Genomic DNA, 72,089 nt, shown 5'->3' with positions numbered 1-72,089 from the left:
GTGAGTGATCAGAGATTGTATAGTGTCCATAAATTGTCTGCACAGGGGCACTTCTGTTTTATTATCATCTGGTGTAAGAACTGAGCTGAGGTCTCCTCTTAGGCTTGTTGGGTTGAATCATTAATTGTTGAAGCAATGAGAGTTGATCTGAGCCAATTGCATCACATCGGAAGGGGGTCTTCACTTGACATAACCCAAGGGTGTTGTCACGGAGTCGGCTTCCCACAGCCCAGATTCTCAGGTTGTTTTTGCTCTGCGCTTGGAAATGCCTGGGGAGGTGTGTCAGGCTACCAGAGATGTCCATTTCAAAAGAATTTGATAATGAGGTGGGGGGAGAAAATCTAAATTTTTTGACAACGAATAAATGCAAGCTGGGTCCTTTGTGTTATATGCCTGTTAAAGCTGGGGGGGCATATATCTACACAAACAAAGTCTTCTTCAAAAATACCAATTTATGCTACTCCCAGCTTCCAGCAGAATAATTTCATGATGTCATCTCCCCATTATTTGAAACTGATATTTAAAACGCCACAGTCATTGTTCTTGATCTGGGCTTTTTCCTTGTCTCTCGCCTTCATCCAACTGGTAACTGGTTAACTGACACAGGAATATTAAAGATAAAATCTTTGTGTCGTTCTAAATCATGTTTTCTACAGACTCTACTTGCATTATAGAAATAGTAGTTAAGAAACATTCCTCCATGCTGACAGTTCAACCCATGTTTTTTTTTTAAATAATACCCAGGCACATCAACATATGTGACAGTTACATGCATGTAACCCAAACAGAGTAAGAGGGAGCAGGGGGTGTAGGGGTAGGGAGAGGAGTGGTTGGTTCTCATGAGCTTTGACCTGAGCTGTCAGTTGACAAGCTGTGGTTTATATACTGTGTTATATATACAGTACGTAAGTCTATGGTGATATGATATGTGTAAATATATTTCTTTTATTGGTGTGTATGAAGGATAAAGTGCATGGTGAATGATGCACTTTTGTTCTATATGGTGTCAGATTATAAGGAATACAGCAAAGATCTATAGGAATTACCATGCTTCTGCTGGACACAAACAACATGTTGACATTTCTAAAGAACTAATTTTCTAAGTAATTTCATCATTATTACTTAAATGACTCATAAAGGGTGATATTCTTAATGTGTTAACATGATAGTATTGTCACGAATTTTTGTATTTATATGTATCATGTACTGTATTTGTTTTCATGTAATTCATTATATGCTTCACATAAATTCATATTTAGTTATTAAAGTGTTGAAGATCATCATTTTATCCTAAATTGATGTTAAAGAATATCAAATGTTGGTGGACAGTTATGAGCATTTTGGAAAATTATTTTGAAAAGATATCAATAATGACTTCAGACAATACAAGGTGTATTAGCTGAACTTGGATATTTGGCTCATTACAAAGGGGTTCAACATTGGTGCTAGGCAGGCTGTTGTATTAATATCTATTTAATGTCAAAATGCTTTCTGGTATTAGTTCATAATATTGGTGGGGTCAGTCTCCTCAATGAAAATGAAGAGGCTTCAATGGTTTATCCATCACAGATATTTATAGAGATGACAAAAACCTGTCAGTCAAGCTTTGTGTCCTTCAACATGAACCTGTACTTGATCTGAGCAAAGTGTTGTGTGTATCTGTGAACATCGGTTTTAGCCTCATAACTTATATTAGGATTAAAATATGTTCTGAACTCTTGGCAGAGTTTCCTAATTGCACAAGAGTGAGATAATTTTTGGTCCATTAACTTACCATGAAATCAAATGACCTTAAATTGTTTCTGCAGCTTCAAAGACATAGGGATATAAAAATGAGTTATACACCAATATATCATCAGTAAAACTCTCAGTGAAATTGATCTGCTGTTTAAGTGCACATACAGTGGAGCTGAGCAGATAATCTTTTAAAGCTTAATAAAGGACATCATCTAGATGCAACATTACACATTTTATCATATTATACATACATATATATATATATATATATATATATATATATATATATATATATATATATATATATATAAATTAGACAGTACAAATAAAATCAATACATACATTTGTTAAGACATTATGAATGTTTGTTGGACAAAAAGTAAAACAATGTCAACAATAATACCTCTGGGATTCTAAATACACTTTTCAGAGCTTTAAATGGACAACTCTTCGCCTACAACTGGGCTCAATCACAATGGTAATCCAACCTGTTCCAGAGCAGATTAACCTCAGAGGATCAGACCAGTCAAATGATGGACATGACAAACTTAACCAAAAGGTTAATAAATGGAACCTTGGCTGGAATCATAACAGTAATCCCAATACATAAAGTTCATGATGGGGCCCAGTTCCCATGATGGGGCCCAGTTCCCAGATGGGGCAGAACTGTCACCATCAGCCACTGGTACCCAGCATTATTGTTTTGGCTCTAAACCTAGATCTAGCTCCTAGAATGGCAGCTGTCAAAAAGGCCCTTCAGTGCCATTAAAAACTCATACTTAATTTTATATGTATTTTAGCAAATCCATCTTTAAATACACTAGTACTTTTCTTACTATAACCTAAAAATGCTGTATGACAGGCAACAAGGAATTCTTATAAAATAAATCATATGCTGTGTTTGAAACATTTTATGCTCACAAAGAACTCACAAGGGATGGCCTGGTGTTGCAGGGATTAGATCCGTTAACTCACAGCTAGTCATGGGTTTAAACCTACTGGCTAGTAGGTGTGGCTGTGGCTTTTCTGTGCGGAGTTTATATGTTTTCTTTTTGTCTCTGGGTGGTTTATGCCAATGGTTTATCTCTATGACCCTGTTGAAACTTAGAAATCAGTTTACAAGCAGATAGTGTTAGTGTATGCTTAGACTTGTATTTAGCCCTGAGTGAGTTGATCACTCTCTACTTGTTGTTGTCTGGGATGCATTTGACCATGTATGTTTTGCAGTTTAGACATTAATTTGTCCTGATGTGTCTATGACTAGGACGTTAAAGGAAAATGTCATTGTTTATTTTTGATAGGAGAAACTGTCTGTACTTTCTTTACTGTGAAATCTGTAAAGATTTTACCTGTCATCCATGAGATGAGGTTACCTGTAAATTAAGTCAATTGTACTACCTTAAATGTTTCACTACTCATCCATGTAGCGTCTTAGTACAGTGGGAAAATAATTGAGTTAGAGAAGTTATAAGGGTGTTAATTTTTATGTTGTTGTGTGGGGAAGATGTGCCTGTATTCACATGACTGCAATCTCTCTAAAGCTTAACCAGAGTTGTTGGGTTTTGTTGTATGGGAAAGGAAGAATAGGGGGGGTTTTAGGGCCTGACAAAGGGTTACGAGTGCCATCTGTAAACACAAGTTTTCTGGGTTAATGGTCTTGTGAGGGTGGGACCTCTTTTGGAAAACACGAGCAGTCCCTTGGAAAACCGGGTCAGAGAACACTGGCATAGTCCCCATGTATTAAGAAGGATTGGCGAAGATTATCAGTCATCCAGGTGAAGTTATCTAGAAGTTGAGTCATGGCAACTGGACTTCCTTCTTGTTAGGGTGAAACATTTCACTACTCATCCAAGTATCTTCTGGTTGTCTGTTCTCTGTTGGGCAAAGGGCCTTCATCTGCCAAGGAGACCTCATCTACAGCTAGATTAAATCTCCCCAGAGCTGACTAGAAAACACAGAGTCAAATGAACTGAAGAGATGGAGAAACAGCTGACAACTATCCAAAAGACTGAGGGTGGAGTCCAGAACTGTGGAAGATTACACCAGAGGTGAAGGAAGATCAGATTCATGTGAACAACAGTGCAGTATGACTGAGATTCTAGAATGGCTATAGCAATTGACCCATTCACTCCCCTCCAAAGTACTGGAAAAAGTAAGGCCTAATTCTTTATTTTTGCTGCAGACTGAAAATGTTTGGATTTGACATGAAAAAAATTAATATGAGACAAAAGACCAGCATTTCAGCTTTAGTTACAGGTGTTTTGGAAAATTTGTAGTTTGCGGAGTTTGGATGTGGAAAAACCGCAAAATAAAAAACAAGCGATAACCTATTTAGGGTTTAGTTGGATATTGGTGTCCATGAATTTGTAATTCTACGGAGCTCTCCCATTGCATACAACAACATAAATGGGAAATGTTTTGGCCATACTGTAAATTACTTTTTGGGCTATCAGGACCCATCTCTTCTTGGTGGGTAATGAGTTTAGGTCAAGTCAAGAAGAGGCTTTATTGTCATTCCAACCACATATAGCTGAAGCAGTACATAGTGAAATGAGACAATGTTTCTCAAGAACCATGGTGCTACATAAGACATTAACAAGACAGAACATGGGGCTGAGGACTGCTAAGTTGTCCTAGCCACATAAAGTGCATCCTGTGCAACCTAGTGCAAACAGTGCAATAACACAAAGAGAAAGTGCAGACAGACATCTGAAGACAAAAAACAGAACACAAAACACAAAAAAGCAGCGACCAGTAGCTGAAATGTACAATTTACATCTGAGGTACTATAAAAACGATGGTGGAAATTATGTGCAAGAACAGCGAGTTGAACATGTCAAATCCAGTGTGTGTGTGTGTGTGTGTATGTGTGTGCTCAGTTCAGTTTTTTGTGTGTGTGTTGAGGAGCCTGATGGCTTGAGGGAAGAAGCTGTTCAACAGTCCGGTTGTGAGTGTCAGCGGCGAGTGAAACCACCCGCCGCGAGGGATGTTGAACCCAATTAAAATGCCAGTACCAGAATTCGTGGTTGAACAAGCTCTTTATTATAGATTATGAATGTATGGGTAGAAGTCTGATTGCAGGAACCAGGTAACCAGAGTGCGTGGATCTATGGATAAAGAGAGGAGAGCTGATGATGAGGCAGGGGTAGGGAGCAATGGTGAGTAGCCTGTAGAGGCCCAGGGTCAGTGAAGAGGTTAGCCAGGCACAGTGTGGTGTAGCTGGTTGGATTAGGTCCTCCTCTTCGTGTGCACACAACATAGACAATCCAAGAGAATGCCAGAGAGAGATCCCACAGATATACAAGGTACACGTCCAGTATTCACGACAGTCATCCACAATCCATATACAAAAGCGGAAGATCCGGTACTCACAACAGGCGTCCTCAGACAGTACTTTAGACAGGGGCTAGAGCTGGAGAGCAGGTCCAAACGAGAGCAGGGGTCCAAAACCAGAAAAGGCAAAGAGAATCAATTCACGGTCTTTCAAAGGAGCAGGCAAAACTCAGGGTCGAAAATACGGTCCGGTCTGTAACACATATGCAAACAAGATCACTAGAAACGCTGGAAAGTCAAACACAGGGTCAGGACAATCTGGCAGCTCTCTCAGGGGAAGAGTCAGAATATAAAGGGAGCTGGCACCAGGTGAAAACAAGGAACACAGCTGAAAGTGATTGGATAATGAGAATCAAGCTGCCAGCAACAGGAAAGAAAAACAGGAAGTCAGCCACAAAACTAAAAGCAGGACAGGAAGCCCAGTAGGATCATGACAGTGAGGGCCCAAATGCTCCGGAACCTCTAACCCTGATGGCAGAAGTGTGAAGATTGGGTGTGAGGGGTGGGTGGGGTCATCCACAATGCATGTAGCTTTGCGGATGCAGCGTGTTGTGTAAATGTCCGTGATGGAGGGGAGAGAGACTCCAATGATCTTCTCAGCTGTCCTCACTATCCGCTGTAGGGCCTTGCGATCCGAAACGGTGCAGTTCCCGAACCAGGCAGTGATGCAGCCGCTCAGGATGCTCTCAATGGTCCCCCTGTAAAATGTAGTTAGGATGGGGGGGCGGCAGATGGGCTTTCCTCAGCTTCCTCAGGAAGTAGAGACGCTCCTGATGAACACCAAGAAATTTGGTGCTTTTTGACGATCTCCACTGACCCTCCATCGAGGATCAGTGGAGATTGGCCACCAGGTGGTGGTGGGTAAGCACTATAAAATGCTCCAGAGACTTTAAGTAAAAGATTTGTGTGGTACTTTTGTGGTAATCTTCTTCCTCACTACCTTGTTTGAGTTTAGTGTGGGTTTATAATAACTTTTAAATTTTATAATCTGTGAGGGAGAACAATAAACTGCCAGTAAGTGCATAAATTTATTTGGGAATTCCCTGTCAAAATGATTGCCTTCAAATGTACCACAAAAATATATTTTCCTGTTTCCCTTAAAAGTGCATTTATCTTTAATTTCCTTTCCCTTCTCAACAGTTACTGTATGTTCAGTATCTTGTCAGCCTTCAGTCTTGGATTTTATTTATTTTTATTATTTTTTTTGCCTTCACTCTAACAAAACTGGAAGAACAAAAGATAAAGTGCACTGTAGGAGTTCTTTATTGATAAGGCAAGGAGAGGGCAGAACAACCAGATAGGATCAGGCAGGAGGTATCTGACAATTGACGAGAAGGATCGACAAAAACAGAGTCCAGTGGGCAAACAAGTATGCAAAAAGTTAAACAGGAAGGGCGAAGACTCATGTCAAAGGGCTTCCTATGACAACCAGGTCAAGATTAAGTGTTGGCTACTGGCCTAAAGGCATACTGGTGAGTGCCCTGTTTAGACACAGGTGAGTATGGGAGGAGGTGTGGTGGTGAAATTAGAACAAAGAACATGCTGAAGACTCAACAGTGTCAATATCCTTCGATAGATGCAGCTCTTGTGTCTTAGATGATCACACCTTACTTGAGTCCAAAGTTGTATAAGCTCTGAGGACCAAAGAGTGATGTTTGGGAAGTAATAACCAAGCATAAACAGGAACACCAGACATTTTTTACTAGACAGACACACCTCTTATTGTAAAATAAGATCATATAAATAAAACTACAATTTTAAACTGCATACTGTACGAATAGCTTTATCTGCTTTGTTATAGCACAATTAGTTTCCCACTTTTCCTACTTTTTAAGATAAGCTCAATTGTACTGCAGGCAAATTAATATGAAGATAGCTTCAGGATGTGGTTAATATTTACAACTGATACAGGAGGTATTACACGATAGAAGCTAACAATCTATCTATTAAAGTAAGATATCGACTTTGATCCTTGCTACAGAACAAGAGCTGCTAATGCAGACACAAGCATTAACCTAAAACAAACTGTGGATAATGGCCAAAACAAAACTTCATGTGTGCAGGGAGTTGTGAGACATTATTGGAGGGGAAGATCTGCTGTACAATTGGGACTACAACAGGACATTTCACAACAGTATAATATCCAAGTTTCATAACAGACATTTATTTAAAATGCAGCTGAATGTAGCTAGATTAGTGTTATCACAGATGTATTACTTTAGCTGAGGGGCAGAAAGAAATGTTTTGCAACCTGATCAAAAGTATAGTTGGTGTTTAAAGTACACTCCCTCCTTTGTCCTATATATTCTTTATTACATTTACATATACAGGTACATTGAGTCATTTGGCAGACACTTTTTTCCAACGCAACTTACAAGTGAGGTACAAGGCAAGCAAAATATCTAAGCCAAGGAGAAACTTAAAAGTAAAGTGCTTTAGGGATATCTGTTTCCACTTCATGAGGTGTTAGTGTCATTTATTTAAATAAATATTTATGTGCAGAGAAAGAAGAGTGGAAGTGTTCTATTTTCAGCAATTTCTTGAAATTTGGAAGTAAGGCTGCTGAGCGTGCAGAGGTGGGTAGGTCTTTCCAACATCATGGAACCCCTGAGCTGAAAAGTTTAGCCTGGGATCTTTTGAGGTGAGGAGAGGGCACCACAACACGTCGTTTGCTGGAGAATACAGCAGACAGGAAGGATTGTATAGCTGGATGAGGGAGTTCAGGTAGGCAGGTGCTCTTGAGTTTACCACTTTGCAGGCAAGGTTTGTGGTTTGAACATAATGCAGGCAGCTACAGGAAGCCAGTGCAGAAATCTGAAAAGTGGTGTAACGATTATTATCATTGAGCATTTTTATTTAAAATGTGTGCTGCTGGATTTTGGATCATCTGGAGGGGTTTCATAGTGCGTGCTGGTAACCCCCTCAGCGAGACACTGCAATAGTTAAGACGAGGACCAAAGCCTGCACAATGAGTTGAGTTGCATATTCAAAAAGGTAGCGTGTGATCTTTTTTATGTTGAAAAGCACAAATATGCATGCCCTTAAGACAGAAGATGTAAATGGTCTGAAACGAACAACTGCACTTCAAAGGACACCTCTGTCAAGCTCCTAAAGTTTGCAGATGACACCACACTCATCAGATTCATTCAGGATGGTGATGAGTCTGCTTACAGACAGGAGGCTAAAGAGCTGACTGTCTGGTGCAGTCTTAACAACCTGGAGCTTAACACCCTCAAAACAATGGAGATGATTGTGGACTTCATCTCACTCACACTGACTCCATTATTAAAAAGGCCCAGCAGAGGTTGTACTTTGCCAACTGCAAAAGTTCAACCTGCCACATGAGCTGCTAAAACAGTTATGCCATAATTTAATCCATCTTCTGCACTTCTATAACTGTCTGGTTCAGCTCAGTTACCAAGTCTGACCTCAGAAGACTACATCAGATAGTCCTGACTGCTGAGTGTATCATTGGTACAACCCTCCCTAATCTCCAAAAACTTACAGAGTGAACAAAAGAGCTAAGAAAATCATTCTAGATTCTATTCTTTAAACTGTTGCTGTTTGGTCAACACTACACTGCACAACAGCTTCTTTCCACAGGTAATCCATCTTATTCAATTCAATTCAGTTTTATTTGTATAGCACCAGTTCACAATAGAAGTTATCTCAAGGCACTTTACAGTGTAAGGTTTAAGACCTTACAGAAAATATGTATACAAAAAAATGATACAGAAAACCCAACAATCACATTTGAGCAAGCTTTAGGCAACAGTGGAGAGGAAAAACTCCTTTTAGATGTACAGCTCCAGGCCGAGGATACCTGCAGAAAATTACAGAGAGCGAGGGAGACAGAAAGGAGGAAACACAAATACAGGAGAGAGAAGACACAAAGTATGGACACTTCTTTGCCATAACACTTAAAATTGAGCTCTGGTCTTGTTTCCATTGATTATTCTTAAGATGTTTCTACAACTTGATTGTTCAGTTATAGTTTGTCTCCTCTTTAGCAGATAAAATTTCTGCTCCATAGAGTTTGAATCTGGAGATAAATGTGGCCAGTCTAAAACCTTCCACTTCTTGCTCCTGATGAATTTGCGTCAGTATCTTGCTGCATGATGAAGGAACTCCCAATCAGTTTGGTTGCATCTTTCATTTGGCAGATAGAATGTTTCTTTAGACTTCTGAGTTCATTTTGCTGCTGTCATCATATGTTACATCATCAATGAAAATTATTGAGCCTTTCCCAGAAGAAGCTATGTTGATCAAATGATGACATTGCCTCCACTGTTTTTCACAGATGAGCTTGTATGTTTGGGGTATTGAGCAGATCCTGTCTTCTCCAAATTTTAGCTATTCCATCACTTTGGTGAAGGTTTATGTTTATCTTATTCAATTCAATTCAATTCAATTTTATTTGTATAGCGCCAATTTACAACAGAAGTTATCTCAGGGCACTTTACAGTGTAAGGTTTAAGACCTTACAGAAAATATTTATACAAAAAATTATAGAGAAAACCCAACAATCCCATTTGAGCAAGCTTTAGGCAACAGTGGAGAGGAAAAACTCCCTTTAGAGGAAGAAACCTCCAGCAGAACCAGGCTCATAGTGGGCGGCCATCTGCCTCGACCGGTTGGGGTGAGTGGAAAGAGAAGAGAGAAAAGAACAGCAGGCAATAAAGACAACAACAAGCATCAAGAACATTGGGCAGATGAACTGGATTCTGGAGATGTACAGCTCCAGGCCGAGGATACCTGCAGAAAAGTACAGAGAGAGGGAGACAGAGAGGAGGAAACACAACTAAAAGAGAGAGAAGACACAAAGTTAATGACATGCAATGGTGGCATTTGCATTGATATAGGAGAAAGGAGAGAGGAGAGGAGCTCAGTTTATCAGTAGAGGTCCCCCAGCAGATTAAGCTATATCAGCATAACTAAGAGAAGGCTCTGCCTCCCATTCTACATTTGGAAATTCTAGGAACCACAAGTAAACCTGCAGTCTGAGAACGGAGAGTTCTGCTTGGAAGATAAGGAACTATGAGGTCTTTAAGATAAGATGGAGCCTGATTATTAAGGGATTTATAAGTTAGGAGAAGAATTTTAAATTCAATTCTGGATTTAACAGGGAGCCAATGGAGAGAAGCTAACGTTGGAGAAATATGATCTCTCTTGCTAATTCCAGTCAGAACTCTGGCTGCACCATTTTGGATTAACTGGAGGCTCTTTAATGAGTTATTGGGACATCCCATTAATAAGGAATTACAATAGTCCAGTCTGGAAGTAACAAATGCATGGACTAGTTTTTCAGCATCACTTTGGGACAGGATGCTCCTAATTTTAGCAATGTTTCTTAGGTGAAAAAAGGCAGTTCTAGAGATTTCTTTGATGTATGAAGTGAAGGAGATATCCTGGTCAAAGATAACTCCGAGGTTTCTTACAGTATTACTTGAGGCCAGAACTAAGTCATCAATGGTGAGAATGTGTTTAGACATAGTGTCTCTGAGATTTTTAGGCCCAAACAGTAAAACCTCTGTCTTGTCTGGATTTAGGAGAAGGAAATTGGAGGACATCCAGGTCTTTATGTCTTTTAAGCATTCCTGAAGTTTGACTAATTGATTAGTTTCTCCTGGTTTCATAGATAAATATAGCTGGGTATCATCTGCATAACAATGGAAATTTATAGAGTGTTTCCTAATAATATTGCCTAAAGGGGACATATATAAAGTGAAAGGAATCGGTCCAAGCAAAGATCCCTGTGGAACTCCATAGCTGACTTTGCTGTGCATGGAAAACTCATCATTAACGTGTACAAACTGAAATCTATCTGATAGATACGATTTAAACCACTCTAGTGCTGTTCCTTTGATTCCAATGACATGTTCCAGTCTGTGTAAGAAAATGTTGTGATCTATAGTGTCGAATGCAGCACTAAGATCTAACATGACAAGTATAGAGAGTAGTCCATTGTCTGATGCCAGTAGAAGATCATTAGTAACCTTTACCAGTGCTGTTTCTGTACTATGATGTACTCTAAATCCTGACTGGAAATCTTCATACAAGTTATTTCTACGCAGGTGGTCGTACAATTGCTTAGAAACTATCTTTTCAAGGATTTTAGAGATAAAGGGCAGATTGGATATTGGTCTATAATTCGCTAAGACCCCTGAGTCCAGAGTAGGCTTTTTGAGTAGTGGCTTGACTACATCAATGGTGTAGTCAAGCCACTACTATAAAAGATGTTTTGCATCCATCCAGAGGGCTGTATGCCAGTTCTGACTGGCTGAAAAAGCAGGCTTATAAACCCTGTGAAGTCACCAAGTCATTAGCACTTGATGGCTACTTGATGGTTACCTTATTGTTATGTATTTAACCTGAATGGTCTGTTGTGGAGTCTTGCAGATGTTTTGGACTGACTCCTCCTAATCCACCATGTGACCTACAGTATAAAACCCTGAGAAGTCCCTCCCATGCTCTCATTCTGCTCAGCAGCCAGCCACAGCAGCTATGGTACCACTCACCTTGTTTTGTTTGTTCTTTTGTTACTCTACATGCAAGACATTTAATTGTGTTAGCTAAGCTAATTTTGATTTATCTATGTTGCCTCCCATGAGCCGGGATCGTAATACTGATGATTTCTCATAGTAATAATTGATCTCAATCAACCTAATCTTGTAATTTTTTTTTACTTCCAGTTGTATCTTTACCTGAGTATTGAGTTTATCTACTCTTGCTCCTCTAGACAAACATGGTGGATATGTGGATACTGAACTAATTAGCAATAGCGGTTTCCTTATAGCCCTGTTCTCTCTTCCAAATGGGAAATATTACCAAACTACACTGTGAACCCTGTATCTGATATTTTAAAACTGCTTCGTACAAAACACCAACATCCCACTGTTCACCTACATGTTTACTGTAATAACCTGAGCCCGATTCCTCCAATGCTTTGTTGGCAGAGAACAATTTTTCGTTTTGTGGGTGGTGAAGATGCAGCCAAGCAAGATCATCCCTTACCTGCTACACAAGCTTCAAAGCTACAAGTTCCTCACTTGTAAGTCGCTTTGGATAAAAGTGTCTGCTAAATGACTAAATGTAAATGTAAATGCAAACACTTGACTTCTCTGAGGTCACTGCCTTTTGTTAGGTGTTTTTCTGGGTGAAATGTTTGAAGAGCTGATTATACTTGATGACATGTCTAAAAAGTTTGGTTTTGACACTGCTGTTATTTTTTTGTCACCCATGGTCTGTTAAACTGTATACTTTGGTAAAATTGAAAATTTTTTGTGCTCTAAAATATATATTTTTTTTTTTCATTGATGTTGAGTGGGAGCATGATGAATATCTCTTATTACAAGCGGAATAACATTACTGCCACCTTCAATTGGGCATATCTGGTAAAAGGGAGGCTGTAGTGGATCAGGGACCATTATGCAGTCAATACACTAATGTGATTCAATTATTCATCAAAGGTGTTGTGGATCTGAAGAAGGCAGGAAAAGCTGTTGGATCAATGAATGCAAGGTCAGCAAGTAAGGTGTGACGGGGATATATTTCCTTTCACACTACACACAGAGTGCTGATTTATCTTGAGAGGTATGTGTGTGAACATAAAAGGCAATGTCAACATCAAAAAAGGAGTGAACAAAAATTGTATCTCCTTTTGTTACACTTTGTACTGAAAAACTAATATTGAAAGTCTATTGTTGCATTGGAAGAGAATGGCAAAGTATGATCAGGGTCTGTTATAGCTTATTGTACATCTCCATGCCAGTGGCAACCAGATGTATTTTGTTTTAGTTTTGTCCATCCATTGGTACTATCCTTGGTATAAACGTAATGCTATTACACTGCGCCCTTGCTAAACTCTCTGTGCTAAACTAGGCTAACCACTTTGTGTCTCTAGGTCTGGAGCTAATGCACAAACGCAAGGTTTGTTCGATTCTGCTTTTTCTCAGTGCATAACAGCACATTCTGAGCAGAATTAAAAAATTACTTTTGCATGCACAGAAATTATATTTAAAATAGAGACTTTAAGATCATGCAAATAATTCTTTGAATTGACTTTTCTTTTGAACAAAAAAATATTCTCACTTAATGTACCTGCATGTTTGCTATTAGTCATACATTTCCATTAATAGCCTCTGTACTTTGCTCGCTCACAAATTCATGGTCTTTGTCCTGGCGCAGAATGTGTTTGAGTGAATAAGTGTAGTTTACAAGAAGTATCCTTTTTAGGTTACATCAATAAATCTTTGTCTTGTAAGGCTTTTAAGACATAAGATATAAACTTGTTATCTAGATATCTACTACAGAAAACATCTATTCTATTGATTTAACTGATTTTCATTGATGTACTCTGTTTTTGATGAAAATTTCCAGAAGTGTTGCAAAAGTTGCACTTGTAATTTCATACTGGACACAAAATGCCATGGACAGCAAGTACGTCTGTTATATATTATATAAGGCCCCACTTGTCCTGCTGCATGAATCATCACAATTCACATGCCTTTGTTCACCAAGTCATATTCCTCTCTTGCTCTCTTAGTACACATCAGCTCTGATAATCAATTCAATTCAGTTTTATTTGTATAGCGCCAATTCACAACAGAAGTCAAGGCACTTTACGATAAGACCTTACAGAAAATATTTATACAAAAAAAATTTATAGAGAAAACCCAACAATCCCATTTGAGCAAGCTTTAGGCAACAGTGGAGAGGAAAAACTCCCTTTAGAGGAAGAAACCTCCAGCAGAACCAGGCTCATAGTGGGTGGCCATCTGCCTCGACCGGTTGGGGTGAGTAGAAAGAGAAGAGAGAAAAGAACAGCAGGCAATAAAGACAACATCAAGCAGCAAGAACATTGGGCAGATCAACTGGATTCTGGAGATGTACAGCTCCAGGCCGAGGACACCTGCAGAAAAGTACAGAGAGAGGGAGACAGAGAGGAGGAAACACAACTACAGGAGAGAGAAGACACAAAGTTAATGACCTGCAATGGTGGTATTTGCATTGATATAGGAGAAAGGAGAGAGGAGAAGAGCTCAGTCAGTAGAGTTCCCCCAGCAGACTAACTTATATCAGCATAACTAAGAGATGGTTCAGAGTCACCTGATCCATCTCTAACTATAAGCTTTATGAAAAAAGAAAGTCTAGTCTTAAATGTGGAGAGGGTGTCTGCCTCCCGAACCTGACCACCATCAAACTGGGAATTGAAGTATATGTGAGTGGCGATGTTAGTTATCAGTTGGTTAATGTTTATGTATGTGAGAGAATAGAGTAAATTGCATTGCATTGTAAATTGCAGAGTAAATTTTATTCACAGAATAATAAATAAAAAAGTTGGGTTCTCTTTTGGGAAACAGCATATATTCCTTATGGAAAACCCTGGACAAAGAACACTGGCATGGATGCTGCATGGTTTAAACCAGAGACTAACCATTAGACAGATGTTTTTAAATTTCTTCAATGGTTTTGAGAACTAGTAACTCTCAAATAAAATCAAAAGAATTTCCACAACAATATGGTGACAAGACTGGAATGGCCATTCTGCTGATCGAAGGTTAAACTACCACTAGGGGTCTCACAGGAGACTAAGGGAAAGTTGAGTTCCAACAAAGGGAGAGCTGGATCCTGCCTAATGTCAGGTATGGGTGATTGGCTGAGTGAGCTTTATAAGTGAGTACAGTGTTGTGAATAATCTTTTAGAGTAAACCCTGGGTATATGTGTGCATGCAAGCCGACTGTGGTTGGGTTGATCATGATCATGGTTTTGAGACCATCAAGTCTGTAATTCCATGTGTAGTAGCAGATGCTAGTAAAGGAAAAGAAATCTTAAAAAAAACAAAATCAATCTGAAACAACAAGAATATTAGATTACCTAGGGTAAGCCATAAGAAAAAAAAACATTGAAGGTAACAGGTTTTAGTTTGTATTTAATATTGTATTTAATTAAATTTTGTTCTTAATTTGAAAGAGAATAATTTACTACAATATAGGTTGAAAAACAAAATAATTGTTAGGATATGTCCCACTTGAATAAAATTGGCATTATGTCTGAAAAGATAAAATATTATTACATGTACAGTATAGCCAATTATGCATACAATAGGGTACATTGCTCAGAACAAATATCTCGTACAAACTACCTGATAAGCCAAGTGAAAGGTTAAGCATCTGTCCCAGTGAGTCTAGGAAACATAAATGACAAAGCAGGGTAAAGGAAACATTAATGACAAAACATGGTAATTTCTTCATATTACAAATGGTAAGCTTAGGTTAGAATGTTCCACTTGGCACTAGGGCACTCAATAAAGTACACTATTGTACTTTATTGAGCACTTTATTGTTTGGATAGCTGCAGTAGATAATCATGCTACTGTGGGATTTCAGTGTTCAAAGACACCTCAAAGTGTAGCCAGGAGGAACCAGGACACAAGTCTTTCTCCATTAAGGACACCTCCTCTACAGACAACTGATATCACCTTGAGCTAACTTATAGGAGGGGGAGGAAGACATTTTCCTCTCTCTAACTTCTGTACAGGACAACACAGACAGAGAAAAGACTCAGACTAACTGTTCTTTGAAGAATATCTTTTCCTCGAACACATGGTTTATTGACTACTGGCTCCAGAAGCAACAAAAGAAAGGAAATGCTGATGAGAGTGAGGTTACCAACCACAACAACTTAACACTCAAGCACAGGCCAACTGGGCCTAATAGGTGCTGGTCTGCAAACCTGGAACAGCTGTTGACTCTCCAAAGGAGTGAGGGTGACACCCAGAACTGTGAAAGATTACACAACAGGGCGGAAGGAATATCAGATCCATGCAGTCGGTGTTAAAGAGAACACTGCAGTGTGACTTTTTACATTTTACAATGGACATGGCTATTGCATACCTCATGACTATTCTAACCATTATAAAGGACAGGTTCCAATTTGATCATGAGGAGAGAGGAGCTCAGTGTATCAGGGGAGATCCCCCAGCAGTCTACGTCTATAGCAGCATTACTAAGAGATGTTCAGAGTCACCTGAGACAGCTCTAACTATAGCATTTTTAATAAGGAAAGAGAGATAGATAGACAGATAGATGGATAGATGATGATTGTTTCCTGTGCCATTGCTAATACACACCACAACTTCAGTCATTGGAGAACTGCAGATGACTGTGTTGTACTGAAAGTAAGAGGTGTACAGGGTCAATAGGAAGGGTGAGAGGACAGTCCCCTGTGGTCCTCCTGTGCTGCTGATCACCCGCTCAGATTTGCATCCTCACATCCATACAAACTGTGATCCACTTGTCAGGTAGTGAGTAAACTAGGAGGTTGTGGTGTCTACCTACATCTTTCTGAGCTTCTCTCTCAACAGGACAGGCTGGAGAAGTGGTGCTGTCTGCTTTGTCCACGTAAGAAAGTTCACTGGAACAGTTATGTGGCATCAGCTACTCCAACCTAGGGGCGAAAGGTGAACTGTGGTTTGTCTGAAGATGTTTTCATCCGAGGCCTCAGATGTGTCAGTACCAGTCTCTCAAAAACTTTCATGACATGTGAGGTGAAGCTGATTGGTCTGTAATTGTTTAGAGCAGCTGGAGATGAACATTTTAGCAGTGGTATTTGATACAATGTTTTCCAAAGCCTCGGCACACACTCCCGTCTCACGTTGTGTTTGAAGAGGTTCTGTAGGATCCCACAGCGCTCATGAGCACAGGCCTTCAGGACTCTGGAGCTGACTCCATATTGCCTTATTCTGGTTTAACCTCTCTAGCTGTCTTTTCACTTAGCTGCTGGAAACAGACAGGTGGGTGGGGGGAGTGGAAATAATGGAGAAAGTGGAGGAGGGTAAAGGTGGATACAATTTTCCCACAATGATGAGTTTTGGTGGCAGTTTCTTATATTCATTACTGGAGGGTGTGTGTGTGAGGAGGTGGCAGAGGAGACGCAAAGGTATTCCGTCTGAAAAAAAGTCTGAAAGCACTTCACTGTCCTTGGAATAATAGAATCCAAAGACCACTTCCTAACTATTCTTGTGTCATGTCTGCTGCTGAATAATGGGGGTGTAGACTGAGTTGGGAAGCACCAGGTTGCTGGAGTTGTAGAAAGCAGAAAAGAAAACAAAATACTAACCAGAGCTACTGCAAAAGGCTTCCACCTCAGGTGGCACCAACTTGCAATTCTAGTCTTAAAAGTAGAGATGGTGTCTGCCTTCCGAAACTGAACTAGGAGCACATTTTAAAAGAGAGAAGCTTAATAACTAAAGGTTCTGCCTCCCAGTTTAATATTTGGAAACACAAGTAGGCCTGTTAATAGTGTGGCCTGTAGTGTTCTGCTGTGATAATATGGTACTGTGGTCTTTAAGATATGGAGCTTGATTTATTAAGTACTTTATATGTGAGGAGAATACTTTTAAATTGTGTTCTAGGTTTTACAAGAGGCCAATAGAGAGAAGCAAATGTAGAATAAATATGTCTTGCTGATTCCAGTCAGAAATCAGGCTGCAGCCTTTTGGATTAACTGGAAGATTTTTTAGGGGTTACTGGGACATCCCAATAATATAGTCCAGAGAGTATAGTAGAGATTTCTTTTATGTATAATGTAAAGACAATATCCTGGTCAAAGACAACTCTGTGATCCTCCCAGTATTACTAAGGAAGCAATATAATTGGATGAGAGATTATTCTAGTGGTTATTCTATTTAGGCCTAAAAACCTCAGTCATGTCTGAATTGAGTAGAAAAGTAGGACATCCATGTCTTTATTTCTTTTAATCAAGCCTGAATTATATAGTTACTTTGTTGTCATAGCTGTATATAGCTAAGTGTCATCTGCATAGCAATGGAAATGCGTATGTATTGCATATGCATATGCTATTGTGTGCAAAGAAGACTCATCATTAACCTTAACAAATAGCAATGCATTTAAGAGATAAGGTTTAAACCAGCTTAGTTCATTTAATCCCAATGACATGTTCCAGTCTGTGTAGTAAAATGTTGTTATCTATAGTATATATAATGCAGCACTAAGATCTAACAATTCAAGTATAGAGAGAAGCCTACTGTCTGACAATAAGAGAAAAATATTATTGACTGCTTTTTAGAGTACATCATAGTACAAAAACAGCCCTGGTAGTAGTTGGAAAGCATCTCTTCGAAGATTTTCAGGATTTAAAGGATTTTAGAGATAAAGATTGTCATGGCAAAAATGCAAGTCATGAAGGCAAAGGCAGCTTACAAATTGTGTAGATTGCAAAATTTAATCAGTACAAGGGAAAAACACAGCAAAGCAGATACACTTATGGGTTGGTCAATCCCATTGACAAAGTCTTGAGACAGTGAATTGGTCTTTTAACTATTCAACTCAGCAGCTGAGTTCACACAACAGAACATAGGACAGAGTGATATGCAAATCAACCATAAAGAACATGCATACAGTGCCTATAAACAATATTCACCCCCTTCGATGTTTTATCCTTTCATTGACATTATAAATCAATTATTGTCCTCATCACCTGTCCTCTGTTAGGTGCCAGATTATTGTAAAGAGTCCTTCATGTGATTGTTTGTATGTTGATTCCTGCACATGTATTGTTAGTACGTTGTTTCCTACACATGGATTGCTGCATATAGTCTGTCGCACATGGTTAGTCTGTACGCTCATTGTCGCACTTAATTTGTTTGTATGTTTATTGTTTGCACATGGTTTGTTGTACATCGACTGTTCCACAGTTCCATCACTTTGTTACACCCTGGACGTTGACCTTAGGTTTTTTTTTGGACTTTGTTTTTCCTGCTTGTGAGTTTGCTTGCCTTTTGCGGCGATTTTCGTTGTGACTTTGTCAGATCACCATACTCACCTTGCCTCATCTCCTCCCATCTAGACTGTTTCATCCAATTCATCGATTGACTTTTGTTCTGCCACTGTAAATAAAAGATTAACTACTCAGTTCTGTCCTGTCATATCTCTGGCCATGGAGTCCATCCGGCAGCTCATGTCAAATATAGTGATGATAAAATGTTCAGTGCAAAACAGTACAGTTTAAAATGTAATATTAAGCGTTGTTTTTGTTTGTTCTGTCATGACTTTTTGCACAGGATGCTGACAGTGAATTGGAATTAATATTCTAGAAATGTAATGGTGGATCCAGTTACTGTACATACTGGAATGAGGTGATGAAAATAAGCATTTCACCACCCCTGTTTGCAGATTTTACCAGATTAACCTAACTAAGAAGAGGGCCCAGGTGCAGAGATACGAGCACAGAGTACGATCTCCCACAAAGATTTATGAACAGTTTTAATGTAACAAAAAACAGAACAGAGGTAATGCAATGCAACGAACAGGGCAAAAAACGAAATCCTCAAAAGGAAGGGAAAACTAAGGGCACTCTGCAAAAGGCGGGCAAACTAATGACCATCTGATCTAGCCAAACAAACAAAAGCAAACAAAGTGGAATGCCTGAACTGACTAAGAAAACAAACTCACAGCTGAACGCTGGAACTAACAATAAGGAAACTAACTAGACTACAAAGAAACAAACAAGCTAACCACACTGAGAAGACTTATAAACCGTGAAGAAGCAAGCTAGAGGTTGGGAAAAGGGTGAGTAGCAGGAACAAACAATGCAGATAGGTGACACACTAGCAAATGACTAATAAACAGACACTAACTTAAATACAAACACAGTATTGACAAACACAAAACACCTACAATTACTCAAACCAGCTGAGACATGCTCCTGGAAGTGAGAGAAAAAACAAAAAATGGTAAACAAAAGCACAAAGGCTTCCGGGGACACTGCCTCAGCTGGTCAGAGGAGGGAACTGTAACAGAGCCCTATAAACAGGACCAACAAAATGAGGGGAAAGCTTCCTATTTTCCACCTTAAGTGGCAAGTCCTTGGCAGAGATCCACACCTCATCTCCCACCTTGGAAGCAGGGCCAGGTCTCCTCCGCTTGTTCGACTGCCAAGGTGTTCTGTCCTGCCCCCATAGGAGGTGTCGGCAAACTCGATCCCAGGTGGAATGGCAGCACCAGATGAGGGCCCCAACAGATGACACAGGCAGACAGTTCTCGCAAGAGAGGGGGCTGGCAGCCGTATGCTGCTTCGAATGGCAAACAGCCCAAGGCGAAGGAAGGAAGGGAGTTGTGGGCGTACTCAATCCAGGGGAGCTGCCGTCACCAGGTGGAGGAGTTGGAAGAAGCCATACAACGTAGCAGCGTTTCCACCTCCTGGTTCACCTTCTTTGTCTGCCCGTTTGTCTGAGGACAAGCTTACAGAGGCATTGAGTGCCTGACAGAACTTTGCCCATGCCGCTGCCATGAACTGCAGGCCCCAGTCAGTGCTATGCAGCCTGAAAACATGGTCCACCAAAAGCATGGCAGTCTCTTTTGCAGACGGCAGTTTGGGCAAAGGAACGATGTGGACCAGTTTAGAAAACCAGTCAACTACAGTCATAATAAGTCCATCCATTGAAAGGCGACAAACCAGTTACAAAGTCCAGAGAGATGTGCGACCAGAGTCGTGATTGGACTGGAAGAGGTCTCAACAAACCTGCAGGTGCTTGGTGGGTGGTCTTGTTGCAGGCACAGATGCGACAGGCAGTCACGTAAAGCTAGATGTCCTCGTTAAGCAGAGCCAACAGAATCTTTGGGTGATTACAGCCTCTGTGCGAAAAGCACCCAGATGTCATGCCCCCACCAAAGCACCTGCAGACGAAGAGAAGATGGGACAAACAAACAACGCACGGGGCAACCATGGGGAACAGGGGTGACATTCATTACCCTCTCTTCAAGGTCCCATTGAAGGGGCAGACGATTGACCGGGTTGATTATGTGGCGGTTAATGACTTCCTCACCAGTGTCCGAGTTCCCCTCTTCAAATTGGCGGGACAAAGCATCCAGTTTGCCATTTTGGGAGCCAGGCCTAAAAGAGTGGAGAAAGTTAAAATGGACAAAAAACAACGCCCACCGAGACTGGCAAGCGTTGAGTCTCTTGGCGGTCTTGATGTATTCCAAGTTTTGATGGTCTGTCCAAACTAGAAAGAGCAGCTTCTTCCAACCCGTGTCTCCCTCCTCCAAGGCCAGTTTAACCACAAGCAACTCACGGTTGCCGACATCATAATTCCTTCGGACAAGCGGCGGGAGAAGAAGGCGCACAGGTGCATCTCATTGTCGATGGCAGCCCACTGTAAAAGGGCCGCCCCAACCCCAGTACTGGAGGCATCTACTTCCACCATGAACTGTCTCTTGGGGTCAGGGAGGTTGAGGTTGGATGCTGAAGTAAACAAAGCCTTTAAACAAACGAAGCCATCCTCAGCTGCCAGGGACCAAACAAAAGCCAACTTGGAAGGAGTGAGCGCACAGAGAGCGGCAGCAACCTTGCTGTAGCCCCAGATGAAGTAGTGGTAGAAGTTGGCGAACCCAAGAAACCGCTGGAGCTGTTTGCGGTCTTTAGGGGTAGGCCAATCCCGGACTGCAGAAATCTCGGTGGGGTCCATAGACAGCTTCCTGGGTTCCAGGAATGTGGTCCTCTTCACCTGGAACTTGCTATTCACTGCTTTCACGAAAAGGTGGTTCTCCAAAAGATGCAATAGAACTGCATGGACGTGCTGGACATGCTGATCGAGTCTGTTGGAGTAAATTAGGAAGGTAGACGAAAACAAAGTGATTGCTAATTGTTAGAGTAAAAATGATTTACTCAATGATTTATAATTTTCTTATTACAATGTTACTTCACTCATAAGGATAATTTCTTGTTTTTTACTTATTGTCATTATGAAGGATACATGTGTGTGTGATGTTTAATCCTGTAAGCAACAATAGCATGTTGTACTGTGCTGAAGCCGAACTTTGCACACAGACAGGAAACAGGAAAGGTCAGGAAAGGTCAGCGGCCTTGAAGTTGAAGAGTTCTTCTTGCTATACGCTTATAAGCAGTGTTTTATCCTTGTATGGAGTTGTTTTTCTTACAAGTGTGTTATCTTTCTATGGGGTTCTTTTTCTTGTAATATGATCACCATTTAACCATACCATACACCCACATCTGTAACTTCAGGGTGTGTCTCATCTTTAAAAAAAAGCTTGTACAAAGGGGAGACGGACGGAGTCGGAGGTAGAAATTCCTGGGTGAAGCTTTTATGATGCTAAGATCTCAGGCCGGCTCCCCTTGCAAGTAAAAAGGCCAAAGAGTGTCCTTGTTGTGCTTTATTGTCTTCGTCTCTCAGCGTATGAAAAGTGTTGTGGTTATTTTAAACCCGACATAAACGTCCCAGAGGGCCTGGAGGGAGTTCCGGATCTAGTCATCCATTACTTGCCTCCCCAGATTAAAGAGGGAGAATATCCTACCCCTAGGGGGGGTTGTACCAGGGAGTAAGTCTATGGCACAGTCATAAGGGCGGTGCGGAGGCAGAGAAGTCACACGGCTCTTGCTGAATACCTCTTGTCGTGATAGATGGGAGGTACTCCGGACAGGTTGAAAGGCGTGGGAGGAGGTGCAGATCTGGCGGAGGAAGGAGGATTAGCTGAGCGTTAACAATTAGCCAAACAAAAAGAGCTGCAGCCTCTTACTTAAAGACTCACCCTTAACTATGCTGAGGAATAATGAGTTCTGATGTTTTGATGTTGTTATGTCATATCACTTTGTTATCAAATTTAAAGTTTCATTAACTTCAAATTCGAGTAATAGTGCAACTGTCTTTACCTACCAACAAAGTGGCCCAGACACCTCATCTCTCCCACTGAGCAATTGCCAACAGTTCTGTCCCAGATGACTTCTGTATAGACTTTGTTGAAAATCACACCAGTGACTTAAATACAGTTTTATCTTATCTCCTAGATACAGTGGCTCATCTTACTACCAAAAACAGAAGGTCAAAGCGGTCTACACCTTGGTTTACTTCAGAAACTCATGCTTTTAAACAGACCTGTAGGAGATTGGAATGTAAGTGGCTAACTGAAGTCTGAATTTCTTCACCTTCAGTGGCATAAATCTGTACCGAAGCACAGGTGCAATCTGTCTACTGCAAAAAGATCCTATTATTCTAATTTAATTATTAAAAACATAATTCAAAATTTATTTTTGACACAATTGCCAAAATTCACTCAAAAGAAACCTGCACTTACTCCTCTGGGATTGATGGAAGTCTTGACCAATTTAAGAAGACGTAGCAGCAAGACAACAGCATGTATCGCTTTGATTTAAATTTGTGCCAAAAGTTTAGACTTCACCTTTTATGCATTTTAAAAATGGTGTTTGACAAACAAAAAAGAAGTTGTAAAAGCTTCTGGAACAACTGAGAAGTATGTGGAGAGTAATGGTGCTTTCACACCTACAGGCTTTGGTTCGCCCCTCCTCGAACTGCCACCTTACTGTGGTGGAGGGGTTTGCGTGTCCGAATGACCCTAGGAGCTATGTTGCCGGGGGCTCAAGGACTGTTACGTCGCCCGGATCGGCGTCACCGGGGCCCAACCCTGGAGCCAGGCCCGGGGATTGGGGCACGTAGGCGAGTGCTTGGTGGCCGGGATCTTTCTCACGGGACCCGGCCGGGCTCAGCCCGAAGGAGTGTGGCCCACCACCCACAGGAAGGAGCATAGGGGGCCGGTGCAGTGTGGATTGGGTGGCAGCCGTGGGGAGGTGCCTCGACGACCCAATCCCTGGACACGGAACCTGGCGATTGGGACATGGAATGTCACCTCACTGGGTGGAAAGGAGCCTGAACTTGTGTTGGAGGTGGAGCCGTACCGGCTAGAGATAGTCGGGCTCACTTCCACACACAGTCTGGGCTCTGGAACACAACTCCTTGAGAGAGGTTGGACTCTCTTCTACTCTGGAGTTGCCCATGGTGAGAGGCGGCGGGCAGGTGTGGGCTTGCTTATAGCCCCCCAGCTCAGCTGCCATGTGTTGGAGTTTTCCCCGGTGGACGAGAGAGTTGTTTCCCTGTGCCTTCGGGTAGGGGATAGGTCCCTCACCGTTGTTTGTGCCTATGGGCCAAATAGCAGTGCAGAGTACCCAGCTTTCATAGGGTCTCTGGAAGGGGTACTGGAAGGTGCTCCGACTGGGGACTCTGTCGTCCTACTGGGGGATTTCAACGCCCACGTGGGCAATGACAGTGATACCTGGAGGGGCGTGATTGGGAGGAACGGCCTCCCTGATCTGAACCCGAGGGGTTGTTTTTTTATTGGACTTCTGTGCTAGTCACAGTTTGTCCATAACGAACACCATGTTCAAGCATAAGGGTGTCCATCAGTGCACGTGGCACCAGGACACCCTAGGTCGGAGGTCTATGATCGACTTTGTGGTTGTGTCATCTGACCTCCGACCATATGTCTTGGACACTCAGGTGAAGAGAGGGGCTGAGCTGTCAACTGATCACCACCTGGTAGTGAGTTGGATCCGATGGCGGAGGAGGGAGCTGGATAGACCTGGCAGACCCAAACGTATTGTGAGGGTCTGTTGGGAACGTCTGGTGGAACCCTCTGTCAGAGAGGTCTTCAACTCCCACCTCCGGGAGAGCTATAATCAGGTCCCGAGGGAGCCTGGAAACATTGAGTCCGAGTGGACCATGTTTTCCACCTCCATTGTCAATGCGGCTGTTCGGAGCTGTGGCCGTAGGGTCTCTGGTGCCCGTCGTGGCGGCAATCCCCGAACCCGGTGGTGGACACCGGAAGTAAGGGAAGCCGTCAAGCTGAACAAGGAGTCTTACCAGGCCTGGTTGGCCTGTGGGACTCCTGATGCAGCTGATGGGTATCGGCAGGCCAAATGTGCCGCAGCCCGCGCGGTCGCAGAGGCAAAAACTCGGACCTGGGAAAAGTTCGGCAAGGACATGGAGGAGGACTATCGGTCTGCCTCAAGGAAATTCTGGCAAACCGTCCGGCGCCTCAGAAGGGGAAAGCAGTTTCCTGCCAACACTGTTTACAGTGGAGGTGGGGAGTTGCTGACTTCGACTGGGGACGTTGTAGGACGGTGGAAGGAATACTTTGAGGATCTCCTCAACCCCGTCGACACGCCTTCTGTTGAGGAAGCAGAGGCTGGGGACTCAGAGGTTGATTCGTCCATTTCCCTGGTCGAAGTCACAGAGGTAGTCAGTAAGCTCCTCGGTGGCAAGGCACCAGGGGTGGATGAAATTCGCCCTGAGTACCTTAAGTCTCTGGATGTTGTAGGGCTGTCTTGGTTGACACGCCTTTGCAGCATCGCGTGGAGATCAGGGACAGTACCTCTGGACTGGCAGACCGGGGTGGTGGTTCCTCTTTTTAAAAAGGGGCACCGGAGGGTGTGTTCCAACTATAGGGGGATCACACTCCTCAGCCTCCCTGGGAAAGTCTATTCCAGAGTGCTGGAGAGGAGAGTTAGGCCGCTAGTCGAACCTCGGATCCAGGAGGAACAATGCGGTTTTCGTCCTGGCCGTGGAACACTGGACCAGCTCCACACTCTTGCTAGGGTGCTCAAGGGTTCATGGGAGTTCGCCCATCCAGTCTACATGTGTTTTGTGGATTTGGAGAAGGCGTTTGACCGTGTCCCTCGTGGCATCCTGTGGGGGGTACTTCGGGAATACGGGATTCGGGACCCTTTGTTAAGGGCCATTCGGTCCTTGTATGACCGGAGTAGGAGCTTGGTTCGCATTGCCGGTAGTAAGTCAGACTTGTTCCCTGTGCATGTTGGACTCCGACAGGGCTGCCCTTTGTCACCGATCCTGTTCATTACTTTTATGGACAGGATTTCTAGGCGCAGCCAGGGGTCGGAGGGAATCCGGTTTGGGAATCACAGGATTTAATCTCTGCTTTTTGCAGATGATGTTGTCCTGTTGGCCTCATCAGACCGGGACCTCCAGCAGGCACTGGGGCGGTTTGCAGCCAAGTGTGAAGGGGCTGGGATGAGAATCAGCACCTCCAAGTCCGAGGCCATGGTTCTCAACCGGAAAAAGGTGGCTTGCACCCTCCAGGTTGGGGGGGAGATCCTCCCTCAAGTGGAGGAGTTTAAGTATCTTGGGGTCTTGTTCACGAGTGAGGGTAAAAGGGAGCGTGAGATTGACAGACGGATTGGTGCATCGGCAGCAGTAATGCGGTCGGTGTACCGGTCCGTCGTGGTGAAAAAGGAGCTGAGCCGAAAGGCAAAGCTCTCCATTTACCGGTCAGTCTACGTTCCTACCCTCACCTATGGTCATGAGCTTTGGGTCATGACCGAAAGGACAAGGTCGCGGATACAAGCGGCCGAAATGAGTTTCCTCCGTAGAGTGGCTGGGCGCACCCTTAGAGATAGGGTGAGGAGCTCAGTCACCCGGGAGGAGCTCGGAGTAGAGCCGCTGCTCCTCTGCATCGAGAGGGGCCAGTTGAGGTGGCTTGGGCATCTGTTTCGGATGCCCCCGGGACGCCTCGTAGGGGAGGTTTTCCGGTCCTGTCCCACCGGGAGGAGGCCCCGGGGAAAACCCAGGACACGTTGGAGGGACTATGTCTCTCGGCTGGCCTGGGAACGCCTCGTGTCTAGGGAGAGGGAAGTCTGGGCATCTCTGCTTAAGCTGCTCCCCCCACGACCCGGTCCCGGATAAGCGGATGAGAATGGATGGATGGAGGCTTTGGTTCGATTAAATCGAACTCAAATTCGTTTTCCCTCTTGGTGCAGTTCGCTTTGTCTGGTGTAAACATGGTAATTGCACTCGAGTGCGCACCAAAACAACCGCACCAAGACCCCCAAAATGAGGCGGTCTCATGTATAACTGTATACAGAATTTTATAGAAAACAGCGGAGAGGAAAAACTTACTTTAGAGGAAGAAACCTTCAGCAGAACCAGGCCTAGGGTGGGCGGCCATCTCCCACAACTGGGTTGGAAAGAAGAAAGAGAGAAAAGAACAGCAGGAAACACTGCGGTTCAGTGTCTAGCATGTAGATGATGAAAAGATAAAACATTTACAATATGCCATCTCTTATGTTGGTTTCTCAGCCTTGATTCTCAGCCATCAAGGTGAGGTTATCTGGAAGCGTTATGGCAACTGAACTTCTTGTTGGGGGAATCTTCTTTAGTCTCACTAAGCTAATTAGGTCTAAACACAAAAAACAACTGATGCTCAGAATACAAGTCTGTCAAGTAGATGTTGATTTCATTGAAAATGTTAAAGATTTGATCTGCTTGTGATGCTGTATAAAGTCAGCTAAAAGTCTATATTAGCATGTATCCTCTGATGACCATGAATTGATGTACAACACTTCAAATACATCCAGAAGCTGATGGGATATTTCAGTTTGGATCAAAGTGCTGAACTGACTGACACACTGATGTGCACTGTAGCCATTTCAAATCTTGGTGAAGTTAAAAGGAGATTGATTACATGTTTCCTGTCTATAGCCACCTCCCATTGCTGTTTGATTTTAAGCTAACATGGATTCAACATCATAAATGCTGCCTCATACTAGCTGCAATGGCATGCCAACACAGCCAAATGAAGTACAACTGGTATTGATCTTTGACCATTTTCCCTTGTCTGGTTTATTTGCCAGTCTAGCATTCACCTGTCACTTCACATCCTGTCATTTTCTGTTATAACAGCACCTTGCCCTCATTGTGTTCCAACTAGTTTCCATCACCTGATCCCCACACACATCAATAGACTTGCTAATTATTCCCATTCTGCTATGTATGCCTGCCCATTTCAACCTCCTCTTTGTCATTACAATACTCATATCTCCAGAGGGTGAAGTCTGAAGTTTTACTGCTATGTCAATTTTGATTACTTCAGTATTTCCCTTTTTTCCCTTCACATGGAAACATTCACAGCACATATCACATTAAAAATGATTATCTGGCTTCATGTTAGGAAAACTGCTAAGAAACAGTTAATTGTAATAAGTATGTTGCAATTAACACAAAAGACTATATACATTATGCCATTATTATGCAAAACATGCATACAGACAAATTAGTAAAAAGTTGTCTAGATCATGCAAAACATTGGCAACAGGACTAGCTTGAGGTAATACTTGATCTACACAGTTTAACTACCGCCAGCAAGTGACCTCAACTACACTGTATACATGTGAATGAAACCCTGTATGGCTCCCGGGGGCTCACGTTTGAAAAGTAGAAAAAACCTGGTGTGTGAAATTAGGAAGAAGTGAGTTTACCAGATCTCAAGAGGTGTTCTTAATTATCTGCTGACTGATTGAAAGACAACCCACCATTGAGAAATGGAAGGGGATGCTGGAATAAAAAGCATCCTTCAAAGCAAGGTTTATCCTGGCTTAGAAGTCTGAGACCAGGAAGCTGTGCCGGAGGCCAGCCCTCACATGGAAAATGTTCAGCAGGGATGAGACAGAGAAGGATTAACTCTAGGTCTAATAATGGAATGTCCTAAATTATGTCCTAATCAACCATAAAATAACTAGCATGTCCATGGTTGTAAATGCTTGTAACTGACTGGTTTTGACACAAAAAACTAAAGTGATTGCATTGCAGTTGTATGTCTCCACCAACCAGTGAAGTTGTAGTTTGCATGCATAAGTTTATGTATAAGCAGTGGACATTTGTGCCAGATGTACTGAAATTACCTCTGGGGCTTGAAGTGAAAACATTAAAATTAAAAGGAATCCAGGACGCAATTTTACAACATAAAATAAGACTTAATGCAGATGACATAATATTACACAAACATTACACATAACCCTATAGCTTACTAAAGAAAACATTCAACATTAATAATTTATTTTCCACAATTTCAAACTATATAAATTAAAACAATATTAGCCATACTCCCACTCTCTAAGGATGCCTGGGATTCTGCAGCACAGGAATCTCCCCTTAGATTTTGTATTGGCAACATTAAATATTTACGCATTAATATTTCCCCCAAGCTGTCATTTCAATTTTGATAGGAAAAGTCTTTAAAAAAAAACTCTCAATACCACCAATTAGATTCATTAAGGCAGAGGTTTATCCTCCCTTGCGCAAAGTAGCATGCATGCCTCAGCACAGAAGCTGACAGAGGCATATTCAAAGCATCTAAGATATACTGCTCCTGTTTTATGATGGGAGGGAGATGTTATTTTCTGTTTGTAAGTGATGAAGTAACAACTGGCCGAGGTGAATTTCGTTCCCTAAGATAAGAATTCAGAAGCACTATTACACAAAGACAAAGGCATGCTCACAAGAGTCACTTTAAGTTATGCAGTCTCATGAGAAGCAGAAATGTAAAAGGTTAACTCTCTGTAATATTTGTCACAAAATTGTCACAAAACAAATTTCAACAACACCCTTCTTAAAAAAAGATAATCTCATATGCTGGACAAACCTTTCACTTTCATTTCATACAATTTTTTTCATCTCACTTTTACTGGAAAAACAAAAAACCTAGAATTTCCCTTTTAACACTTCAAAAGTGTTAAAAAAAAATCAACAATCCAGCCTTGAAGCACACAATTTTTAATTCAGTTCAATTCAATTTATTTGTATAGCGCTTTTTACAATTGACATTGTCCCAAAGCAGCTTTACACAAGCAAAGAAACTATAGAAGTTTACATGGACAATAAATGTGTATGAATCATAATAATCAGATTGTCCCTGATGAGCAAGCCAATGGCGACGGTGGCAAGGAAAAACTCCCTGAGAAGGCAACAGGAAGAAACCTTGAGAGGAACCAGACTCAAAAGGGAACCATCCTCATATGGGTGATTACATGCTATGTGTAAGCCAGCAGGCAGTCCAGTATAATAGTTAATGTCTTTAAGTTAATGTGGAGTCCAGTTAGTTATTAGAGGCTCTGGTAGACTTGTAGGAAATTCCAGTGCTGGACTATCGAGTTGAAACCTCACAGAACCAGCTGCCAACGTCCGTCGAGGCCAGGACCATCTCCATGGTAGCGTGGAACCAACCCCAGTCCCCACATGCATCCAATAGGGACCATACGGGGGATTCAAGTGACGAGATCCTGGGGCACCAGGACGACTCAGACAGGTCCAGAGGGTGGAACGACGTGTAGCTCAACAGAGAGACAGGAAGAGCGAATGAAAGAGAGGGAGAGAGAAACACAGAGAGGAGGGGAGGGGAGAGCAGAAGAGGAGAGACAACAGTTAGGTGTGATCACAGTCAGATAACGTAGGAGGTGAATGTATATTTAGTGTAGAACACTATTTCCTAGCAACACAACAATACAATATAATGCTTACAGTGGTTAGTCAAAATTTTCCATCCACTTTATACTTTTAAATACAATAGAAAATACAGTAATATACATTTGAAAAGTAAATCTCATAAACTATAATAAAAATCCTAACTAATTTATCAAAATCATAAAAGTGTATGATCCTTTTTTTCCAATAATGGACAATAAAACAATAAAAAGGAAATCAATAAAAGAAAATCAATGATAACAAATATCATGTGTACTTCATTTTTAGTGTAATATGCTGCATTTTTATTAGCATATTACACTCCATTAGGGTTTCATAATACACATCATCAAGTATTTACTTAAGTATTAGGAGGCTTGGCACTGGTACATAGGTTGAGGTGGTATCTATCCAGTTTTGCATCTGTTTCCGGAGACATAGAATACAGCCATGCGGAAAGATTAGACTGCTCCATCTCCCAAACAATATCTCAAACAAAGAGGTGAAAGTATTATCTACCACTGAATTTTAAGCTTGTTCTTCAGACAGTGGGTCTTCTAAGGCTTGAGTAATGCTGCCGCCCGGGGCTGTTTTGTTTGGTTAGGGTTAGGGTTATGCATTTTATTATCACTGCCCTTTTTGGGCCCTATCATCTCCCGCTTCCGTCCTATCGCCTGTCATAAAAAGTTGTTTTTCATTATTATTAATCTGTTTTCTTGTCATATTTTCATGCCAGAATATAATTGTAACAATCCATGAAGTCACGACTATGGGTAATGTTAACCTTAGGCCTCACCAAGATGGTCTCTTAAATGGGAGCCAATGTCTGCTTTCCATGTTGGTAAAGTACCCTGAGATGTGTCTGAGTCCCTTAAATCCCAGAAGTATTGTTGGTTTCTTCACTGGTTAGAGACGAGTGCCCCCTATTGGAATGCACTCCCCTCTGTAGTTAGACTGTTGCTGTAGTTGCTGATGACACTGTGGTAGTGGGACTGATCTCCCACAACAACGAGGCAGCCTATAGGAGGGAGGTCTCCCACCTGGAAGACTAGAGCCGGGAACCTCCTGCTGAACATCAGCAAAAAAAAAAAAAGGAACTGATTGTGGACTTGAGCAGGAAACAGCAGAGGGCCTTCCACCCACTTCTCATAAATGGCTCTGAAGTGGAGAGAGTAGACTCTTTCAAATACCTGGGAATGTCTATTTTGTCATGGACACATCACATAAACATCATGGTGAAAAAGGCCAGACAGCTTTTGTACCTCTTCAGAAGACTAAGAGACTTCAAGCTTCCCCTCACAGTACACAAAAACTTTTACACTTGCACCATCGAGAGCATCTTGAGTGTAGAGGTGGGAAAAACGAGTCTTTGAACTGACTCAGATCCGTGAGTCTCGAACTGTAAAGTGAACGAATCATTTCGTGAAAAAATGAACGAGAGACCGATCCGCGAACGAGTGAACTGCTGCTGCAGCCTGAGCTGTGAACGATGAACGAGAATGAGTGTACTGAGCTGTGAACGAGAACGAAGAACGGTGAACGATGAACGAGAGCGAGTGTACTGCTGCCGCAGCCTTTCCTGTGACGGCGGGTAAAGGACGAGTGAAAGATAAACTTATTTGGATACTGAGTTAGACTTTTAAAGCAACAAGTAACAAGTTCCCGAAAATATTTACATGGTGCATTTACTGTGTTATTTATTCCATGAATAAATAATATATATCGGGCGTCAGGTGACAAATAAATGACCGTCAGATATCAGACATCATTAATTTCCTTGTTTCTCAGTCCACAGCTCTGTAGCTGAGCTACAGCTGTCATGTGACAAATGAACAAAAGAACGAATCCGTAATGATCCGTATGAATGACTTGTGAACGTACTGTAGTGCTCGCTGACACAGAGCCTGAGTGGCCTGGCTGTCACGTGACAAAAGAACGAGGACCTGAGTACAGACACACAGTTGAGTGAGTCGTGAACGAGTCATTTCTGTTTCCTGTCCTGCTGACTGAGCTTATGCAGCTGCTGCCATGTGGCAGGAGAAGGTACAGCAATGAACTGGAAATGAACGAATCACTCACTGAGAGAACTAATCACTCCCAAGTCATAGAAAAGATTTATTCATATTGAACGAATCGTTCAAGACCGAAACAACGCTACTTGAGTGGAAGTTTAACGACTTGGATGGGAAATTGTCCTCAACATGGTCTGTTCAGCTGAACGGACCATCAGGACCACCCTCCCTAACCTGCAGGACATCTATATTAAACACTGCAGGTCGAAGCTAAGAAGATTCTTAATCAACCCACACACCCTGGTCACTCTCTTTTCTCGCTTCTCCCATCAGGGCAGCGTTACCGCTGCCTGAGGTCCAGGACTGTGAGGATGAAAAATAGTTTCTTTCCCCAAGCTATCCGCCTGCTCAACTCAGATCCATAAAACAAATAATCTGGTTCAATCAAAACACTGTATATTCTGTAATATCTAAATTGCTGGTATGTTGCGGTGTGTCTGTGTGTACATAGGTAAATGATTGTGCATGTGTATATACAAGGTTATGTATATGTGTAAATACATCAATATATGTATATGTACAAATGGACATATATGGACATATGGCACCTATGCAAATGCATAGATGCCGGTGGTTATCCGAGGATATATAGTTATACGTTTATATATTTATGATCGTATACGTGTATGTATAGGAATACACATAGAGTACTTGCAGATGATAACATGGGTAGGCACAGGTTTGCACATTTATTCTATATATTTTTATCTGTGACTTCTGATTTCTGTTCTTGATTTCTACTTGTTCTGTCTCACTATGTAAAAGGAAGCAGGTACATCAACACATTTCATTGTACAATGTACTATGTACATTTGTGCATATGACAAATAAACTTATCAAAAACAGTTGTAATAAGATGGAATCACTGCCTGTAAATAAAACAAAATAGACACATATTTTATTTTCATTTATTCATTCATACATAAAGAGGCAAGGCAGCATGTTATTTGAAAAACGGAGCCAAACTGGAAACGGAAATTACACTATTGTATGGGTTTTCAGCACCACTGCTGTTGTTGTTACAAATGTATTTTCCTCTTTTTATTTCCTTTTTCATTTCTAATCATGTGACTTGAGCTACTAATGCTGTGTGAACACAACAAAATTGTTTTTAGCTGTGTACTTTTTGATTCACATTGTGCCTTCTGCACGCTCTACACAGCAAACACACTGCACCCTGAAATCAGACTATTTTCCCTCTTTTACTTACATAGATTTTTTTTTAAATATATTTCTGTTATATTTCAGTTAAAGACCTCAATACTTTTATATTCACTCTAGCTTAAACAAATAATCTGAACAATTTTCCTCTGGTATTAAAAGTTTTTGAATCTTAATACAAAAAAGAAAAAAGGAGAAACAGGCATGCTGTCTGTGGTTTACAGTGTGTTGATCAGAGCGTTAGTGTAATATGTTAAAGTCATTGAATGAAATTTTTTCAGTGTAAAATACCAGTAGTCAGTAGACCAGTAGACATCACTTTTATGACCAGCTTTCATAGTAATATATTTAATGTCTACATGGATGTTCCGAAAATTATGCTCAAACTATTAGACATACACACACCGATTATATGGGGTTGGTGAAGACTTAAAAGCTGCACCCATTCTGCCAGTGATGCCTAATTATATTAATGATGCTGATATTGCTTCTTAAAATGAGTTTAATCAAAAAAAGTGATTGAATTTCAAGTAAGTAATTAAAGCAAGTAATTTGAGGAAGTAATTGAACCTTACAGGGGGGCAATTATTTGTGGGGCGCAAAAACAAATTGATGCGTGAGGAAAGCAAGATTCATTATCACACTGAACCGTCTGCTTCACATCCATGCCACAACAGCAGCTTTACTGAAGAGAATGTACTAAAACATGGCTTATGTAGTTGAGCTATACACACTTATTGTTCATAATTCACCTTCATATTTTCAGGGGACATGTAAATAGCTCCAGTGTGAACAGGCATGATAATAATTGATCAGTAGACTGTTTAATACTTAACTCCCTACAGTTGCGTTGTTTTAGTGCTGATGTGATGTTAATTGAGACAATTCAGCTTGATAAAAGGGAATTATGTTTTGTGGTTGCACTGCAGGATGATTAGTGTTGAAATGTAGGGAATATGTCTCTAAAGTATGTGAAGATTTAACGATGTCCATGGCCAACAGGATGGCCATTTTGTGTGCTTCACTTCTGTCCATCTGTATCCAAATATGTACAACATGCCTCTGCAGTGAAGCTTGACTCCAAACAGACTATCTTCTTCTTCAGTGGCATTTGTAACCATTTAAAGCCTTATTTTGTAGTATGCCTACAAAATACCAGCTTTTTTCCATGAAATGAAGACTGACTAAACATCACTGTATCATTTTGCCAAAACTCTCCTGGCAGAAAAGCAAAGTGTTTGCCAGTGACTGTTGTACTCCATCTTTGCCAAATTAATCAGTGCTGATGTACACTGCCATGACTAATGGTCTACTTGTTTACAGTGGCTCAGGCAGCTCACAGAGAATATGACTGTGTCAGCTGAGCCAACCTTGCCCCTCTAGTGTCAAGTGCGGGAGCTGTCTGCTCTGTGTGTGTGTGTGTGTGTGTGTGTGTGTGTTTGTCTGTCTATGGGTTACCGTGCCAGCCCCTCAACCATTGTGTCCCTATCCAATGAAGAAAGAAGAAAAAAGAAAAAACAAAACACCTGTCTTTGTGAAAAACAAAAAGCTAGTAAGTTTATTTTTAGACTTAAAATGTACATTAGTTGATGATGATAGAGTGTGTGTGTGTTTGTATGTGTGTGTGTATGTGTGTTTTAATTGCTGCTGTGATTAAACTTGTCTGCAACAGATGTATTTTCTGAGTTTGTATTAGTGCAGAACAAGCTTACTGCTCAGTTGGCCAGTAAACACACAACGCTCCAAGTAGTAGCTAAATCTAGCATTGACACACACTGCTTAGCTGGCTTTTGTATATTAAAATGCTAACAGAAAACAATTGAGACATGAAAGAGTAAACGTGAAAATGGTTAAAACATACACAGACCATTAAAATCACTGATGCAATCAAATTGATTAAGAAGTCAAACCAAATTAATTGGCAAATATTTGAGTGCTGCAAATATGTTTCAAGCAGTTATAATATAAATACACCTGTATCTGGAAGGTCCAGTTACTGGTGAATCAGTATCCTGACATGACATAATGAAAATTAAAGAACACTCCAAGCAACTCTCAAAAAGTTTTTAAAAGCATGTTGGGGTGCAAATTCTTCAGATTATTACCTGCTGTATTTATACATGAGTTCACACAAACATAAAATGTGCATGTGTGAGGCTGTGGTGTCAAGAGTAGTCTGATGGCTAGTCTCTTGTACCCCTTTGTGGCCAACAAGCTTAACTAAAGCTTTAAGACAATCCTTGGGTTGGGTTGGGTAAAGAAATGGGTTAATGTTTATGAGGTAGTGTGGGAAGATGTGCCTGTATTCAAATAGCTCAAGCTCTATAAAGGGTCACAGAAAGTTGATGGGTTAAAGATGAACAACCACCTGGAAGGGTTTGTTGTTAAAGTGCCCAATAGAATGGGATAGATAGATGAGAGAGTGGCAGTAGCTCAGGTGGTGGAGCAGATGTCTACAAATTCCAGGGTTAATTTTAATTAATAACTCCCAGTTCCTCCTGGCCAAGGTAAATGGTCTGCACTTATATTGCACTTTTCTACCTAGCTGGTACTCAGCACTTTACACTGCATCTCATTTACACACCAATGGCAGAGCTGCTATACTGAACCAACTTGGGGTTCAGTATCTTGCACAATGACACTTTGGCACGTGACATAGCAGCTGGGAATCGAACCCCAATCCTGTGATTGGCAGTCAACTGCTCTACCTATTGAGCCACAGCCACCCCAAGGTGTCCTTGAACATGACACTAAAACCCCATAGTAGCAAGATGCAGTGAGGAACAGAAGTATTTTAACACTCTGCAATTTTGCAAGTTCTCCCACTTAGAAATCATGGAGGGGTCTGAAATTCACATTGTAGGTCCAGTCCCACTCTGAGAGACAGAATAAAAAAAAAATTCCAGGGAATCACATTGTATGATTTTTAAAGAATTTATTTGTCTTGCACTGTTGAACATAAGTACTTCAACACCTGAGACAATCAGTGTTAATATTTGGTACAGAAACCTTTGTTTGCAATTACAGAGGTCAAACATTTCTTGTAGTTCTTGACCAGGTTTGTACACACTGCAAAAGGGATTTTGGCCCACTTTTCCACACAGATCTCCTCTAGATCAGTCAGCAACGCGACGTTGAAGCTCCCTCCAAAGATGTTCTTTTGGATTGAGGTCTGGAGACTGGCTAGGCCACTCCAGAACCTTGATATGCTTCTTACGGAGCCACTCCTTGGTTATCCTGGCTGTGTACTTCGGGTAGTTGTCATGTTGGAAGACCCAGCCACAAGCCATCTTTAATGCTCTGACTGAGGGCAGGAGGTTCTTGCTCAGGATGTCACAATAAATGGCCCCATTCATCCTCTCCTTAATACAGTGCAGACGTCCTGTCCCGCAGAAAAGCACCCCCAAAGCATGATGTTACCACCCCCATACTTCACTGTAGGGATGGTGTTCTTGGGATGCAACTCATCCCTCTTTTCCCTCCAAACACGACGAGTGAAGTTTAGACCAAAACGTTTTACTTTGGTCTCACCTGACCACATGACTTTCTCCCATGCCTCCTCTGGATCATTCAGATGGTCTTTGGCAAACTCCAGACGGACCTGGACATGTGGTGACTTGAGCAGGGGAACCTTTCACGCAACGCGTGATTTGAAACCATGACGACGTAGTGTTCTACCAACAGTGACCTTTGAAACTGTCGTTCCAGCTCTCTTTGTGTCATTGACCAGCCCCTCCCTTGTAGTTCTGGGCTGATTCCTCACCTTTCTTATCATCAGTGATACCCCACGAGGTGAGATCTTGCATGGCGCCCCAGTTTGAGGGAGACTGACAGTCGTCTTTAGCCTTTTCCATTTTCTAACAATTGCTCCAACAATTTCACCAAGTTGCTTGGCAATTGCCCCGTAGCACTTTCCAGCCTTGTGGAGGTCCACAATTTTGTCTCTAGTGTTTTTTGACAGCTCTTTGGTCTTGCCCATGGTAGTAGTTGGCTTCTGACTAATTGTGAGGTGGACAGGTATCTTTAAAGAGCTCAGACAGCTGCTCCTAATTTAGATTAATGAGTGGAGTAGAGTTGGACGTTTACAAGGCACAGTAACAGGTTTCTCAGGTGTTGAAAGGCTTATGTTCAGCAGTGCAAGGCAAATAAATTATTTAAAAATCAGACAATGGGATCTCCTGGAATTTTCTTTTATTCTGTCGCTCAAAGTGGGAATGCACCTACAGTGTGAATTTCAGACCCCCTCCATGATTGAAGTGGGAGAACTTGCAAAATTACAGGGTGTTCAAATACTTCTGTTCCTCACTGTATGTACTGTCTGGTAGCTGTCCAACCACAGTTTCCCCAAGGGGATCAATAAAGTAGATCATCATTAATGGCCCAGCAAATGGTTTTGAGAAATACAATGCAATAAAATAAGGGTTGTGAGTGCCATATGTAAACACATTTTTTCCTGTTTGAAGGTCTTGTAAGGTTAAGACCTTTTTGGGGTACAGAATAACAGTATAACAGTATAAGAGCATGCCTTTTGGAAGCTGTTTTTTTGTACTTCATCTTTCTCTTGCTAGGCTTCCTTCTCTTTTCTTTTCCTTTCCTTCTCCTCCTCTCATCTAAGCACACTATTTCTATATCTTTGTAACCTTACTGTGTTTTTAGCAAATCTCAGTTTCTCTCGGAAGACCACATCTCTCCAACCTGCACACCCTTACCAGACCTCTTCCACCCCTACCTCGTTTTCTCTTGCTCAATGGAAATGCTAGTCTGCAGTCAACAAGGCTGACTTCATTCCAGCTTTCACTACATAGTCAGCTGTTCAGCTATTGGTACTGACAGAAACCAAGATCTCTCCACAGAACACGGCCATCCCAGCTGTACTCTCTGCAACTAATTTTACCTTTTTTCACACTTGTAAGAACACATTTGACTTGAGACTGGTCCCCACTCCTTCAACACAAAGCTGGCAACCACCTGGATCTCATTCTTACCCAGAACTGCACCACAGATAACATTCACCTCAGGACTCTATTCTGAGCAAAACCTGTCTTCCAGGCCTGTCGGTACATCCTACTTCATGGCTCCAGAAGGTTGGGGAATCCCTGCGGGCTGCAAAAGCTATGACTTAGTCTTCCGTTTTAATCTTACGTGATCTATTTGCAGCCTTTGACATTGTTAACCACCAGTCCCTCCTGTCTCCACTCCCTGACTGGGGTGTAATAGGTACAGCTCTGGCCTAGTTTAAGTCTTACTTGTCTCGACGAACCTTCAAGGTAATTTGGCAGAATTTCTAACTCTCACTGCCTCTCAACTGGCATGCTGCAGGGCTCAGTTATTGCTCCTGGTCCATTTCTTGGTCCTCTACTTTTTTCTGTCTCTCTAAGGAGAGAGCCTACCGGCGGCTAAAGGAAGAAGTTCATTGACTACTCACAACAACTGGAGAGAGACAAAGTGAAGTTACACACTGCATTCATGGACAATGGTGTCATACACTGCCAGTTCAAGAAAAAAGGACATCAGGACACATGATAATGCCCCTTCTGAACTCTGTCACAAAGAAGATGACATTTTTGGTTATATTGTCGTTGTTTGGTGTTTAATTAACTAATTAACTTAATTGTCTTGTAATTTAATTTATTTTTTCTTGTGTAGTTAATATTGATGCTGTCCAGTCTATACTGCTTTTTCACCTTGCTGCTGTAGACAGAAGAATTTTCCCCATCGTGGGATGAATAAAGTCTATCTATCTATAAAGTCTATCTACATCTAGAATAAAGCCTCTTGGAACAGAGTCTCTGCTCATATCTTGTGCTTACATCTTTCATCACTCTAAAGTCAACACTAGTTCTTTCACACTTGGATGTGAGCAGTGACAAACCAACACAGATCATCGGAATGAACTGGAATGATAAATTTTTTCAGTTATAACAGAAGCTCAGAAGACTTGGACTGACTTGGACTAACTTGGACTGACACTGTTACTGATACTGATGACTGAGAACCTTTTTAAAGGGGTCACACAAACTTTGGACTGGTTGCCCATCTGTCACAGGGTTGACATACATATACCATCATTATGTCCCTGGTAAACACTGTAAACAGACTGGATGTTTCACATAAAGACTATTGATAGACTAGAATACTTTTGCATTGATATAAAACATAATTCTTGATCTAACAATGATTACAGTTTACTATGATGTCACTGCAGCAAACCTATTCAAATAGCCATAGTAGTACTGAAAAAAAAGATGGCAATTGCTTTCTTACTTCAGTTTTTCACAGTACTGCATTAATACAATTTTATGTTCCAAGAGGGTTGAAGAATCAATAATAGGAAAAATGACCTCACATCCCTGAGGGTTAATTAATGTCGAGGAGCACTTTTGGTTAATAAGGGAAAAGGTAGGGCATGATAGGCCAGTGTACCATTTGGTGGATTTTTCTGTCACAGAGATGCTCCTGACCACTTCCTGTCAGGATCTATTGTTTAATTATGATTGATGATCTTAAGGTCAAAGGTCACTGTGACCTTACTTTCCCACGGACCCCCCCCCCCCCCTTCCAATAAGGGTATAATGATGTCATTGTAATGGCGTCTAGATGACCTTTCACTACGTCTAGATGACCTTTTATTGACTTTCAGACATCCGTCAGACCCGTCTAAGACAGGGATAATATACAAAGGAATAACTTAGAAGTTCAAGATTGTCTGGTAATCCGTGAGAACGGTGCCACACACACACACATTTGCATCAAGCGTTACGCCCGCCAAAATTTCACCAGTCCATAAAAGTTGGAAGTTTGGTCAAAGCTTCAAAAAATCGGAGCTCAGTTCTGTTCAAGCGTCTGACATAGAAGCAGCCGTCTGGTGGAGTCTAACGAGACTGGTCCATGCTGTGCAACGCTGACTTTGTAAAAACGGTAAGTTTGTTTAATTATTGTTAAGTCTAAATGTAGGGTTTAATTAATGTATTAAATAATAAATATATAATGATGTCATTAGTTAGTGGGATACGAACCTGAGCTCGACATTTAAAAAGTCTGATGCCTAACCGCTACGCCAAACGTCCACTGACCATTTGAGTTAGGAGCCTGTTAGTCAATAATTTATATTGTCTGATGAAAACATTTAAAAAGTTTTATCCTTAATTTGAGTACAAATTCTAGCTAACAATGTTCTACAATTTTGTGACGATGCACACATTCTTTTATTTTTTAGCAATCAGCGGCGCTGTGCTTGACTTCAGATAAAGAAAAAAAAAAAAACCTAAGAGTCTACAACGCTGGGTGTAAAAAACTAACATACGCTGTAAGTCCTCTCAGTCTATTTTAAGAAATCACAAACTAAAAAATCTCGGTCATAAAACTGATGCAATGTATATGATTTTAGGGACGGATCCCCATGTATTATGGTCGGCGCTTTATTTTGAAGAAAAGAAGCCTTTATTTTCTTCAGTCCAGCTTCCTTCCTCCCCCGGTGGATGACGATCGAAGGATGAGTCCGGTGCCTGCAAACAGGATCATGTGATGTAAGCCTGCGTCTTCCCTCACATTTCCATAATGAAAAAAAAAAAGAAGTGAGAGTATCATCAGATCCTAAACTCTAGACTGTTCATCTACTCTAGGTTCTCCTGGTGTGTAGCTCGGGGTACACCCAACTGAAAAACTGTCAGGAGTGTGTCATGACTGTATAATTCATCAATGTTTATGTTACAATATTGATTTAATGTATAGAATGAAGGCCCTATGTTTGGTTGTGGGCAAAGAATTCTGTTGTTAGCTGTTTCATGTGTTTTATGTTACCATTGCTTATGTAGATTGAATAGTCAAGAGAATGGAGCTTAATAATCTGAGAGAATATTTGGCTCGAGTTATCAGCGCTCTATCGCAGCCAACGCCGCCTCAGCATACTGACGAGCAACCTAACAACCTGAACCTTCACACTAGCAACGACGATGATGATGATGACGTGACCCCTCATAATCTCAGTCAAATAGACGCTCTATTAGAACAACTCGCTGTCCGTAGCTCTCAAGCAGAGTTAGCTTCTGAGCAAAACGCTTATCAAGCCTTGTTTGATGAGATAAACAGTCTTGCTTTGGACAATAGTGTTGAATCTCAACCTTTAACCCCAGCTCTGCAGCATAGCCAAACCAATCCTTGTCCGTTTGATCATGATGATATATTAAATCAGATTCTAAACATAAGTCATCAGCCTGAAAACTCGGCAAATCACATTAGCGATGATAACATTTCACAAAACTATCAAGCCTTGATTGACGAGATAAAAGCTTTGTCAGGCTCATTTGTTCCTGCGACAGCTCAGAGACCTGCCACACAGACCGAGCCTCCTTTAGTCGAACTTGACGAAACAATAAATCAAATACTAAATATTTCTAGACAGATTCAAAACAATGCAACAGACCGGAGTAACGCTCCTGAAAAATTAGGGAACCATCCACCCCCACAGCAAACAGGAGGAGGAGTCAAAGCTTCAACAAACTCCGGTAAACAACTTTCAACAAGTAGTTGTATTCCTCAAGCCTCAGGGGCTTCTAATCCGGGTCCATCCACCACTTGTAGTCAGCCTTCAACCAGCAGGTGTACCCAGCCTACCCCGTCACGTAGTGACAAAGTGAACCCTGAAGATGGCGCTCATGACCGTCCAATTCAAAATAGTTGTGATGAGGGGGGTGGTAGCATCCTTAGGCGGCCTCAGTTCAATAATATTGAGATTAGACGGCCATTAAACCTCCGGCGTAGCGGCAGTGCGGGTGATTTTGTAGCGGCGTATGTTCACATTATGGACGCTGTCCATCAGTTGGTTGATGAAATCCAGGCCCATGCCTCCGGTAATGACGATGTTATTCAGCTGGAGTTACGCGGTGATTTATTGCAAAACAGCGCCGCAGCCGTTGTATCGACGGATGACGGTATTGATCTGAGTTTATTTCAAGAGGTGCTCGATCACATCGCTCAATCCAATCAGTCTGTTTTGAGTGATGATAGTTTAGAAATAGTCGGTCAGCTTGTACGTAATGAGAGAGGTGGGGGTAAAAGGAGGGCTGACAAAACTCTGAACTGTGAGATTCTAAGCAAGAAGCGCAAGTGTTTGTACATAGTGAATAATCTAACCAATCAGCTGTGCTTTGCCATCAATCTAGCGCATCTCCTCAACCCTGGGTGTAGTGATGACGATGCTGTGAAATTTGGTAGAATTATTCAGGAGCAAAGCGGTCTAACAGATCAGACCCCTGTCTCCTTTTCACACATTGATAAATTTGAAACGGTAGTGCAGAGTAAAATAGTTGTGTTTTACAGAAACCAAGGAAGTGGGCCTATGTCGAAATTTGAAACACAGACCCCTCGGAGTGCAAAAACTCTATTTTTATTCTTATTCCAGGGTCACTATTATGGGATCAAAGATGTCGGGATGTTTCTTGGTGTGAAGTACTTTTGCACATTTTGTCATACGGGTTGCGCCTCTGAGTCCTATCACCTCTGCCCCGGCCACTGTGGGGTATGTCTTGACCAAGCCTGCAACACAAAGCCGAAGCATCTCACCCGCTGTGAGGATTGCGGACGTATGTGTCAATCGCTCTACTGTATGGAGAAACACAGAGAGAAAAAATGGCGACCTAAAGCTGGGAAATATGCGAGTCAATGCAATATACATAAATATTGCCCTGATTGTAGTCTCCCCTATTACACAGCGTTATCGCACCAGCTTCAAAGACATAGATGCCCGGCGTTTCATTGTCTTATTTGTGGAAAAGAATATGCTGAGAAAGAGACATATGAAACTCATAAATGTTACATTCAACCTCTAGAGGTGTTTGAGAAAAAGAAAAAGAAAAACAATAAAAGTAATAAAAAGCAAAAGTCTACACCCAATGTCAAAAGTAACACGAAGCCAAAACCGGTAAAGGTTAGTGATGATGATGATGATGAAGACGATGATGATGATGACTATGATGATGTAGATAGTGATGATGATGAGGAAAAGTTAAGAGTTATCTACTATGATTTTGAGACATTTCCCACAGCCAACGGCGTCCACGTACCGTTTTATGTCTCGGCTATAAGCGATCATGGTGTTGAGTGGTGTTTTGAAGGAGTTGAATGCTCCAAAAACTTTATTCGGTTTTTCAGGAGACCAGAGTTCAGTAAAATGGTTTTTGTGGCTCATAATTCTCGAGGTTTTGACGGCTACATCATTATCAGAGCTCTGGTTGAATTAGGTATCGACACAGATGTAGTGATGCAAGGTGCCAAAATTGTATTAATCTGTGAAAATCACTATGATCAGAGATTCATAGATTCAGCCTCCTTCCTTCCCTTTCCTCTGGCGCAGCTGCCCAAATGTTTGGGCTTTGAGGACGAGGAGAAAGGCCATTTCCCTCATCGTTTCAGCTCGGCTGAAAACCTGAATTATGTGGGGCCCTATCCAGCGCCGGAATTTTACGGGGTAGATCAGATGACTCCAAAAAAGAGGGAAGAGTTTCTCTGTTGGTATAATTCGGTCTGTCAATTACATTTGACTTTCAGAAAGAGGCCCGACTCTATTGTCGGAATGACACAGCCATTCTTAGGAAGGCGTGTCGCTTATTTCGAGATAGCTATATAAGCGAAACGACTGTGGATCCGTTTTTCTCCGCTACGATCGCTGCAGCTTGCATGAATGTTTTCCGCAAAAATCATCTTCCGGCGGATACTATCGGTATTCCGTGCCCTGAAAATTACCGCCGACAATGCAAACGATATTCCGACGCTGCCATCCAATGGCTGGAATACACAATGCTTCAGAAAAACATTTTCATTCAGCATGCCCTGAATCGAGGTGAGAAGCAGTTTGGGCGGTTCTATGTTGATGGCTACGCCGTGGTTGATGGTGTTGAGACTGTTTTTGAGTTTCTAGGATGTTTTTACCACGGGTGTGCGCAGTGTTTCAAGCCCACAGACAGAAATCCTCTGACAGGGGAGAGCTTTGAATGTGCATACAGACGTACTGAGGAACGTCTCAGGTTGTTGGAGAGTGAGTTTGGTGTAAAACTTGTTGTTATCTGGGAACATCAATGGAGCAGGATGAAAAAAACTGACGTGGGTGTGTGTAACTTTCTCAAAGAATACCACGCCCCCCAACCCCTGATACCACGTGACGCCCTGTACGGCGGCCGTACGTGTCCAACGTGCCTGCGCTATTCTGTCGGTGACGACGAGAAGTGTTTTTACGTGGATTTTACTTCGTTGTACCCTGATGTTCTTTGCAGGTTTCCATATCCGATCGGCCATCCCGAAATTATCGTTAGAGACTTTCAGGACCCGAGTCACTATTTTGGACTCATTCAAGCTAAAGTCTACACGCCGAGAGGGTTGTTTCACCCTGTGTTACCGTACAGGACATCTCGCGGGAAGTTGGTCTTCACGCTCTGCCGCACATGCGCGGAGGAGAATTATCAGGCCGGGTCTTGTAGCCATAACGACGAAGAGCGAGCTCTGATTGGTGTGTGGGTTTCCCCGGAAATAAACAAGGCTGTTGCTAAGGGATACCGCGTTGAATTGAAAGAGGTTTGGCACTTCCCTAAAGTAAGTGATACCTTATTCACAGGGTATATTAAAGGTTTCCTTAAAGGGAAACAGGAGGCTAGCGGTTATCCGCCTGAGGCTGTTGATGCAGCAAGCAGAAAGAGGTATGTAAAGGATTATGCCAAGAGACAAGGAATCAAATTAGATCCAGCTAAAATCGCCCTCAATCCGGCTAAAAGACAGGTGGCAAAACTCTGCCTTAACAGCCTGTGGGGTAAGTTTGCCCAGCGTAGCAACATGACACAGACTGAGATAATAAATAACCCTCAAGACTTCCTCACAGCCATGTTCTCAGGGGAATACAGGATAAAATACTTTACCTTTGTCAGCGATAAAGTGGCTATAGTTCAGAAATGTTACAGTGATAAATGTGTAGCACCGCCTAATAGGACTGATAACATCTTTATAGCTGCATTCACAACAGGATATGCCCGTCTCAGGCTGTATGAATATCTGGATGAGCTACAGGACCAAGCCCTTTATTACGATACAGACAGCATAATTTACGTAAGTAAACCAGGTGAGAATGTTCTCCCCTTAGGTAATCTGCTCGGGGAGCTCACGGATGAACTGTCAGGTGACACGATTAAAGAGTACGCTGCAGCGGGACCAAAGAGCTATACCTATCAGACAAGAAGCGGTAAAGTGTGTCTGCGTGTGAAAGGGATCACTCAGACATATGAGTGCTGTGAGTCAATTAATTTTGACAGTGTCAAGGATCTGGTTGAAGGGTACATAGCTGACTCGTCAGAGGAGCGTTTCCTTAAAGCACCACAGCACAAGATTCTGCGTGACAAGAGCAGATTTCAGCTGAAAAACTCCTCGATTGAAAAAAAGTTTCGAGTGGTTGTTGATAAACGCCGTCTGCTGCCTGGTGGTAAGAGCGTTCCATTCGGATACTAAAAGACAAACTATTATGGAGGAAACAGATTCAGATTTCAGATTGAAAGCTCCATTCTCTTGCCTGATTGTAGGTCCAAGCGGTTCGGGTAAAACTGTTTTTGTAAAAAATGTATTGGAGAACTGTAATTATGTAATGGATGCTGTACCTGACAATATTGTATGGATTTACACGTGTTTTCAACCTCTGTATTGTGAATTGCAAAAAATGTGTATAAAAGTCAAGTTTGTGGAAGGTCTGCCTGCTTCTTTTGAAGATGAAAAACTTTTCCCTCCTGGTGAAAAACATTTGGTTATTTTAGACGATGTAATATGTGAAGCCAATGATAATCCAGAAGTGGTAAAAATTTTCACACAATATAGACATCATAAAAATATGTCTGTAATGTTTCTCACGCAAAATATCTTTCATAAGGGAAAATATAGTCGTACTCTCAACTTGAATTGTACGCACCTTATACTTTTCAAAAACCCACGTGACAAACTACAAATGTCTATCTTGGCGCAACAAATATTTCCTAGAAAAAAATCATACTTTTTAGAAAGTTATGAAGACGCCACAAAAAAACCCCACAGTTATTTATTGGTCGACCTCACGCCATCCTGCCCAGACGACTTCAGACTGAGAGCGGGTCTGCTGCCTTCCGAGCTCCCATGCGTCTACCTGCCTGGAAAAAAGTAAATAAATAATAATAATGTCGACCCGTATGAAAAGAAACATGCCTCTGCTGACGGCGTTATTGAACAGCACACCGCGCCTGCGTAAAGCTATACTGTCAAACTGCTCCTCAGATCTGATTCAGGCTGTGTGTGAACTAGCTTTAAACCTCTTAAAGGGCTTGATCCCCGTCACAGATACACAATATAAAAAACTCAGACGGGAAAAGAATCACCTTAGACTGATTGCTGACAAAAGGACGAGTCTATCCAAGAAACGTAAAACTCTACAAACAGGTGGATTTCTGCTCCCATTACTCAGCGTCGCTCTGCCATTCCTCGGTCAGCTGATATCAAACGCTGCTTCAAGATAATCGATGTAAGATATGGCATCACGAAAAATGTAACTGCTATCCCCTGACCAGCTAAAACGTCTAAACGATAGAGTTAACCAGCCTGAAAATATTCGAGATCGGGTTGAAACTGATTTAGATGAAAAGATGCGAGAGATCCTGGAAGAAAAAGGTCTGATGCCTGATGAGAAAATAAAAAAATACAACGCTTTGCTGCAGCGATATTTGAATCTTCAGAGAACAAAACAAGCTGAGACCCGTGAAATTGTACTGAGTGTATCGAAGGAGGAGGCTCAAAAAGACACTCCACAGCATAAAGACAATGAAGACGGCGTCGTCAAAGAGGTTCTTGCAAACATTAACCCTCGTTTTCAAAAGAATGCTCAATACATTTTACAGAAGATATCTGACGCTGATGGTTTAGCCCGATGGAACCATGAGGGGGAATTTATCTACGGTGAAAAAACTATACGCGGATCGCACATATTGGATTTAATGAAACATTTAGCGGTCACACATCATTCGAAGCAGCAACCTCCAGGATGGTCTGAATTCTTACACGCCTTGGCAGACTTGAACATACCTCTGTCCACGATTCCTAATAATAGAACCCCTTTGGAAATACGTCAAATCAAAGACAACCCCCCTCTAACATATTCTACTCCCCCTCAAATGAGAAGTTATGATTCGTATGAGGCACCTGTTACGCGTGCTTTTACATCCAAACGTAAGAGGAAGAAAAAGAAAAACATCACTCTATCACCTCGCTGGCTCACTTTGTCGTGATTTTGTATGCATTGTTTTGTTTCATAATAATAATAAAGAAGCTTTTAAAAAAGTAATTATGGTTTACTCGACGTCTTTATTTTCATTATACATTACAAGTTATGACATTGTAGAAACATTTCCATTGAACATACCATATGATTATAGTAATCTATGTTAGGATTAGCTACACAATTTTGATATTTTTCCACAAATTCAGAAACCATAGAATCATTTAGATCACAGTCAGCGTCATAGAGCGAGAGAACGTTTTGATATGATAAACCGCATGCGCGATGACACAGATAGTAGATACAGTGCTGACCGCAAGCAGTAGATAAGGGGCTCTGTAAGGTCATGTTGTCATATTTAATCCTCTTCGTTCCGACCTGGTTTTCCAGAAACTGCAGAATGGTTTGCGGGTAATAAATAAAATCAGGCGGAAAACCGTAAGAATCAAAGAACGTAGCGTCGCCATTTTGTTCCAGAGTGAGGGCCAACCAGTGTTGGCCGGGTCGGTCACGTGGATCTGTGTTTACCACAAAGTAGGCCGGTCTCGCCATTTTGTTTTGCAGCAGCCGTAACTCGTCAGAGGCCAAAACTCCGCAGAAAACATCCCCCAGTAAATGATGTAAAAGGTTTTGAATCTGCTGATTGTTCATTATGAGCGTCTCAGTAATAATCGACCAGGATGTTTCTTTTTGAATCAATTTCAAGGATTGAATTATAACACGCGTAGACAATAAGCGTAGTTGTTTGGGGTAGTGGCTGTCTAAACCTCATTTCTAATCTAAGGGTACCCGTGGTTACTGGAGCCAGTGCATCTATGTCATCATCCCCGGTCAGATTGAAGACAAACAAAGCATAACCTTCCGAAAAATCATTTCTGTCAATGCATAGAGGTAAATCTTTTAGATGTCTGCCTGTCGCTGTGTACAGGGAATAGAACTCACGCACGGCTTGATTCTCGGTGAAGTTAGGTTGGAAGGCCTTAGCAGGGATTTGTTTTCCGTTTTGACACAGAGCCAAGTATTCGATATCATTATGCATAAAGTTGAACGGGGATAGGTTTGATCGGCCTGTAAACGCTTCGTGGTTCACCAAACCGATCGCTAGATAGCGAGGCATATTACCTAGAAACAGGTTTTCTTGTGTGCACACACGGGAATTCTCAGGAATAGAATATGTCTTTACATTAATGCGCGAGAGTGGGTATAAAGCATTCCCTCTCATTAATGCGGCCGAATGTCCGAGGCGCACCGCCGGTGAAACTGTCACTTTCTTCACATACATAGATGCACCCAATACGTTTAACCTGTAATCGGCATTTGCTGCATGCATTAAGCAGAACGCGTTACTCGCTCTGGTCAGCTTAATTCTCAAATCCACAGAGTTCAAAAGGAGCCTCTCGCAGAAAAAAATGTCCGCATGCAGAGGACCAATCACGTGGAACTCTGCAGATTGCTCACTGAATGTTGCTCTCTTCACTAGACCTCTGTTTGGTCCGTTATTAACGACAAAGGAATCCATGGCCCCGGCTGTATCTTTATAAAAAAGACCTGCGCTGAACTGAGACTTTAGGGTGTCCTCAGAGAAATTGAGTAACGTTTCAATTATTGCTCTGTATGGATGAGTCGCACTCGATTGCGAGATGAGACGATCCCCCAGCGTCACATCGCATTGGGAGAAGATAGTATTTATAGGATAATTAATAACTGAAACTGCAGCGTCTTGAGCTAGATTAGATCCGTCAGCGTTTGTAATTTTTAACCGTAAAAATAACAAGGTGTCGTTTAAATCCAGATATTTTTCACCATCTCCAGGGATAAAAAACTCGATCGGTCCTTGATCGGTGATTGCAGATATTGGTCTGATTTCACAATATTGCTTATCTTCTACACTCAGCTGTGAGAGGGGACAGCTGAACAAATCCAGCTCCGACATGGTGCATTCAGACGATTTCTCATGTAAAAGAGCCATGTTAATTCTCAAAAAATATCACTCTTACTCCAATCAGACTTCCTTCTTTTTGAGCTGCTGGGCTCAACTGACTTTATTTTGGAGGAGCGCTTCTCCTTTTTACTCTTCCGTCTCACACGCTCACCGGGGGGGTGTTTTCTAGGTCTCCTGGAAAGAACCATGATTCCTGATCCGTCCTGGCGGTTGTCCCCATTATTGGTTCCGATTCGCTGTACTGCGTTAGTTAACAAATCAGACGCAATGTTTTTTGCCGCAGAAGCCAGATGTGGTTTAGCGACGGAAACACCTTTCTTTAAGAACGGTACAACAAAACGGAACAATTTAGAAAAAATTGATCCAATTCCTCGTCCGTACATCACAGGCGCCCCGTGAAATCCAGCTAGACCTCCGCCGACCTGATTTTCATAATAACTCACAAAGCGTTGGGGGTCGGGCTGGTAACTTACTGGAGCCATGTTGTTTTATTCGGCCTGAAATGTAGCTTAACTATCGTCTTGCCGTATTTGAAGTTTACCGGAATATTCTGATCCGTTTTAATTTCTATATGAATGTTTTCTATATGGTTTTTAGCCACAGGAATGTACTGCGGTGGATTAAATGAGTGACTGATGATTTCGCCATACTTGCCGTCTATTTTAAACGACCGTAGTAGGGGGGCGTAGGCGTCTCCCACAATCTGATGCTTCACGATGTCGCTGTAAAAGTACATATGATCGAACCCTGCTTTGATATCCCCCGGGTAGGGGGACAGGAGCGGCCCCGGCCCAACCTGAAACATCTCACCCTCTTTTAAGCCGAGCACATAACACAATGGTGGAAAGAAACACACGGCGTAACGCCCGCTCCCCACCCACTTAAATTTTCTTTTGATTTCATCATAAGACAATCGAATATCCGTGGCTTGTGCTTTAAAGCGATCATTTAATTGTTGTAGAATCGTAAATTTATCCTCGTACACGCCATCTTGAAAAGTCACACTGGTTTGTTTTAAATTTGCATACACGGTTAGGGGTTTATTCACCCCCACTGCTGGGGCACCGTTTTGCCACGAGTCGACATAGTGGAAAAATGCCTGTTCCTTATTCACAGTGTACCAACTATGAGGGTAAGTGATATCAGTGACGGCCACCTCCCACGCCCCTTCCAGGTCGATGTGATGTGCTAAATCCACTCGGAAATTTGAACTCGTGTTGTTTTTAAAAATATCACAGCTGGCATTGGACGGCAGTGTGATGTAAAACCCTTCAGCCATGGCGACGGCGAAACTGGAGGCTGCTGGGAGTTGTAGTACTTTCTTATACATCCACAACAGTGCTGGCTCGGACGTAGGAGTTAAACTTTTCTGGCCAGTTTTTCCATTTGACCAGATACTGTTTGACCCCTCTAATTTTACGCTCACCCAATATTTTCTCTATGTGGAAGACTTTATCTCCTGTTACATTAACTTTCTGTATCTCAGCTTCGTAAAAACTCCCCTCAATCGGCTCCCCCTGATAATCCTTCAGCTTGTAAACCGGTGGAATGTGTGGAATGCATGCGTCTACAATAAAAAGCTCATTCGTGAAACTTTGTGTATATTTCTTCTCAAACACACCGCGTAGTTTGGAGATTCGGACGACATCACCCTTACGAAAGTTCATTTTAAATTTGTCTTTATAACGTATGGGGAATGATCCGTAAAGGTTTTGAAATACTTGTAACGTATTCTCAGGCGTCACATCCACGGGCTTCATTTTTATACTGTTATGATGAGCGTTGTTGTAGCTTGAAACCACATCCTGAATGACGTCAACATACCTCAGACTGTTTTCGGCAGTAAAATACCTATAGAGTCTCGTTTTCAGCGTTCGATTGAACCTTTCTACTACGCAAGCTTTCGTATCGCTGGCTGTGCTAAATAAGCTGATATTGTGTTTTTCCAAAAGTGATTTAAAAGTCTTATTGTGGAACTCTCTCCCCTTATCCGTTTGCAGAAAACGCGGAAGCCCGCTGTCTTTCAAAATGGAGGCAAAAGCCTTTGTCACATCAGCCGCCGTTTTTCTCTTTAAAGGACGTACATAGGCCTTTTTGGAAAACACGTCGATAACCGTCAGTAGATAATTATAGCCGTCGTTGTAAGATGAAACTGCTTGCATATCACAAAGGTCTGCTTGAAATTGTACGAGGGGTCCTGAGACAAACACCCTGTTTCTTGGGAAACTTATTCTAGCTGGCTTGTGTAATGTATACGTGTCTTCAGAAGAGAGGAAATCTCTGATTAGCCCGATGTTTACTTTTTTACCAGTTTCTTCTTCTACCGCTTTCTGTAGTCGTCTCACTCCACCGAAACTCGCTGGATGCCGTGGGTCCAGATATATTTTTCTCATTAAGGATTTGAGTTTACGAGACATCTTTACACTTACGTTTTAATTTTACAAACTAAAGCTAAAGTGAGACTTTCATGGTTTATAATTCATTCCAAGGCTGGTTTTTAGAACTTTCTCTCACTAGGTCCATTACTTTTTCAAACACACATACTTCATTCTCACACACTGTACTACTACTTTTATACAGGGCTACATCAGCAACACGTCTTTCAATAACATTATCCAACAAATTTGATAGCTCAGCGACAACTATGTACTCGCCGACAACCACAAATAATTTTCTAAAACAATTCCCCATTTTTTAACCTTGCCAGATAGCCACAGCTTCATCAATTCTGGTTTGTTTCTCCAGATCGTCACCCACTAACCCTTCATTTATTTCAGCGATCTCATTGATTATATTCGGCTTTTGTTTCCACTCATACAAGAAAGTTTCAATCACCCCTTGAATTTTACTCTCTGACGTATGTAGGCCGTAGGAATCCAGAAGTCGGAGCACAGCGGGGATTAATTTCACGTTCCACAGCCTTCTCTTCACCTCGTCAAAGTGGGTCCAAAGGAAATGTTCCGGGATCCCCCAGAGACACTCATGTTGAGTCTGACTCGGGTGGTCTATGACACAGCCGTAGCAGATATCTTTCTGGTGTGTGTACAGAGTTATTTGCAGCAAACGACTGACCAATGCCTTTACGACGTCCAGCAATAAACTCGATAATAATCCATCTGTGACGTCAGAGCCACTCTCCTCAGCCGGCGAGGCCTCGGGTGGGGGCGGGGAATGCTGGGCTGATTCAGGCGCATCTGAAGGAGCAGGAAATAACGTTGAGTTAAGTAACTCTTTGTAGGTACCGCAGTGTCTGCAGTGTGTGGAAGTACAGCTGGTCCAATCCACGGGCCATGAATTCGGGTAGTAGCTGACATTCGCCGGCAGCTCCGGTAAGGGGGCGCACCCGGTACACTCCCCACAATCACACACCGGGGACGGTAGTGGTGACGGCGTTGCTGACGACGTAGGTGACAAACTCACAGTTGAGGGGTCCTCATCTTCTATCTCAAAGACTTGAGTTGGCTCTATGGGTGAGTAGTTGAACAATGTTGGCATGCTTTCTTCCCAGGTCATGTTTTTTTCTTTGGGGGAAAATAACACAATAGGGATACATCAACTCAGCCCTCAACGTTAAAATCACATCTCTACAAGCAGTTTTGCTAAGTTTTAATAAATAATTACAATTTAGCTTAAGTTTTATACAACAAATTAGCTTTATTTTAGCACAAAGTAAAGAAACTTACCGTTTTCAGAGTCAACGCTGTCTTAAAATGGCGATACTTGCTGAGGCACGACCGGTCTGTAATGGCGATGGCGGCGTCTCGAACACTGGGCAACTTAAATGCTAGTTTTTCCGCGGGGTGGGTGGTGACGTTTTCTGATTGGCTAAGAGGGTGGTTGTACCGCCCCTCGTGTGATCAGATCCACCAAATGCGAGACCCAGTGGGCGTAACGCTTGATGCAAATGTGTGTGTGTGTGTGGCACCGTTCTCACGGATTACCAGACAATCTTGAACTTCTAAGTTATTCCTTTGTATATTATCCCTGTCTTAGACGGGTCTGACGGATGTCTGAAAGTCAATAAAAGGGCATCTAGACGTAGTGAAAGGTCATCTAGACGCCATTACAATGACATCATTATACCCTTATTGGAAGGGGGGGGTCCGTGGGAAAGTAAGGTCACAGTGACCTTTGACCTTAAGATCATCAATCATAATTAAACAATAGATCCTGACAGGAAGTGGTGAGGAGCATCTCTTGTCACTGTGAATAAACTGTTCTTTTAGACATTGAGCCAAGGCTCAGGCATTATCAATTAATGGATAACTGGGTGTCAAAAGATTTCTCAATCTCTTGAATCACTATATCATACAGTTAATTACAGCAATTGACAAAACAAAACATAAAAACTGCATCAGCTTACAGCCAATTATAGCACTTCTCAAAGGCCCAGTACCACAGGTGTTCATCCTTCTTTTGCTTTATGTGAAGCCAGCACTCAACTGTTTCAGTGGGCAACAGTGCACAATATCGCTGCATGAAAGGAACAATCAAATTAAGAAAAATGCCCATGTTAGCAGAACATTAGAGAGAATAATGAGAAATAATGATGTGAGAAATAATGACTGATGAGCAGATGGACAAACTGGGAAAATACAGTAACAAACTGAGGCACAAGCATCACAGGAAAGATCCAAACACAGTCCCGACATCTATCATGGTGAAACTGGCAGGGATAAGCTGAGAAAAAACAAACTATAAAAAATAACTGCACCTCTTCAGTGGTAATTTACATTTACTGACATACTGTACTTAAGTACAATTTTAAGGTATATGTACTTTACTTGAGTATCTCAGTGTTATTAAATTTACTCTACCGCAACTAAGAGGGAAAAATGTGACTTTTTACTTCACTACATCTACAGGTATTTGATAGTTTTAGTTACTTTATATAATTGGCTAATTAACTACTATGTAATTTTATGGATGAACCACCTTACTATACACATACTGAATAAACTTAGCCCCACTTTACCAGTTGCGGCATAGTAATATTTACCCTGTATACACACACAATGTATCTGTGCATCAATCATTTTAATCAAATATTCTTACAGATGTCAAATGAGCCGTTTTACATAAAATATTTTGTACTTCTGTCATTTAAGCAAATACTGTACTTTTTTACTTTTACTTAACATAAGTAACAAAATAAAATAAATGCAGGACTTGTAACAATAGTATTTCTACACTGTGGTATTGCTACGTAAATGATTTGAGTATGTCCACCTTTGCATCTCTTCATGGATATAGTATAGGTAAATGGCATGCTCTTAAGTAACAAAAGCACTGCTCCATAAAAGTCCAGTAGCTGTCTACAGAGAATTTCCTGCCATGGTTTGCTGCTTGTGTAAAATGTGAAAATCTTCCTGCAAAGGCCAGCTCTACCCAGACTAGAAGAGCTGAAGAGTTTGCTTTTCATAATGGACATGACCAGAAGTTAAATTGGGCTGGAGTGCACCAGACTCCACCTCCTGACCTCCACAGGGATGCCAGGGATCCCAGCTGGAGCTGGGCTCTGTCTCATTTAACATCACTGCGATGGCACTTTTGTTTTGAACATTGCAGCTTTCAGACTGTCTCACACTCACCAAACAAATGTAGATTGTAGCTCAGTTTCTTTGACTTTAGTAGCTGTGGGTGTTAAATTGTAGAAGTGTAGTTGTCAGGAATCTATCCACTAACCCTGGGGTTCGTAAACAACTGCTCTACCACCTGAGCTACTGCTGGGATTAATCTGGTTTGAGCATTAAACCCTTAAAACCATCTTCAGGTATTTTTTTAAACACTTTATTTTACTACTTTTTTTTTTCTCATGAAGATTCAATGTTACGCAGAATTACTTCGCGTTTTCAGGGGCTGTAAGGAATGCGTTACACTGAAAATAAAAACATTTCTTGGGTAGCTGTGGCTCAATAGGTAGAGCAGTTGACTGCCAATCGCAGAATTGGTGGTTAAATTCCTGGCTGCCACGTCACATGCCAAAGTGTCCTTGGGCAAGATACTGAACCCCTAGATGCCCCCGGTGAGTCAGGTCAGCTGCATAGCAGCTCTGCCATTGGTGTGTGAATGGGTGAATGAGATGCAGCGCTTTGAGTACCAGCAAGGTAGAAAAGCGGTATATAAGTGCAGACCATTTACCATTTCTAATCTGCTCTCAGGAAGAGTTTACAGAAAGACTATAACTTGTCCTAAGGGGCCAATTTTACAAACATACAACCTGATAAAATATAAAGCTTACTTATATTTCCACAACAGACAGCATGTGGTCCATCAAGGCTCCCAAGGAAACCACATAGGGGCCCCCTACTGTACATGTACATTATACAATCTTTTATCTATTAATTGAAACTGCTGCCTAATGGTTATTCTTTGACCCCCATAGTTCATTAGCTCACACCTTTGTGGATAGGTATGGCCAACAAAACATTAATATAACAAAAATTGTTTAAAAACAAACAACCTATGTACTAAAGAAAAATGTTAAAAAAAAACTGAACTACTGTCCTTAGTGCAGTGCCTCTGAAATAGTGGGGCGCGCCCCGATGGGGGGGCGCAGTGCGATACTAGGGGGGAGGGGGTCGCGTGTGACCCCTGGAAACATGCTTTTTCGCCGTACTAGAATAAAGTGTAATTGCATATCCAGCACAGTAGATGGCAGTGGCGCTCTCATTGAGTGTGCACAGAGAGTATAAGCTCTATGGTGTTATTGCACCGATTATGCACACATACTGCACAGAGCGGGAGGTTTGAAGTGTAGTGAACAAACCCTCAAGAGACAGCATGAAAAAATATTTAACAGGGATGAAAAGAAAGGCTGACAGAGACGGAGATAATGAGACAAACGAAGGTCACCAGAAAGCTAAGACGAGGACATATGATGAAGGTTATGTAGCGAGAAGCAGCTTAGCATAGAGAAGCAGTATCCACTCTTAGGGCAGAAGGCTATGATGATTCTTCTTCCTTTTGCAATGTCTTATCTTTGTGAGATTTGCTTGTCTGCTGTTGCTGCACTGCCGACCAAGTACAGATCCCAGCTAAACATTGAGCAGGAACTGAGAGTTGCTGTATCCTGCTTCAAACCCTGCTTTGAAAAGGTGTGCACTGCAAAATGTGCTCATTGTAGCTATTAATCCTGACTTTCTTATTTTGATAAAAGAAAAAAATCAGCACAAATAGTTTTATTCATTTTTGTTTTGTAGGTTAAAGAGTTTAATATATTGTGCTCCTGAGTTAATGTTGCTGATCAGTTTTAATTTATTATTTTTATTGAGTTTATGTAATTTTATTTTTCAGTATCAAATGGTTCAAGTCGGTCCAAAAATGTTTATAGTTTAAGTAAGGATTTAATTTCTTTATTATTTCAGGCAAATTGTTGCACTTTAATTTTTTTCTCTTACAGACTAAAAAACAATGTTAATAGTTGTTGTTGTTGTTGTTGTTGTTTTTTGTTGTAAGTTGATCTATATTTCTTTTTTGTTTTCTTTAATGTAAATAAGGATAAAGTGTTAAACAGAGGTGTACTTATAACAATTTTATAGACAAATGATACTATTTATAGTTGTGGGGGGGCACACAATGTTTTTTTTTTTTTTATCCTGGCGGGGCATAACAGAAAATAATTGAGAAGCACTGCCTTAGTGGATGGTACAGAGATATCTGATCAGCTGTGTGTGTGACTGGTCAAATATTTGATTAGCTTGGTGAATGGAATCTAACACGGTTGACTGACAGGTCATTTTGCCAGCTTACGTGTGTGTTTGTGTCAAACTGACACAGGGGGCAGAAACAGAGCACAGTAGAGACTCTCAGAAGAGTTTATGTGTGACCTATGGTATTATGACTTCTGTCTGTCTCTTTTCTTTTCTTTTTGAATAACCACTCGGAGCTGCTCTGGATTATGGTAACAGCAGGTTTATTCAGCAACCTGTAGTTTCACAAGGGATATAAAGGCAGAATGGGTCATGTGTTGTGGGCAATCTGCTCGTATGCGATCTGTCTCTCAGAAAATCCTCTGCGCTTCTCAAGATTACCCAAACATAGTTCGCATCTGTCTGCAATGTGATCATATAGTGGGCTATGTGTTTGCGAGTAAGACAAAAATAAATACAAACAAAAATTGTCCTAACCTTATTACAGTAAAAAGAAATTCATACAAAATAAAAACATATACCTACAGTGTAACTTACACTGGACTATTACCTTTCTCATATTTTCATTAACAATATGAAACACTTCAACAAGTTCACTTAACTGAGCAAGACAAATAAGAAAGAGAATAACAAATAGAATCTTAAACACATATTTACAATATAAACGTGATTATCAACCAATATACAATGACATACCTGTAGTTTCACAAGGGATAGAAAGGCAGAATGGTTATGTGTTGTGGGAAATCTGCTTGTATACGCTCTGTCTGGAGAGACAGCACCATTATATTTAGCTAACTAGGCTGGGGCTTCAACATTTCGAGCTAAAACACACAAAATGGTTCATAAGCCGAACAAAATCACGGCAAAAACAAATAACAAACCGCTACTATCAGCCTCATAGTGCTGGTAAAACTGACTGCAAACAACACGACAAAATCTTCACCTGATAGTTCTGATGTGACGATCATGAAGCTAAAGAAAAAGGAAAATTGTGGCAAACTGTTTTGATTGCATGTCATGACATTTTGCTGTACAGATATACCAGAAGTGGCAAGAGCAGTTGCATGTGTCACAATTCCCTGTGCCTTAATTACATGATCAGTTCCACTTGTGTTCACCCTCTGCTTTATAAGCTACCTTTAGCCCTCAATTCACTGCCAGATTGTCTAGTAATGCTTATGACTGTCTAGCCATTTTCCTGTCTTGTTCCCAGCCGTGCTTCCCTGCCCTTGCTATACCCTGGATCTTTGCCCTTGCCCTCTAGTGATTTCTTCCAGCCCCGTTTTCTGTACCGAACCATAGAGTGAAAAACATCCCCACCTCCAGAGAAGCCCAATTGAAAGAAGTCAGGTATCTCAAAACAGCTCTCAAGAACCGTGGATACCCCAATTTGCTCCAAAAAAAAAAAAAAAGCTTGGGTTTCAGAGAAGCTAAATTTTTTTTAGAAAACACAGCATACCTGTCTATTTCAAACCCATCAACACGTAGAGACTTGTCCACCCCAAAGACCAGACTCCAAAACACAAGATGAGCAATACAGTGTATGCGATCTGGTGCAGTGAAGAATGCTCTGTGTTGTACATTGGAGAAACCAAACAGCCGCTGCACAGGAGGAATAACACCTCAGGACCTAAAGAAGAAAGAAGAAACGCCTTTATTTGCCATTTGTCACATTTACATGTTACAGATGAAATTGGTCCTCTGCATTTAACCCATCCCCCTGGGGGGCGCAGTGAGCAGCTACATACAGTGCCCGGGGAGCTAGCGTGGAGTGTCTTGCTCAAGGACCTTCTGTATCTCAGGCCAATGATCTACTCATTGAGCCACCAGGCCGCATCCGTCAGAGCGATGCGCAGCAGCTGCTGCTCTCAGGAGCGGATGAACAGTCTCTGAATCAGCTGTGTAACTTCAGCTTAAGGACAAAGGACACTCATGTCATTTTATTATAATGGCTGACAACTGGAATCCTAAAACGTTAAGGTCGGAAAAATATGAGTAATGAGTTTTCACTTGCATGGCTTATTGAACTAATGTAGTTCACACTGAGAATAGGGCGATTGTGAATGTAGTGACTTTTATTTCTTAACCAATCATATAAAATGAACAGCCAGTAATAAAGAAGAGCCATAACCCTGGAAATGCATAGCTCTTTAACTTTTGAAGAACAGACATAAAGGAGATGGGACACAAAGACAAGTATCCCAGTGCAGATTAAGTATTAACGTAAGACTCAATGTGCCGGAGCTGCAATTGCTATTGATCAAAGTTTACACAGTGCAGTGTCCACTTAAAGAATGCAGATACAGAGCCAACAATTACCATTTGAGTATAAGCAGTTATCCCCCCCCCCATTACCAAATGAAAAATTAGATTGTAGATTAAAATGAAATGCCAGCTCTTATTTCCTTAACATTCCAGTGTGCAGTTTCTTAATACACTGTAGATGGATCAAATGACTCCCATAATCTGAAAGGTGTCACTTATTATTGCAGCTCTTACCGTTATTGGTTTAGTTCTACTCGACCCTGCTTTCAGCCACTGCAGGCATTGTCAGGAAGGAAAGCTTTGAGCAACCTGCTCTACGTGACTGGTAACTAGTATGTTGACAATAGCCGATTAACACAGGAGAGATGGGCACAGCTAAAAACCCAGCAGTCATTTCTTCAGGACACAGCTACATTGGGAAATGAAAAATTAAATGCTGATGTTGCACCATGTCTGTATGTGTAAATGCTGTAGGCAACTGCTTCCAAGCTTGTCAGCCATGTTGGTGTAGTATCACAATATTTGATATGGGTTTATTGTTAGTTTCATAAATGGTCTTATGGTTTGAAAGAAGAATTTTGATCAGATCCAATGGAATAAAGGTGGCAGTTGCAAGACTAACCAATGTATTGTGAATAAAAGACCAATGGATCAAACAAAACATGTCAATGGAAGTCAAAACTAATTATCTTTTAATAAAATTATATCCTTGTACAAACATTTTTGATTCATTCTCATTCTTACCATCAGTGATATCTGCATTAATCACTGTTATGACAAAATCATTAAAATGAATCATGAAACTTTTCTATGTTTTACTTTATGGTTAAGAGAAAAAAATCTGTGTCACCATCTGTGGACCATGGACATGAGCAAGATCACAAACTGTAAACAGATGGACAATGATTTAGAGGACCATATACACCACTTCACTAAAGCCTTCAAAAAACATGGCAGGATAGAAAGTCCAAATGACTTGGGAGAGCAATCAGTTCCCTAGGAAACACATCTAACAAATTATTATTAGGCAGAAAACATCAAGTAGGAAATGGGGAAAAAGAGAAGAGCGATGAATAAAGGTCAAAAGATTTAACTCACATCTCTTCTTTCTGATTATGGGCAATGTGACAGCTGACAGCTCTGGTGAGGATTAAGAACCTCTTTGTGAAACAGACTACACTCGACAGAGACATGGCCGGTATGCTTTCTTTATGATCTCTGGAGACTTAAATCATGCCCCCCTCACTAAGACACTTTCAACATTTACCCAGTTTGTGAGCTGTCCCACCAGGGGGGAGAGGACACTAGACCTGATGTACAGTATGCTAATGTTTAAGAGCCCTACAACTCCAAGTCAAGTCAAGAAGCTTTATTGTCATTCCAACCACATATAGTGAAATGAGACAACGTTTCTCCAGAACCATGGTGCTACATAAGACAGTAACAAGACAGAACATGGAGCTGAGGACTGCTAAGTAGTCCTAGCCACATTAAAGTGCATCCTGTGCAACCTAGTGCAAACAGTGCAAGAACACAAAGAGAAAGTGCAGACATGACATGGAAATTATGTGCAAGTTATAATGATTTGTGCAAATGAAATGTAAACATGTAAAGACATGTAAACATTATAACTATAGTTACTAAACAGGCAGCATTAAATGAGTGTTTGTTTGCTGAGTGTGCTCAGTTCAGTTTGTTGTGTGTGTGTTGAGGAGCCAGATGGCTTGAGGGAAGAAACTGTTCAACAGTCTGGTTGTGAGGGCCCGAATGCTCCGGAACCTCTTCCCTGATGGCAGAAGTGTGAAGATTGGGTGTGAGGGGTGGGTGGGGTCGTCCACAATGCAGGTAGCTTTGCGGATGCAGCGTGTAGTGTAAATGTCCGTGATGGAGGGGAGAGAGACTCCAATGATCTTCTCAGCTGTCCTCACTATCCGCTGTAGGGCCTTGCGATCCCAAACCAGGCAGTGATGCAGCCACTCAGGATGCTCTCAATGCTCCCTGTAAAATGTAGTCAGGATGGGGGGCGGCAGATGGGCTTTACTCAGCTTCCTCAGGAAGTAGAGACCTTGCTGGGCCTTTTTGCTGATGGAGCGGGTGTTGAGTGACCAGGTGAGGTTCTCCTCCAGATGAACACCAAGAAATTTGGTGCTCTTGACGATCTCCACTGATGCTCCGTCGATGATCAGTGGAGAGTGGCCACTCTGTGCTCTTCTAAAGTCAATAACCATCTCTTTAGTTTTCCCAATGTTCAGAGACAGATTGTTGGCCTTTCACCAGGCTGAGAGCTGATGTACCTCCTCTTTGTACGCTGACTCGTCGTTCTTGCTGATGAGACCCACCACAGTCGTGTCATCAGCAAATTTGATGATCTGATTCAAGCTGTACATCGCTACACAGTCGGGAGTCAGCAGAGTGAACAGCAGTGGACTGAGCACACAGCCCTGAGGGGCCCCAGTGCTCAGTGTGGTGGTGCTGGAGACACTGTTCCCGATCCAGACTGACTTGGGTCTCTCAGTCAGGAAGTCCAGGATCCAGTTGCAGAGGGAGGTGTTCAGACACAGTCGGCTCAGCTTCCCAATCAGCTGCTGGGGAATGATGGTGTTGAATGCTGAGCTGAAGTCTATGAACAGCATTCGAACATATGTGTCCTTGTTGTCCAGATGGGTGAGGGCTGATATGCAAATTGCAGAGGGTCCAGTGAGGGTGGAAGTTGGGACTTGATGTGCCTCATGACCAGCTTCTCAAAGCACTTCATGATGATGGGTGTGAGTGCAACAGGGCAGAAGTCCTTGAGGCAGGAGGCAGGAGGCAGTAGACGTCTTCGGCACCGGCACGATGGTCGTTGACTTTAGGCTGGTAGGAACAATGGCGCTGCTCGGGGAGATGTTGAAGATGTCAGTGAAGACATCCGCTGTTCTGCACATTCCCTGAGCACCCTGCCAGGAACGTTGTCTGGACCAGCAGCCTTCCGTGGGTTGATTCTGCGTAGTCTTCCTCACGTCATCTGTGGAGAGACAGAGCACCTGATCATTTGAAGGAGGGGTGGATTTCTTAGCTACCATGTTATTCTTTACTGGCTGTCTCCGCTGTCCTCAAAGTGGCTGTGGATCCTCCTGGCGTGTGCGAGCTTCGCCTCTCTGATGGCTCGGGACAGTTCAGCCCTTCCTCTTCTTAAGGCCATCTTGTCTCCAGCTCTGAAGGTGGAGTCCCTCGACTTTAGCAGCGCACGCACCTTAGCAGTCATCCACGGTTTCTGGTTGGAACGTGTAGTGATGGTCTTGGAGATGGTCACATCATCGACACACTTGCTGATGTAGCTGGTCACTGATGATGTGTACTCTTCCAAGTTGACGGAAGCACCGGTGGTTGCAGCCTCCCTGAATATGTCCCAGTCGGTGCACTTGAAGCAGTCCTGAAGAGCAGAGATGGCTCCTGCTGGCCAGGTCTTTACCTGTTTCAGAACTTTTAGGGAGCGTCGGACGAGTGGTCTGTATGCTGGAATTAGCATAACAGAGATGTGGTCTGAGTATCCAAGGTGGGGACGGGGCTCCGCTCGGTACACACTGATGTTGGTGTAAACACGATCCAGTGCATTCTCCCCTCTCGTTGCAAAGTCCACATGCTGATGGAGTTTAGGGAGCACTAATTTGAGATTTACATGGTTGAAATCTCCGGCAATGATGACCAGTCCGTCAGGTTGGGCGTTCTGCAGGTCGCTGATAGCCCCATGTAGTTCACCCAACGCCTCTGCCACCATTTAAACTGTAATGAGTTAGAAAAAAGGGGCCCAATGTTGCCCTGCACGGATGCTGCTATATATTGAAGCTGTAGACTGGAAGACAACCTTGTGGTCAGGACATTGATGGGCTAACAGACTGCATCAATAATTACATTAATTTCTGTGGACACCTATGTACCCACAAAATCTACCGTATTTTCCGTACTATAAGGCACACTAAAAAGCCTTTGATTTTCTTAAAAAATAACAGTGCACCTTATAATCCAGTGCGCCTTAAACGTGGTTATTTCTGTTGTGCATACTGAACTCGAAGCGATTTGAATGTTTTAGTATGACTTTGGTAAACCGCAAAGCCGAACCACTAGCATTAAGGCTGCAGTAATCAGGTGTGTCGCGGAGTAATACATACGGTGCTTCACCTTAATATTCCAGTTTGTGTGTATAAGGACCCCACACCCCAAAATGCCGCCTGTCAAGTGACACACTTACGGCGCTGTATTCAAACTTAATGCGATCAGTCATGCAGTACAACATGGCAATAGAGCAGCTGCGAGAGAATTCAACAAGAAGATGATTGATTTAGCGGTATAGGACTGTATTATAAGTGTTAAATTTTGAGTTATTGTTAACAGGCTGACTTTTGATTTAGCGGTATAGGACTGTTGTTTTTCTACGTGTTAAAGAGTAGTGAAGACGCTTATAAACGTTTGAACAATGTTGACAGTCATTGCAAACACGTGATGTAAAATAAATTTTGGTTGACTGGCTTATCTAACTGTTTAGTTTTGCTTAAAGCGCCTTAAAGTCTGGTGTGCCTTTTATGTGGAAAAGTTTGAAAATAGACCACTGATTGACGGTGCGCCTTATAGTACGCGTTACAGTGCTGAAAATACGGTATTTGTTGCTTTCCCAACAACAAGCCGCAGTGAGGACTATGGACTATCCAGGCTAAGCCTCAGAGCCCCTTGCACTTCACTGCAGGCTTTTCAGTCCCTCACCCACAGGACTCACCAGCACCTAAGTAATGTCCATCTCAGCAGATCAGGTGAGGAGAGCAGTCCTAGGTTGCTGAAATCCTGTGCTTCCCAGCTATGTGGTGCTCTCCAACACATCTCCCTGTCATGTCTCGCTTAGTGAGCCTTCCTCTATGTTAGCCTAGTTGTCAACCCACTGAAGCCCACCTCTCATCATGACCCACTTTCAAAGTCTGTTCTCACTCAGTTCCTGCTGCTCGTCCCTCACAGTCTTCTTTAATCTTTGAACCCCCTGATTTCAACATCATCCGTGCCCCATTTTAGCAATGCTATTTAACATCCTGATCAAGTTTTAACAGTAAATAATGTTTCAAAAAGAACTGAGGGATTTTAACTTCACTATTTAGATGTGATTTTGGATGCAATGGAGCATACAAAGAAAAGTACTGTACCTACTGGCTGCTTTCGTTCATCTGGAACAGGGTTTCTTAAATCTGTGCAAGGTACACTGAAGTCTCAAGACAAAACGTGCTGTGCAGTGTCAAAAAGTTTAGTCTTTGTCACAGGTCATACTCAAAACATGACCTGTGGTGGTGTACAGAGCCAAAATGATATAACTCTGTCACTATTCTATACTTATGGACCTGACTGCATGTTATGTGTGCGCAAAACCTGCTCACGATGTTGACTGCCTGACCATACAACTAGAAAAGCACAACTCTACCCATGTAAACAAAAAGCCAGAGAGGCAAGGTTAAACGCACCACTTAAAACAATTAAAGAAACACTTAAATCACACGCTAGATCTTAATGAATTATTGAAGATCTTCACTAATATTACTTAATTTGTTCAAAACAAAACTGCGTATTGGTCAATGGAAACAAAACTCATCAAGCATGGAGGCCGCAATTAAAATCACACAGAAAGTAAGTGTGTACCCTTTTATTGGTTCTATTAGTTTTTATTAGTATAAATCTGTGCTGATGATCAGACCAGTTTCAGATCATGATTATGATTAGCTACAGCAATTTGTTTTGGGATCTCTTCCACTCTCTCAAGTTAGTTGCCATAGGTAGGAGCACTCAAATGAGCACCACCACAGCAGCTCTAATACTACCCTCCAGAGAAACACAGGCCTACAACACCCAAACCAGTAAGAGCGGTTCCATTCACAATCACTAGTGCGTCCTAAATGGATAGAGTGATATCCCTAAAGTTTATACTGCAATGATGTCTTACACACACTCCATGGATGGCAGGTAGCCTACCAGTAATTTAAGTCATAACCTCTTGTGTTACAAACACTTTTCCTCACATTTACTGTTATTTACCACTGGACTAGACTGAGACCTGCTTCAAAAGGTGATGGGTGGAATTGCCCAGAGAAGATGGCTGGAAAAAAAAGAGAGCTTTTGGCGTTTTCCAAGAGCTAACAGAATATGAATGTGAATATGAATATGAGCAGGACTGCCAGCACAACGGATGATTACAGATGGTAATTTCTCACTTTGAAAATATAATATGCCTGGTTATTAACTTGTATGTTTATATAAGTTGATTTAGTGGATTTAATGGATTTAATTTATGTTTAAGTTACTTTAATTTGTAATTAAACTGTATCAAAATGGAGGTCATACATTTCCTGGTCAATCAGCAAAGCCACCATTTATGTTATGTAAAAAAACGATTTTGGCCAAAACAGTAACTATATATACGCCTATATATAAACGATGACTTTGCTCCAAACACAGAAGCATCTCAGAGAAACTTGTGAACTGCTCTATGCCAAAACAGTAAAGAGAAGGCTGAATAAAGGAGTGCATTGATTTCATGAGTTAACAATACTTTCTTTAAAAAAAAAGGGTTTCAACAGTATTGTGCCATTGTTTGCCTCTTTACATTTTGCACACTGCAGGGATGTCTCTTGCTGCTGCAACACTTTGTGCAGTCAGGAAAAGTTCTGCAGCACAGCGAGAGACTTGTTTGACTTGGATCAGCTCCTCAACAATGTCTGCAAAAGTAAATATAATATTTACACCTTCTATTTAAAACATAGCTGAAAGGATAATCTGTCTTGTAACAGTACTACATACACTCACCAACGGGTCACTGTTGTGAACAGGTTGAAAATAATTATGAGTATGAACAGATACACAGTATTAAAGGTTAGGATCAGGCCCAAGAAAGCTTTAATATCGCCAGTAATAAGTATTTGACTTAAGTATATATGTATTTGGGACACAAGGGTGGTGTATCCACATACATGTGTCTATAGGTCACCATCGGCTGATATGCTTCCTGCGCTGCTTAGCACCTTGAGAGAATGAAACATCCTGCCACAGAAACAAGCTGAGCTACCATCATCTGCAGCAGAGGCACCAAATGACAGGGCAATTTAAAATATGTTCACCTAATTTGGAATGAATTCTAGAAATCAGCAGCACTAGTAAAATCACTAGTTAAAATGTTTAATTATAAAGAGATAATTATGACAATGTACTGCTAGTAACTTGTGAACAGAAATTTGATATACAAAATATGAAAGATCTGAACATGTGCAGTGTTTGTTCAAAGACAAAAGCAGTTACTTCAAAAGTATGGGTGTCATATTTTGTATGTGGTGTTATCTTCAGCAATCACAAGCATCTGAAATACCATTCTTGACAAGTCAATCATGGTGAAGTGTCAGCTGTAGTGGTTTATGAATGGAAATTAATAGAGGCCAAAGCAAACGTGTAGTGTACAGTGTTAGAGGGTGCATACCTGAACTGAAACTGGCAGGACCTGTTTGAAGAGTTTGCGTCTGGTTCAGATGGAAATGTAGAAATCATCTTTCGGTTTGATATAATGATATTTTGACCCGTGGGTTGCCCTAAGAGTCAAACATGAGGGATGCACAAGGGCCATACTTGCTGCCTAATCCATATTGTACAAAGCATGCAGAAAAAAGCATGTAAAGACTTAAACATATAAAGTTTGGGACATCAGGGAAGTCACATCATGGTCTCACACACACAAGACCCTGAGATGTTTAGGTTATGGGCACAGTAGTTTTTCATATACAAAGCAATAAAAAATGGAAATACTAATATAACATACAAGTACAGAGTAGTAATATATACTTATAAATAAATAACACATGTATGAGTTTAAAAGGCACAGTACAAATGAGACATTGATTAACAGCTGTGATCACAAAAACTGAGCTACATGTGTGGATAGCAAATAAAAGACAGCCAGCAATGGTTACGCACAGAGATTTGTACAAATGTAGTAAGTCAGGAAGTCTGTGACAACAGGTTGTAGCTGGTTTGGATTGTCTTCTTGTCACTGCAACTTTGCCACAAATTTGACCTACTGCACTGTCCCTGAACACCATGCACCAGAGCTGCTAATGAGAGGCTGCTAACACTATGCAGTGTTAATTTCTTAACATAAACCCTGTGCAAAAATAAAAATGATAAGTCCACTTAGGACAAGAAAAATCAGATCATCAGATTTCCAGGATATTTTAATCAGGGCTTATGTTTTGCACTGCATGCTACATTGTGGTGGAACAAAAATGAAAGTCAAAGTGACGCTTTTCTATAACAAAACACATCCAGGGAGTTACTGTAACACAGGGAGAACAGACAAGACAAATCACTGAAGTGTGCTGAAAAAAGGTGGGTTAAAGAAGCATGGTTAGTGTAATATTACTATAATATAGATCCCGAAGGCTGTTTAGATAACCAACTGTGTATGCATATATACATTTGTAGATAAACTATAAATGAGAATTCAATTAAACTCACATTGAAAAATGAATGTGAACAAAATGGAAATATCAACAGCTGTAACATGCAAACCTTTTCCATCAACCTACACAAACAAAGCAGTTTTTCTTTACTGGTGTTGCTGATAGGACAGTAATAATACAATACATATTTATTAATAAAGAAACTACATTATCATGTAGGTATCCCATGGCCGTGCATATGTACACCAGCCTGCCTCATGGAAATTTATGAGACTTCATGTGGCAATTTCCGTAGAAAGGTTGTTTATTTCCAAGAACTTAAATGAGTTGCTGGTGGTGCTGCTGCTCTGCTGTTGGGGAAAAAGCAGTCAGATAATAGAAATGATGAACTGAAGTGATGACGATTGTGATAATGATGAGGATGATGATGATGATGATGATGATGAGAAAGAAACATAAACAGCGGTGGAAACTCTTTATGTGGCAGTTCTGACTTTTACTCACTTCTTATTCTGACCAATATGGTTAGATTATAAAAAGACTACCCTTAACTAACGGCAGCTTGTACCTCTAATGTATTACTTATGCAGTGTTTACATCAATCTGGATACGCTGAAAAGCAGCTAGTGGTGAATTCAGAATAAATAAAAAAAAACACATCTCGTGAGCAGTTGACTCCATTAGTAGAGCATTCATTCATTGTCATTGTCATTTATGAATGACATTCCCAAATTGTTGTGTTTTTGGACAGACATTAAACCACAGATGCATTATAAGAACTGGATACTGAATTGCATCATGGCCTCCATTCATTTCTGTGCTCAGTTTGACAAAAATTCTCATTCTTCCAGATTCCAGAGTTAAAAATTGTTTTAAGACCCATTGAGCTTGCACAATCGAGACCCAAACAAGTTGTCCAGTCACCTTCTGTTGCACGGCACACACAAATGGAGATCAAATAAAATAACCTTACAGCTCTTCTAGACTTTCCTGTAGATATTAGACAGAATGGATCAAATTCCCATATGTCAATTCATAGAGTTTTGCCATTGTACTCAGAGAAATCTATTCATTAATGGCAAAAAAGCTTTTAGGGCAACTGTCCATCACATGCACACCACTGACTAAGTATAAGAATATAGAAGCTATCTTACAACAATTTCTCCATAGAGATATATAAAGAATACATAAATAAATCTATATCTAAAAAGAAATTCAAAAACCTTAATAGATTAAATTAGTGACTGAATTTCCCATTGGATGGATGAATGTAAGAATAAACTATAGCAGTGATAAATGCATTGAACCTCTTTGTCAGATATGGGGCCTCTCTGGATAGATGCATTTATAAGCAGACCCACACTGGTCACCATCGACAACATGGACTGGAAAACTGGTGGAAAAAAATACAACTCAAACCTGGAATTTATAAGTAAAAGTTAAAAATAATTGACCTTCCCATCATCATCACCACATCACAACCTAAATTATTAATTATTTATTTTCTTTGAGGAATATTGTAAATATCATGAATACAAACACAAAACAATATTTGCAGAGAGTTCTTCCAGAGTTATTTTTGTGTGTTATGCCTTGGCTCTCCAGTTGTAATGTCAAAGCTCAGAAGCATCCAATTTTTCCACAGGTTGGTTTACATTGAAAGCAGCAGACAGCTAGAGCACTTGCTCTGGGCATCTAATTTTGCTGCAACTGAGTTTAATATAGGAGTAAATTGAAAACACTGTGTCAGAACACATATGCTGAAAGGTATCCTGCATGTATCTATGAGCTGCCAGTGGGTTTGATAAAGCTTTACTACTTGATGACCTGGGAATGAGACCAGGTTGTCATTTGAACTCCTTCTGCCTCAGTGCCGGCTAAACTTGCTGTTGATCTCTTGTCACTTTTTCATTCTGTGGAACTTCTTGTGGTAAATCCACCCGCTGCTACCGGCTGCGAGGCACATTTGCCCTGTCGGGGGCATTTTATGTAATAACCACTGACCCTGGGACACTAAACAAAAAGAGGGGGTGGTTATTCTTGAAGTGTGTAAATCAAGGGAACTGTGCCTACAGTCAGTAGCAGGATTCCCACATGTGGCATATGCACAGGGGGACAAATGGATGTACAACCTCCCCCTCAGAGCAGAGAGAGAAAGCAGATGATCATGATTCACCACCAGCATGTGTGGGTTGTCTCCCTTTCTATTCTCCTGCTCTCTCAATCTGTCTGCAGCCTCTGGTTGCAATTTCTCTTCCACTAAGTTCTCATCTTCTCACTCAGCAACTCCAGCCATTACTTTTCTTTGTGTAACAGCTGTTCAATCTTTCTGGTCTCCCATCGTGCTCTCTTTGTCTTCATCTTCTCCTGTATTGTATAACTCCCCCTTCCCCTGTCATTTGAGTGTATAATCAGACAGTTCCCTTTTTTCTTGTTAGATTGAACTGAAGAACAGCAGGACTAAACTGAACTTTTCCCTGAGGCAACTGACAAACTTCAGGAATGGCATCAAAAAAGATTTGTATTCGTGAGGCATGCAGGTTTTCTCTGTGCAACTCTAAGCACAAATCAAGACAACAGGATACATTTGAAGTGAAATAACAAACTGAGCCTATAACAGAGACATTTTAGATCATGTCAGTGTAACAATTTGGAGGAAACCTTCTCATCCTTAAACAGCATAGAACAAACACTAGATTTGTGTGTCAGCTAAAGGATAAGATAGATAGATAGACAGATACTTTATTGATCCCCAAGGGGAAATGTTGGTGTTGCAGCAGCCATTAAACAGAAAAACATTGAGTAACAATACACAACAATACACAAAACACAGTATAAGAATAACACACAGTATAGACAGTAATAACAACAAAACAGACTGTAGAACTTGAATGTAAAGTGACTTAGTTACACATTGTTAAACGATCAGCGTGGACACTGACTCTCTGTCAGGGAATCATTGTACAGGCTGATGGCTGTTGGCACAAATGACTTCCTGTACCTTTCCTTGTCACAGGGGAGCTGGATAAGTCTCTGACTAAAACTGCTCCACTGTTTGACAAGTGGGCTGTGAAGAGGATGTGAGCTGTTCTCCATGATGCTCAGCAGTTTGTGCAGCATCCTCCTCTCCAACACATGCTCTAAAGGTTCCAGAGAAGCCCCCAGCACAGAGCCAGCTTTCCTGATCAGCTTATTCAGTTTCTTAGTGTCACTGGCTCTGATGCTGCTGCCCCAGCAGACGACAGCAAAGAATATTGCACTGGCTACAACAAACTGGTAAAAGATCTGCAGCATCTTATTGCACACATTAAAGGACCTCAGCTTCCTCAGGAAGTAGAGTCTACTCTGTCCCTTTCTGTATAAAGCCTCTGTGTTGAACTTCCAGTCCAGTCTGTTGTCCAGGTGAACTCCCAGGTATTTGTACCTCTCCACCACCTTCTCACCCAGAATGGACACAGTGTCAAAGCCAGTTTTCTTCCTCCTGAAGTCCATAACCATCTCCTTAGTCTTCTTTACATTCAAGGTCAGATGGTTCTTCCCACACCACTTCACAAAACTGTCCACCAGACCTCTGTACTCTGTCTCCTCCCCACCGCTGATACACCCAACCACTGCAGAGTCATCTGAGACTCAGTGTTGTACTGAAAGTCTGAGATGTACAGGGTGAAGAGGAAAGGTGAGAGGACAGTCCCCTGAGGTGCTCCTGTGCCACTGACCACCCGCTCAGACTCACATCCCTGCAGTCGTACAAACTGTGGTCTGTCTGTCAGGTAGTCAGTGATCCAGGAGGCTGTGGAGGAGTCTACCTGCATCTTCAGGAGCTTCTCTCTCAGCAGGACAGGCTGGATGGTGTTAAAGGCACTGGAGAAATCAAAGAATGTGATCCTCACAGTCCTATTTGCCTTGTCCAGGTGTGAGAGAGCTCGCTGAAGCAGGTAAACAATAGCATCATCTACTCCAATAAGCAGCTTAACATTTAATTATAGTGATTGGAGAAACTGTAAATGATAACCATCCTGCTCATGTGGCTAAAAGGGTGCTACCAAATTTAGTTTTTACTTTGTTTTATAAATACTCAGCATTATTTTTGATGTTTTTACCTCAGTAAACCTCACTT

At 41.6% G+C, this 72,089-nt stretch overlaps 1 protein-coding gene and 1 long non-coding RNA gene across 2 annotated transcripts; one reads left to right on the top strand and one right to left on the bottom strand.

Moving 5' to 3' along the window:
- The first annotated feature begins 39,950 nt into the window (after positions 1 to 39,950).
- Positions 39,951 to 41,405, top strand: LOC113171442. Its single transcript, XR_003299703.1, has 4 exons — positions 39,951 to 40,306; positions 40,605 to 40,694; positions 40,776 to 40,914; positions 41,011 to 41,405. It is a non-coding gene; the product is annotated as an uncharacterized LOC113171442 (long non-coding RNA).
- Positions 41,406 to 52,087: 10,682 nt separating this feature from the next.
- LOC113172129 lies at positions 52,088 to 53,475 on the bottom strand. Its single transcript, XM_026374963.1, has 2 exons — positions 53,283 to 53,475; positions 52,088 to 53,120 (listed from the first exon to the last, which is right to left on the bottom strand). The coding sequence occupies exon 2, from the start codon at positions 53,110 to 53,112 to the stop codon at positions 52,294 to 52,296; it is 819 nt and encodes a 272-aa protein (XP_026230748.1). The 5' UTR covers positions 53,113 to 53,120; positions 53,283 to 53,475; the 3' UTR covers positions 52,088 to 52,293.
- Positions 53,476 to 72,089: the final 18,614 nt, after the last annotated feature.

The sequence above is a fragment of the Anabas testudineus genome, chromosome 17 (assembly GCF_900324465.2).
Source record: "Anabas testudineus chromosome 17, fAnaTes1.2, whole genome shotgun sequence".
Classification (NCBI taxonomy): Eukaryota; Metazoa; Chordata; class Actinopteri; order Anabantiformes; family Anabantidae; genus Anabas; species Anabas testudineus.
This window is presented reverse-complemented; position numbering and strand designations above follow the sequence as displayed.

Excerpts from the sequence above, each read along its gene's own strand:
- LOC113172129 (XM_026374963.1), bottom strand. The coding sequence starts at position 53,112 with ATGACCTGGGAAGAAAGCATGCCAACATTGTTCAACTACTCACCCATA.